The sequence below is a fragment of the Staurois parvus genome, unplaced genomic scaffold (assembly GCF_062004578.1).
Source record: "Staurois parvus isolate SC_StPar_1 unplaced genomic scaffold, SC_StPar_1.0 ptg000634l, whole genome shotgun sequence".
Classification (NCBI taxonomy): domain Eukaryota; kingdom Metazoa; phylum Chordata; class Amphibia; order Anura; family Ranidae; genus Staurois; species Staurois parvus.
Window position 1 is genome coordinate 15,068,285 of NW_028318430.1, and position 72,089 is coordinate 15,140,373.

Here is a 72,089-nt window from a genome sequence, read left to right on the forward strand (position 1 = left end):
TGGTAGCAAAGCAAAGATCTAAAGATCTTGAAAGGATTGAATCTCACACTTGAAATACAAAAACCTTCTGTGCTTGGGTGTCTTTATAATATGATCCCTTGCTATTTTATGTTTTACTGTATGCTCACCTGCTGTAGCTGCATAATAAATCTTTAGTAAGATATTATGTGGGAATAGCAAAGTCATGTAGAGCATACTTAAACATTTTATTCATGTATCCTAATCTCCTTTACTTCATTTTATATGAATGCAAGATATCTCTAAGGGCCACTATTGAATATTGACTGACTGCCTAAAAATGATAAAACCATTGCTTGAAGTACTTTACCCTCACAGAATGAAAACCTTAGCTTCAGAGGTAATTGGTTTGAGACCAGGATGGCGCAAACAAAATCATTTTGCATGCTGTGGGAAATATTTGGTTACCAAAACCATCTATCACAACTGACAGGCCTAAATTGGCAACTCAGCGCATGTTTCTTCCAGGTATAAGTCACATAGCTGTTAGCTGTTCCTGCAGCATTGAACCTGAGCTGTTTTTGACAAGCAAGGAATTCCTAGAAGAATTTTCTACAAGGCAGTGCAAGAATTCGTAATTTTATGTGTGCCATACCACAGAATCCACCAACATGGTTAATATTTTTATTTTAAACCAGACACAATTCTTTTTATAGTTAATATACTACTAAATCGTTCATGTGATTATTTTTCATGTTTAGTGGTATTAAACCCAAAAGCAAAATTATAATATATTGCAGCTTACCTATCATTAGATATGGTGGCTGCATTTGTTTTTTTGTTTTTTTTTCAGGCTTTCCCTGTTTTCACCTGGTGATCCAGCAAGTAACACTCCTCCTGTATAAGAGTGCCTGGATGAAGGAACACAGCTTTGGACAGCAGCATTGTTAATCTAGGGGGAGGGGAGTGTCAGTTGGACTAGCAGATTACAAATTGAAGCTAACCTCCAGCTAATAGTTTATAAGCAGTTAGAGCAAACATGTTTTACATAAATAAATAAAAGCTGATCATTGTAAGCACCCTTGTCAGGGTTAAATGGGTTGTCTCATCACTATAACTGCTACATTTGCAGGAGAGCTTGTTCTGTTGAAAAACATTTGACTTACTGGCTGGATCACCAGGGGAAAATAAAAGAAAGAAAGCCTAAAAAATAGAACTAATGCAGCCATTGCATCTAAGAATTGGTTAGCTGTAAAATAATAAATTTTTGCTTCTAGGTTTACTGTAATACTGCTTTAAGAAGTACAATGTGATATACACAGATAGATAGATAGATAGATAGATAGATAGATAGATAGATAGATAGATAGATACTACAGCTAGTAATTCAGTGCCTAGTATCCTCTAGCAACCAGAACAAGTAATAATTGTAGGATGGAAGTCGATGGTCCTAGAGCTCTTAAAGGCTACTTTGGCAGTCATGACTGTAGTAAAAAATAAAATGCTATTTTTTTCTCTAGCACTATTTCTGTGAAGCCTTCGTACTTGAGAGAGTAAGTTAAACCCAGACCAGTGTTGAACTAGACAGAATGTTACTACTGGTACTCATGGTACCTTAGCTGCACATATTTGTGCTGTACAAATGTTATGATGGGCCCAGGGGCGGACTGACAATTCATGGGGCCCCCGGGCAATAGGGGATCATGGGGCCCGTGTCCTCGCCCACACTCAAACCACACCCCAAAAAGCCTAGGAAATGTACCAAGGGGCATCTCATGGGGCCCCCTACTGACCCCGGGCCCTCGGGCAGTGCCCGAGTTCCCAAATGGTAAGTCCATCCCTGGTTGGGCCAGCACAGAGGGGACATTGATATTGGGGCCACTATAACCAACAACTTTCATGTATTCTAATAGTGTTAAAAGTTGGCTGTCTACTCGTATCTAATCCTGTTGGCCAGGAATGCCACGCATCCTATTGATGGATCAATAAGAGTAGGCAAGAGATAGGCCGGCTTTCAGCATCCTCCAAAATCCTTGAAACTAGTGTGTCGCAGCACACCTGATATATTAATTCTCCCAATATTGTAATGATTTAAGCTGAACTCCAAACAGATATAATGTATACAATTTAATGCAACTCTGTAATCATTAATACATTATTGAATGTATTTTAAATGCAAGTAGTATAACATCTATAAAAATATAGATCACATGTTCTTATAAAACAAGAATAGAGCTATCATTGACCATGGCCATTCAAAAGTGCCTGTATGTTTGAATGTATGGCTTAATTAACTTCCAATGTTTACATCTAAACAAACTTCTACTGAAAGAACACAAGGTGTTAACTAGGGCCACACTATAAAACAAATGGTGTTGTCACAGATGGAAATGATAATAATATTACCTAGTAAAGTTCTAGAGGTGTGTGTGTGGGGGGGGGGTCATTTACTGTTTTCTAATAATATACAGTCATGGCCAGAAATATTGGCACCCCTACATTTCTGTCAGATAATGTACCACTTTGCACAGAAAATTGTTGCAATTACAAATATTTAGGCATTCTCATGTTTATTTCTTTTGTTTGTATTAGCATGACACAAAAAAGTGGAGAAACAAAAAGCCAAATCTGACACATTCCACACAAAACTCCAAAAATGGACTTGACAAAATTATCGGCACCCTCAATTTAATATTTGGTAGCACACCCCTTTGAAAAAATAACTAAAATCAATTGCTTCCTGTGAAAATCAAGTTTCTTACACCTCTCTACTGGAATTTTGGACCACTCTTCGTTCGCCAAATGCTCCAGGTCTCTCAGATTGGAAATGTTCCTTTTCCCAACTGCTTTTTTAGATTTCTCCAATCAATTCATGTGCTTAGAAGGAGCATGGTAAAAGGAGAAGAGAACAAAGTGACAGAGATTAGCTTATCTGTCTCCTAGATTGTAAGCTCCAAGGAGCAGGGCCCTCTATTTCCTATTGTACCAAATTGTATTGTAACTGTAATATCTACCTTCATTTTGCAAAGCGCTGCGCAAACTGTTGGCGCTATTTAAATTCTGTATAATAATAATAATAATCAGTCTGTTTTTCCTCTTTTCGCTGTCCAGTCACAGAGTGGGGAGTGAGAAGGATAACTGTATGTGAAAGTGCAAGAGACAAAAGTCAGGTCCTTTCCCTATCATGCAAGGCTTTGCTGTGTGGCATAGCAATATACATTGACCAGCCACCTAATTACGCATACCTGTTCAATTGCTTGGTAACACAAATTGCTAATCAGCCAATCACATAGCAGCAACTCAATGCATTTAAGCTTCTAAACGTGGTGAAGATGACTTGCTGAAGTTCAAACTGAATCATCAGAATGGGGAAGAAAGGAGATTTAAGTGACTTTGAACGTGGCATGGTTGTTGGTGCCAGACGGGCTGGTCTGAGTATTTCAAAAACTGCTGATGTACTGGGATTTTCACACATGACTATCTCCAGGGTCTACAGAGAATGGTCCAAAAAAGAGAAAATGTCCAGTGAGCGGCAGTTGTGTGGACGAAAATGCCTTGTTGATGTCAGAGGAGAATGAGCAGACTGGTTCTAGATGATAGAAAGGCAACAGTAATTCAAATAACCACTCATTACAACCAAGGTATGAAGAATACCATCTCTGAATGCGCAACACGTCAAACCTTGCAGAAGATGGGCTATATCAGCAGGAGACCACACCAGGTGCCACTCCTGAACAGTAAACAGAGGCTACAATTCACACAGGCTTACTAAAATTGGACAATAGAAGATTGGAAAAATGTTGCCTGGTCTGATGAGTCTCGATTTCAGCCACCAGATTCAGATGGTAGGGTCAGAATTTGGTGTAAACAACATGAAAGCATGGATCCATCCTGCCTTTCTGTATCCATCCTGTATTAGACTGGTGGTGTAATGGTGGTACATTTTTGGGCTCCTTAGTAATAATTGAGCAGCATTTAAACCACAGCCTACTTGAGTATTGTTGCTGACCATGTCCATCCCTTTAAGACTATAGTGTATCCATCTTCTGATGGCTACTTTCAGCAAGATAATGCACCATGTCACAAAGCTCAAATCATCTCAAACTGGTTTCTTGAACTTGAACTTGACAGTGAGTTCACTGTACTCCAATGGCCTCCACAGTCACCAGATGATCATGAATGAACAGCCGACAAATTTGCAGCAACTGCTATCATGTCAATATGGACCAAAATCTCTGAAGAATGTTTCCTACACTTTGTAGAATCTATACCACGAAGAATTAAGGCAGTTCTGAAGGCAAAAGGGGGTCCAACCCAGTACTAGCAAGATGTGCCTAATAGAGTGGCCAGTGAATGTAGATATCAGGACTGGCTGAACAGAAATACAAAACCTTTTGGCAGGTAAAAAAGCTTTCATATGTGTATTTTATCTGTCTATTTAGCTGCTTGCCTGAAGTTCATCTTTATGGTCCAACTCACACAGTCTTCATTTATAAATACTAGTCTATAGAGAAATGTGTAAAGCAAGCCTTTATAAAACTTTAGCAATAGGTTTTATTTAACCTTTGTTTACTTTTGCAGATGTACGTCATACTTTGCTGGCAGTGGGGGGTTTTACACACATTCTGTGTGTACACTCCACAAGCAGACTGTCAGTTATCTGATGAAAAAGATAAAGTGGCTATATGGCTGCCTGATCACTTTCTGTGACCCCCCCCCTCCCCTCCATGCTGCCTGGGCTCTGCTGTCCAATCTGATTTTCCCTAGCTGTAAAGAACTCTGTAACAAAGCTTACAATGTCATTTCCAGTTCTCGTGTCACTTTTCCTGGCTGCTGGGGACAGGAAGAAGCTACTGGAGCTGAATTTGTGTTCCATTAGCTTCAAGGAAAGGCAAGTGAGATATCAGGGGTTGATGTCTCAGAAAAGAGAACCTCTCACAAGGAGTTAATATTGAGTAATTTATCATTTGCGACTCGGAGGAAGTAGTATGCCTTATAGAGTGTCCTTGTGGCCTCCAATATATAAGTTAGCCATCCAAGTCAGAGAAAATATTTGCAACAATAGAAGGTCACAGCCTATGAATTGGAATTTTTATCAACTGACAAAAACTATGATGAAAATCAGTAAAATTTTTGTCAATGAACGAAAACTAAATTAAAACAAATCATGTCATCAGTTTTGAACACTATTTCAACATGGTTTGCTTTATAGTCACAGAATTGGCAGTTGTATGAAAAATCCTGTCCTGAACTGCATCTAAACCTGTCCTGAACCTGATCTAATCCTGTCACATAGTCACATAGCTAGTCTGGCTGAAAAAAGACAAAAGTCCAACCAGTTCAAATATAAAAAAAAAGTTATAATCCTACACCCACCAAGTTGATCTAGAGGAAAGCAAAAGCCCAGCAATATATGATCCAATTTCCTCCTGCAGGGGAAAAAATTCCTTCCTGTTCCCCCGAGAGGTAATTGGATATTCACTGGATCAACTTTACCTATAAATGTTAGTATCCAGTTATATTATGTGTATCCAAGATAGAATCCAGGCCTTTTTTAAAGCAATCCACTGAGCTGGCCAGAACCAACTCTTAAGGGAGTCTATTCCACATTTTCACAGCTCTCACTGTGAACAAACCTTTCCCTCGTGTTTGGAGATTAAATTTCTCCAGAGGCAGAGGGCCCCCTTGTCCTCTGTGATGACCTCAGGGTGAATAACTCTACACCGAGTTCACTATATGAACCACTGATGTATTTATACATGTTTATCATATCTCCCCTTAATCTCCTCTTCTCAACCAAGAATAAATTCAGCTCCTCTAATCTTTCCTCATAGCTGAGCTCCTCCATGTCTCATAAGTTTGGTTACCCTTCTCTGTACTTTCTTCAGTTCCCCAATGTTCTTTTTCTGAATTGGTGCCCAAAATTGAACTGCATATTCCTGTCCTGTCCTGAACTGCTTATTCCTGTCCTGAACTGCTTATTCCTGTCCTGTCCTGAACTGCATATTCCTGTCCTGTCCTGAACCTGATCTACTCCTGTCCTGAACCTGATCTAATCCTGTGTTGATCCTGAACAACTACTATACCGACCAGTTTCTGAAACTTGGTTTTATTCACATAAAGACCTTATATATCACAACAGCTAAATCTGTGTCTGTAGTGCATGTTCAAAAACCTTAATATCATAAATAATAACATGTTATTCGATTTTTACTCCAAGAGTATATAATGAGTTTGAAAATTCTAAAGAAATGTCAACTAAATCAAAATTTGGAGTCAAAATTAACACTGAATACAGATCTTAAAAGAAATTCACACAAACTCCAGGCAGTATTCTTCAAGTGCAGAAAGTGTTTTTTTGTTTTGTTCTGTTTTTTTTTTTCACTTTTCTTTATAGTAAAATAAAATGTAGCAATTTTTTCCTGAAACATTGTTGATATAAACACAAAGGTTCTTGATACTTTGCAAAATAATGAATAATGCAGGCAACTTCTGCCACCTTGTGGTTCTGTTAAAGATTGCTTTATCTTCTTTTCATTACATGCTGTGAAATATTTTCGTTTCTAGTAGGGACTAAACGCAACAACACATTGGAATAAGCTCAGTTAAAAAAAAAAGTCACACTACATTATGGTGCATTCTCTATCTGTCAGTTGAATTCAGTCCCAACAAAATTCAAAGCAGTGGATACATAATTGCAAGGCAGTGCACATTTAGATTTTAGAGAAGGAAAAAAGGTATGTAAGAATCTTGGAAACAGACAACTGTGCTGACCTTGTTTTTAAGCATGTACCAATTTTACATGTTGGTTATATAAACTAAATTGCAAATAGTTTCTGTACTATATTAGGATATTCATTCAAAAATGTAGAATGTTTCAATATTTGTGACAATTAGTACAATAAAAGGCTGATGTTCAAAAATAATGTTGATGGAGAGGAAAATTATACAGACATTGCAATAGATTCTGTTCATTAAGTGCCCACTAGACATTGCAACCCTTATATTTAAACTAGCCTGAAAAAAATTGTTGCAAAGTTTCCTATAACCACCAATCAGTTTTCACCTTGTATTGCCTAAAAAAACAAACTAGGAACAGAAATGGTTGCTATGGGATAGCTTTCTTTAGCGTCTTACATTTGTATATAGTGTGTGTGTGTGTGTATGTATGTGTGTATACACACACTATATTGCCAAAAGTATTGGGACGCCTGCCTTTACACATACTGGTACATGAGCTTTAATGGCATTCCAGTCTTAGTCCATAGGGTTCAGTATTGAGCTGGCCTACCCTTTGCAGTTATAACAGCTTCAACTCTTCTGGGAAGGCTGTCCACAAGGTTTAGGAGCATGTCTATGGGAATGTTTGACCATTCTTCCAGAAGCACATTTGTGAGGTCAGGCACTGATGTCGGATGAGAAGGCCAGGCTCGCAGTCTCTGCTCAAATTCATCCCAAAGGTGTTCTATCAGGTTGAGGGCAGTCAAGTTCCTCCACCTAAAAATCGCTCATCCATGTCTTTATGGACCTTGCTTTGTGCACTGATGCGCAGTCATGTTGGATTAGGAAGAGGCTATCCTCAAACTGTTCCCATAAAGTTGTGAACATGAAATTGTCCAAAATGTCTTGGTATGCTGATGCCTTAAGAGTTTGCTTCACTGGAACTAAGGGGCCAAACCCAATCCCTGATAAACAATCCCATACCATAATCCCCCCTCCACCAAACTTTACACTTGGCACAATGCAGTTAGACAAGTATGGTTCTCCTGGCAACTGCCAAACCCAGACATGTCCATCAGATTGCCAGATAGAGAAGTGTGATTTATCACTCCAGAGTACACATCTCACCTGCACCAGAGTCTGGTGGCAGCGTGCTTTACACAACTGCATCCGATGCTTTGTATTGCACTTGGTAAAGTAAGACTTGGATGCAGCTACTCGGCCATGGAAACCCATTCCATGAAGCTCTCTACGCACTGTTGTTATGCTAATCTCAAGGCCACATTAAGGTTGGAGGTCTTTAGCTATTGACTCTTCAGACAGTTGGCGACTTCTGCGCACTGTGCGCTTCAGCATGTGCTGACCCCGCTCTGTCATTTTACATGGCCTACCACTTCATGGCCGAGTTGCTGTTGTTCCCAGTTGCTTCCACTTTGTTATAATACCACTAACAGTTGACTGTGGAATATTTAGTAGCAAGGAAATTTCACGGATGGACTTATTGCACAGGTGGCAACCTATCAGGTACCACTCTTGAATTCACTTGTCTTTTTTTTTTTAAGACAGTGCTGTGACCTACCACAGTGTAACAAGGGTTTTTGTATAGCCCAGGGTTCTCATTCAGGCAGGTTGAGGGGCTTCAGGGTACATTCAGTTTTTTTCAGTTTACTCAGTTTGGAACCTAGAGTCTGGAGACTTTGTAGAGACTTGGCTGGGATAAAGCCTCCAATCCAGGGTCCATGTTTTGTGAATAACCAACACACTATTTTTGCAGGTATGTATAAGTCTTTTATTAAGAGACCTGACTATGGTCCAGCAAACAGAGGAGGTCTCTGCCTAGAATCAGAAGAGATCCATCTAGGAGAAAGTTGGGATCCAGTGCAGCTAGAGGCTGCTAGGTACATGCTTAGCATTTCTGAAAAGACTATCTGTAGTAGATGAACAAGGGCTTGAGTTGCTGTTTTCTGTTGTTCCCAGTTGCTTACACTTTGTTATATTACCATTAACAGTTGACCTTGGAATATTTAGTAAAAAGGAAATTTCACAGATGGACTTACTGTACAGGTGGCAACTTATCACGGTACCACACATGAATTCACTGAGCTACTGAGAGCGACCCATTCTTTCACAAATGTTTGTAGAAGCAGTCTGCATGCCTAGGTGCTTGATTTTATACACCTGTGGCCATGGAGGTAATTGAAACACCCCTTAACTCAATGATCTGGAGGGGTGTTCCAATACTTTTGGCAATATATATATAAATATATATATATATATAGTATTGACTTGAGCACATCACCCCATTCTTTATATGTATGGATTGCATGGGTTGTTACCGACATGTGGTGAAAATTTCATGTCAATAGCACTTTTAGAAGTATATTTACCTAGAAAATGGTTCATGTTCAATTTTTTTTTTACCCGCTTTATAGTATATATATTCACCGGCCACTTTATTAGATATACCTTGCTAGTGCCAAGAAAATATGCCCCACACCATTACACCACCACCACCAGCCTGAACCGTTGATACAAGGAAAGATGGATCCATGCTTTCATGTTGATTACAACCAGTCTGCCCATTCTCCTCTAACCTCTGACATCAACAAGGCATTTTCATCCATACAACTGCCGCTCACTGTATATTTTCTCTTTTTCAGACCATTATTTTTAAACCTTAGAGATGGTTGTGTGTGAAAATCCCAATAGATCAGCTGTTTTTTAAATACACAAACCAGCCAGTGTGGCACCAACAACCATGCCATGTTCAAAGTCACTTAAATACCCTTTCTTCCCCATTCTGATGCTCGGTTTGAACTTCAGCTAGTCATCTTCACCACGTCTAGAAGCCAAAATGCATTGAGTTGCTGATTGCTGATTAGCTAATTAGCAATTTGTGTTACCAAGCAATTGAACAGGTGTACCTAATAAAGTGGCCAGTGAGTGTGTGTGTGTGTATATATATATATATATATATATATATATATACACTCACATACATATCTCATTATGTGTCTTCCTTGGGTATAAAATGTCAAGGAAAGTTTTATGATGTATGACTGCATTGAGCCTGAAAAGCAAATAATAACTGAACTGGCTGTTACTTATATATATAATCACACTTATTCAGGATGTGTGTGTATGGCCATGATAGTGTCAATATTCCCTGCAGTTATCAATGAAATACACTGTATACACAGCTGTCTGACAAATGTCAGTATATACAGTAGCTCTGACCACAGGATAATAGTATACATGAACTACCCTCTAACACTGCATACTCCACAGTTCAAACTTCTGAGCGGCACACATCTTGCAGCTTGCTATTGCGTGTTTTTACAATGGAGACTCCACCAAGCATCTCCCACTGACACATGATGCATGCAAATAGTTTTCAATTACAGAGTTTTAATTCTTGCGTACTATAATATTCTATTAATAAGCTTAAACAAGCAATTGGTTCTCACTCAGAATACCCAAATAAAAAATGGTAACTTCTGTTTGCTTGTATTCCCGCAGAAGAGCTCCTAAAGAAATTGACTTCTTGATAGAGAAGCCTGAGACTCTGGGTTGGCTTGGATCAATCTAACTAAAAGTAAAAAAAAAGGTTTTGGCTGGAGTTGAGATATAAAAGAACATACGTTGTGTTAAAATAAAATATTTTCACAAAGGTAAAAGATATGCCATACGCGTATTTACAGAACTGTTTTATAAAAATGTGCATTTTAATGTGTAAAATAATGTTCTCAAAACTAAAACTGATGAATATTTCAAGTGTTATGTCATATAACGTACATCTTATGTCAAAAACACTGTTACTGTTTAAACCAGTCTTCCTCAACATTTTTAATATGGAGAAACCCTTAAAATAACTTTCCCTTCACAAGGAAACCCTGATAATAATTACTATATCTGCAGTTCACAATCCATTAGTGTAATGGCCAATGAGAAGAATGCTTCCTACCTCTGTGACAATTAGAAACAATCTCCTCATACAGATAAATAAAAGATCAGTGGTGTCAGTTGTTACTTATCTGAGAGGCAGAAATTGCTCAAGAAACCACTGGCAACCATAGAACCCTCGTTGAAAAAGGCTTGTTTATACTATTCCTGGATTACCTAAAATAAATTGCTCCTTACGAGAAAATTAGATGACATTTTATGTATATTACTGTTTTATGTTCCACTTTTCCATTGTCTTGTGTCCTTGAACTTTGGTTTTTAAAAAAAAAACATTTCCTCTTGTTTGGAACCAGTTTCACAATAGTTTGATTGCGCCGAAGAATGTGCCATCACCACTCAGAGATATTTGAGTATCTCTTCCTCGTATTTTAAGGAAGAGCTCATCACCTTCTTCTAATTTTGCAAGCCCTGAAAAACAGAATAGAGTATTAAGCAGAATATTGTGATATTAGTCTTGACTGGAGGGACAGATCAGGGAATCCCAGAGACATATAAGAATCTAGAAAGTGACTACTTACATCTAGTTCAACTGAAATGTTAGTTTTACATGTAACTAGACTTTTTACGCATTTAAGAATGTGAATTCAATTAAGGGTCTGTGTTGATGACATTTGACCTTGTGTGGATTGCATCAGTTTGGGGTCAGATAGAAATGCTTCTCAGATCATTTAGGATTCATTGACAGGTGCATTTGACTTGCAGTTGACTTCCTTCTAACCTGCATTTCACCTGTTTCTAGCAGGTTTTGTATTCCTAAAAGAGTTAAGGTAGAACTAAAGGCAAAACGCTTTTTTTTTTCATTTTGGACAGAGCAAGGCTAGGCTCACACCTAAGCGTTTTACGGTGTGTTTCGCGTTATGCCAAAATGCACTACAGTCCATTTAACATGATTTCCATGTCCGATGGGACATGTTCACATCTCCACGTTTTCACCCAGTGTGTTTTTTGGAAAGGATCAGGGACTTTTTAAAATGCAAAAGTGTGTTTTGGTTCAACAGACTGCAATGGAAATGTTGCAGAAATGTATGTAGTATTTTTTTTTAAGCATTTATGATGTGTTTTGTGTTTTTAATCTGCCCAACAAGTTGGCCAACCCCCCCCCCCCATAAAATGCAAAACGCATAAAAAAAAGTCAAAAACGTGTCTGCAAAAATGCAAAATGCACTGCAAAAAGCACTATAAAAATGGATCAAACACAAACGACATTGGTGTGAACCTAGCCTAGGGGGAAATTTTAACCCTTGTCAGTGTTTTGCCATCTGTGTCCCATTGGAGAGATTTCCCCGTTCCATAGCCAAAACAGGACGTGAGAGGAATTCCCTCCAAAGTGAAGAAATCCTGGAGTGTCCCCAGTGTCACTAATGTCCATATTGGAAGATTTCCCCACCATTAGTGTTCTGATGTCAACCCAAAATTTTAGATTTTCTTTTACTTTCCCTTTCAATAAAAATGGTAAACATGACAAACATAGTGGGGGAATCTTCATACGGCTAGCAACAGTAATCTGATATGTGTACTAATCTCTCTCCAACCTATCCAAAAACTGGGAAAAATGGGAATGCAATTCCCACTTGAAGCAAACAAAAGCAGCAGAGGCTGAAAGTGGCCCTGACATCACATTATTTATTGTAGACACACACTTTATGTGTGTACAACTTTTAATTGTTCAAAGGAAGTTCAAAGTCCAATCAAGGTAAAATATATATCATAAACAATTTTTTAATTCAATATTTTTACGAAACCGTTTGAATTTCAATATACAGCTACAGTACCATGAAACAGAATTCTACCCCTTGAAATTTTCCACATTTTGTCATGTTACAACAAAAAAACGTAAATGTATTTTATTAGCATTTTACGTGATAGACCAACACAAAGTGGTGCATAACTGTGAAGTGGAAGGAAAATTATACATTGTTTTAAACATTTTTTACAAATACATATCTGAAAAGTATGGCATGCATTTGTATTCAGCCCCCTTCACTCTGATACCCCAAACTAAAATCTAGTGGAACCAACTGCATTCAGAAGTAATCTAATTAGTAAATGGAGTCCACCTGTGTGTATTTTAATCTCAGTATAAATGCAGCTGTTCTGTGAAGCTCTCAGAGGTTTGTTAGAAAACATTAATGAACAAGCAGCATCATGAAGGCGAAGGAACTCCCCAGATAGGTCAGGGATAGTCGTGTGGAGAAGTTTAAAGCAGGGTTAGGTTATAAAAAAAATCTCAAGCTTTTAACACCTCATCCAAAAATTAGAAAGAGTATGGCACACTGCACACCTACCAAGACATGGCCATCTACCTAAATTGACAGGTCGGGCAAGGAGAGTATTAATCAGAGAAGCAGCTCATGGTAACTCAGAAGGAGGTGCAGAGATCCACAGCTCAGGTGTGAGAATCTGTCTACAGGACAACTATTAGTTGTGCACTCTACAATTATGGCATTTATGGAAGAGTGGCAAGAAGAAAGCCATTTTTGAAAGAAAGCCATAAGAAGTCCTGTTAGCAGTTTGCGAGAAGCCATGTGGGGGACACAGCATGTTGAAGAAGGTGCTCTGGTCAGATGAGACCAAATTGGACCTTTTTGGCCTAAAAGCAAAACACTATGTGTACCAGAAAACTAACACTGCACATTACCCTGAACACACCATCCCCACCATGAAACATGGTGGTGGCGGCATCATGTTGTGGGGATACTTTTCCTCAGCAGGGACAGGGAAGCTGGTCAGAGTTGATGGGAGGATGGATGGAGCCAAATATAGGGCAATCTTAGAAGAAACTTGTTAGAGTCTGTAGAAGACTTGAGACTGGGGCAGAAGTTCACCTTCCAGCAGGACAACGACCCTAAACATACAGCCAGAGCTACAATGGAATGGTTTAGATCAAAGCATATTCATGTGTTAGAATGGCCCAGTCAAAGTCCAGACCTATATCCAACTGAGAATCTGTAGCAAGACTTGCAAATTGCTGTTCACAGATGATCACCATCCAATCTGACAGAGCTTGAGCTATTTTGCAGAGAAGAATGGGCAAAAATGTCACTCTTGAGATGTGGAAAGCTGGTAAAGACATACACAAAAAGACTTGCAGCTGTAATTGCAGCAAAAGGTGGTTCTACAAAGTATTGACTCAGGAGGGCTGAAAACAAATGCATGCCACACTTTTCAGATATTTATTTGTAACCAAATTTGAAAACCATTTATCATTTTCCCTCCACTTCACAATTCTGTGCCACTTTTTGTTGGACTATCACATAAAATCCCAATAAAATACATTTATGCTTTTTGGTTGTAACATGACAAAATGTGGAACATTTCAAGGGGTATGAATACTTTTTCAAGGCACTTTAGCTAGCTATACAGTTCTGATGGGGACCATGAAAATTGAAACTCCCAGAAGTGATGGTTTACTAATAGGCTTTGGAGACAAATTCTATGGAGGAGATTGAGCAGCAAGAGAGGTGAATATTAAATATCTTATTTACAGATAATAGCTTCTGTATTGAAATGCTAGATTAGTACCAGAGTCACTTTAGGTACCCTGGCATGGCTCAAGTCAATTTCTACAAAACAGAGGCAAAAAAATATCTCCAATAAAGTTAAAATTCTCTTAATGTGTTTAGCTAATCTGGAGTGGATTTTATCCATATGTGATAGAATTTCTGCAAATGATGATATGCCAAAAAGAAAATTATCTAGCAATGCTTTATTTTGTCATATAACTCTCAAAATGAGTAAAATGAATTCAAGGCAATCATTACAAGTGTATTAGCCTAATTTTCAAATGTTACATGCATCAATAAAAGCATTTTTCAGATAATGGTTTTGCCATCGGATGTACAGTATTCATAAAGTGGGGTGAAAAAAATACTTTTCTGAGATCCTGAGAAAGAGGTGAATACTAACAGGTTACAGATACAGAAAGCCATGCCCAAATACAAGATCGAAAGGATTTAGGTTCCAGGGTGGTGTAGGCTAAGTAGGATAGAATCTACGTTCCAGCATCTTAGCAAATCACTGATGAGATGCAATGCATTAGTACAAGCAAAGCAAGTTTAATACTGTTATACAGTACCTTGAAGAAAATGTGTTTAATAGATGAAAATGATTACCCAACTCAGCTGTAGCTGCAAAAGGGTGTCATTTCACTATGGTGTTTTTTAACAGACCTAATAGATGGATTTGGTGAAATCTGGATATATAAAACCCCCATCCTCCAGGAGCATACCAGTATATACTTACCTTTTGTCTTCTGATTATGTTACATGTCCTCTTTGCCCTCCTCTTCCTCTGGCTGGGGGTAAATCCTAAATGCTGCAGAGACAAGTACTGCATAGTGACATATTGCCTTTCTCTGCAAAATTCCTCCTGTGAGCCCAGAGCAACAAGTGGAGCTTTGATGGGCTCACGGGAAGTGGGTGTCATTCAACCCAAGCAAGGAGTTACACTGTATAGCTGAAACGGTATGTATAGCAGAGCTTTTGTTACACGTTTACACTTGTTACAAGTCTAGCTCCTGTCAAAACTTGTTTTTTCATTGCAGAAAGTTGTGAAGTTCTTTACCCCCTGCCATATTTTTATTGTTGCCTAGGTCTCTAAAATAAATACAATTTAAAATTTGATATGTATTCTGACCCTTCCCTTCTCTCTTGTAAAAGAACTTTTTTAATATTGACATTACATTTCCTCCACCTCAGATCTTCACTTTCTTGCAGACCTACAGCTGCTGGAAGAATCTTTAGCATCTGACACATCTAAATGTGCTGGATACCTACATCCACCCACTGGCCACCACATCACTAGCGTTCCCCAGGCACAAGAGGTGTGGAAAATTATCTACAGTAGTGACACACCAACAGCAGTAACAACCTGATAGTGGAGATCACCTTCACTACCCTAACCAAACTTAAAAAATTGATTTTTTTTCTCAGAAATGTCCCTTTCAAATAAAATTACTGCTGAGTACTTTTCTATTTACAAGACTTACCACCCGTAAAACATGTGTTGCTTGGGTCTGAGTTTGGCATATTTTGTATACATCTAAATAAGGTAACCACATTTGGATCATCCCCCACAGTCTGCATCTTTTTCCTATGGATTACATGACCCGCTGCAAACACTTCATCTGTGTACCAAACCTAAAAAGAAAGATCAGCAGTAAAATAGCCCATAGTATTTTTCAAAAATATGTTTGCAATTTACTAAAAAAAATGCTTCTAAAATACCAAATGCATTATTTATTGAAGTGATGCGGTATTGTAGTAGTGAAACATATGGTATTTTAACATCAGCACCCACCAGTGCCCCTAACAACAAGGAAAAAGCTGGTTGCTAAGGAGCTGGCAGCCACTGGTGTCCTTAATAACCATGACTCATCTGCTGTCAGCAGGATTCACTGTTGACAGCAGAATGTAAAAAACAGAAGAACCAGCATACACAAATTAAAGAAAAAAAAAAGAGTGGGGGCACCCCTAACTCATACCAGGGCCTTCGGGTTTGGTATGGATCTTGAGGGGACCCCATGCCAAAATATTTTAAAAAATGGCGTGGTTCCCCTAAAATCCATAATAGACCTTTATCTGAGCATGCATCCCAGCATGCCAGGAAAGGGAGGAGGACGAGCAAGTCCTCCTTTGAACCATACCAGGCCATGTGCCCTCAACATGGGGGGTGCTTTGGAGGGAACTACCCCCCTATAGCGCCTTGTCCCCATGTTGATGAGGACAAGGACCTCTTCCTCACAACCCTGGCCCAGTGGTTTTGGGGGTGCAGGGGGGTGACTTATCAGGATCTGAAACTCCCTTTAAAAAGGGGGTCCCCAGACAGGCTCACTGGGTAATATTACTGCATGACCCCTCCTCCTGGTGAAGTCATTGACCAGGGCATTCTGGGTCGGCAACATCACAAGGGGGTGGGGTCACTGGTTGACCTCATCACTAGTTTATTGAGCTCTGGGTGGGCAACTCAGTTATGCTGGCTCTCAGTTATTCTCCAGTTGTTAAAAACCCTGGTGGCTGCCAGCTCCTTAACAACCAGCTATTTCTTGTTGTTAAGGCCACTGGCAGATGACGGCTCCTTGACAACCAGCTGAAATTAAATACACTCTATAATTATTGCATGCTTGGACCACTACTTGTTTAACACAGGCATTTATTTATTCCTTTTATTGAATAGAGTTTAATTGCTGTTTTATGTGGTATTTGCCATGTGTTTTTTGCTTCTTTCAGGTAAATAACGTATAAAGGGATAGTGAATTAGCATTTTCAGTATCGCATGCAATATTTGGGAAATATGTTTCACATGACCCAAATACAGAATGAGATATACTTTAGTGAATTAAGTCCAATGTAATTAGACAGTTAAAGCACATCTGTCACTAACAACTGGGGAAGTCAATGGTGTAGAAGGATCTGGGTGTTCTGGTAGATCATATACAGTTGCAAGAAAAAGTATGTGAACCCCTTGGGATTATGTGGAGTTTTGCATGAATTGGGCATAAAATGTGCTCTGAACGTCATCTAAGTCACAACAATAGAAGAACACAGTCTGCTGAACATAATACTACACAAACATTAGATGCTGCCATGGTTTAATTGCACATAACATGTAAACATTCACAGTGCAGGGAGGAAAAAGTATGTGAGGCCCTAGCCTAATGACTTCTCCCAGAGCTAATTGGAGCCAGGAATGAGTCAACCTTGACTCCAATCAGTGTGATGATATTGGATGTGTTGCTGACAGCTGTCCTGCCCTTAAAAAACACACACCTGTTTTGGGTTTACTGGTTTCAAGAAGCACTGTCTGATGTGAACCATGCCTCACAGAAAAGAGCTCTCAGAAGACCTACGATCAAGAATTGTTGACTTGCATGAAGCTGGAAAGGGTTACAAAAGTATCTCCAAAAGCCTTGATGTTCATGTGTCCACGGTAAGACAGACTATCTACAAATGGAGAAAGCTTAGCACTGTTGCTACTCTTCCTAAGCGTGGTCGTCCTGTAAAAATGACTGCAAGAGCACAGCGCAGAATGCTGCATGAGGTAAAGAAGAATCCCAGAGTGTTAGCTAAAGACCTACAGAAATCTCTGGCACATGCTAACATTTTTGTTGACACATCTACAATAAGGAAAACATGAAACAAGAATGGAGTACATGGGAGGACACCACAGAGGAAGCCATTGCTGTCCAAAAAGAATATTGCAGCATGTTTGAAGTTTGCAAAAGAGCACCTGGATGTTCCACAGCACTACTGACAAAATATACTGTGGACAGATGAAACCAAGATTGAGTTGTTTGGGAAGAACACACAACACTATGTGTGGAGAAAAAAAGGCACAGCACACCAACATCAAAACCTCATCCCCACTGTAAAACATGGCGGAGGGAGCATCATAGTTTGGGGCTGCTTTGCTGCCTCAGGGCCTGGACGGATTGTTGTAATTGATGGGAAAATGAATTCCAGAGATTATCAAGACATTTTGCACGACCATCTGTCCGCCAACTGAAGCTCCGCAGAGGATGGGTGATGCAACAGGACAATGACCCAAAGCATACAAGTAATTCAACAAAACAATGGCTGCAACAGCACAGAATGCACCTTCTGGAGTGGCCCAGTCAGAGTCCTGACCTCAACCCGATTGAAATGCTGTGGCATGATCTTAAGAGAGCGATTCACACCAGACATCCCAAGAATATTGCTACACTGAAACAGTTTTGTGAAGAGGAGTGGTCCAAAATTACTCCAGATCGTTGTGCAGGTCTGATCTGCAACTACAGGAAACATTTGGTTGAGGTTATTGCTGCCAAAGGAGGGTCAACCAGTTATTAAGTCCAAAGGTTCACATACTTTTTCCTCCCTGCACTGTGAATGTTTACATGTTATGTGCAATTAAATCATGGCAACATCTAATGTTTGAGTAGTATTATGTTCAGCAGACTGTGTTCTTCTATTGTTGTGACTTAGATGACGTTCAGAGCACATTTTATGCCCAATTCATGCAAAACTCCACATAATCCCAGGGGTTCACATACTTTTTCTTGCAACTGTATATGATTTATATAATATAGATTTAATAACAGCCCAAACTGCTAATCTGCAGTTTAATAGAGGTATATACTCCAGGGAGAGAGAGAGAGAGAGAGAGAGAGAGAGAGAGAGAGAGAGAGACATAAACTAACCAAGTGCAACGCATTAGTGAGATCTCATCTGAAATATGCAGTTCAGAGGGGGTGCGCATGCGGAGGGGGTGCGCATGCGTGGCCGGCGGGACGGACATGTCCTGAAGAGGCTCCGTCTCCCCGTCGGGTGACAGCGCTGAAAAGCAGCGGGTCCCGGCCCGCAACCCAGCCCAGGGGGACCCGCTCGGCACGGCAACCTTCCCAAGGTCTGATCCGCCCTGCTCAACGGCGGATCAGATGTCGCAAGTCGGAGAAATCCGACAGGGGACTCCGTCCACATAGTGAGTCACCCGCAGGCCCGCCCACAAAAGTGCCGGGAAGCAGCGGGTCCTAGCCCGCAAGCCAGCCCAGGGGGACTCGACCTGCAAGGCAACCTCACCAGGGTCTGATCCGCCATGCTCATCGGCGGATCAGCTGCAGCAAGTCGGAGAAATCCGACGGGACTCCATCCCCATAGTGTGCTACATATAGGCCCGCCCACGAAAGCCAGCACATCTCTGAGGCTGCAGAGAGAACAGGGGGGCTGAGACCTGAATAACAGCCCCCCCTCATTGACAAGCAGCAAAATGGTTAAAGGGGCACCCCGGCACCAGGTCCCCCCTCAAACTAAAACAATTAAGGAGGCCCTGGCAAAGGCCTCCACAAAGATGGCTGCCACCCCAGCTCATGGAGGCAAGCAAGCTGCAGGGAGATACGCAGCCCTGCAAGATCCGCAGCCCAGCCATCCCTGCACATCTGAGGGTGAGTCTGACACTGAAACAGATGTCCCTGCACAAGCCCTGACGCCTGACCTCACGCCCCTTGACCTACTATCACGCTTCGAAAAAATGCTACACAAAGCTTTGAAGCAAACCTCGGACCGCATCACTGCCACACTATCTAGGGAAATCCGTGAATTAGGACAGCGCACTGCGGACCTAGAACAGAGAGTGGACGGTCTTGATGCTTCGCTTCAGACACATACTGAAGACCTTGACCTATTGCGTGACGAAAACGCAATGTTGCTGACACGACTGGAGGATTTTGAGAACCGAGCAAGGCGTTCAAACCTACGCATCCGCGGCCTTCCGGAAACCATCGTCGACGTTCAATCAACGATAACAGCTCTGTTCCAAGAGCTCGCCCCAGCTATCCCAATCGAAAGATTGGAATTGGATAGAGTTCACAGGGCGTTAGCACCACAACGTTCAGATGGCCCGCCACGTGACATCATAGCCAAGCTCCACTTTTTCCGTACTAAGGAGCAACTTCTACAAGCTGCCCGTAACGCAGAATCTTTACAATTCCAGGGACATAATTACCAATTGTTCCAAGATTTATGCCCCACAACTATCTCCAAGCGCAGGGCTATGAAACCCCACCTACAAGTACTTCAACAACACGCCATACCGTATAGGTGGAGCTTCCCCTTTGCTGTGCGATTCCGCCACCAAACCCGGGATTACACCTGCAAGACTCCTGAAGACCTACTAGATACCTTGCGGATTCTACAACTACTCTCCCCAGCGACGCCTCCAGAGAGCACTAAGCGGAGGTCCACATCCTGTTCGCCACGGAAGTCTTGCCCCACACGTGCATCTGAAGGTCAACTCAGCCTCCACAAAAGAGGGCGTTTTTCGTCACCGGGCCTCCCCTCACAAGACACTATGGACTGAAATATGTCCCACGCTTTCTCTTTTTGTTCTACACGCCAAGCGGTATACTCTCTTATCTATACGGCTGATGCCCTTGATGCCATCTTTCCCTTTGCCTGTTGGATTTTGGTTGCCACATAATCTCGAGATTATCCTGGCCTTCCCTCTCTGGGCCCTATTTTGGTTTGCATTCGGGTGCCTGGGCGTTGACGGCGTGCGCTGTTGTACCTCCATGCCCGAGGGGTCGTACCAGCGCTGCTGAAGCTGTCTCAGCCTAGGGCATCCTGATTTCCTCAGATGTTTTTTGTGCTTGTTTTTTCTACCGGGACCCCACCACCATTTATTTACCATATAGCTGTCATCCTTACGGTCCACGTACCTGCTCACTCCACACTAGCCCCTGTGTTATTGGCTATTTTATAACACTTGGGCTACTATTGCTCCCTTGCCCATCCTGACTCAGGTTGTCCTTGGGAACACGCCTTTTAGGCCTTAACTGGCCTCCTACACCCCTTTCTCCATGTTACCCTTCCCATACCGTAACCCCCCTCCCTCCCCCCAACATGACTCCATGACTTTGCGCAACATTCTCCGCAATGCTCTCATCTCCCACAGTAATCGCCAGGCTCCATCCCAGCTGGTGATGCCACGCTACTCAAGCCACTACGCACTCTCACCATGGGCTCGCTAACTATCCTCACCCTGAATGTACAGGGCCTTAATGTCCCACAGAAGCGTAATAAGGCTTTCCGAACCTTTGCTACGCTTAAAGCTCACGTCGTCTGTCTACAGGAAACACACTACACCCCCAACTCTACCCCCAAATTTTTCGGTCCCCGTTATCCTCAGGTCTACACAGCCTCGGCAACCACCAAACGCAGGGGGGTACTGATAGCCTTTCATCGCACAACACCTTTCACGCTACACACCGAAATCAAAGACCCGAGGGTCGTTACCTTTTGCTAGTAGGGCAACTCCTAGATGTGGATGTCACTATTGTTGCATACTATGCCCCAAACCAAGATCCCTTACCATTCCTCTCCCACATACTCTCAGTTATAGACCATCATAAGCGCGGTACTTTATTTGTCAGCGGAGACTCTAATAGTGTAATATATCCCTTTCTTGACAAATCTCCTCATCCCTCCCCTGCCCCTACCTCTAAACACACCTTCCAAGCCATACTACAACGTCATTTGTTGATAGATACGTGGCGGGAACTCAACCCGGCTAAACGCCAATACACTTTCTATTCTCACCCCCACCAGTCATTCTCCAGGATAGATCATATTTTCATTACCACCGCCTCCTCTCCCCGGCTCCTGACATCTGAAATAATTCCAATCCCTTGGTCTGACCATTGCGCCGTACTCACGTCCATGGCCTCATTAGCCCCATCCCCCGCAGAATTCTCTTGGATCATTAATGATAACTTGCTCGCAAATCCAGCGCACTGTCTAGAAATCGAAGCCGCCCTCAAGGACTATTTCTCTCTTAACCAATCGCCTGATATTTCTCCTCTCCTATTATGGGAAGCACATAAACCGGTACTGCGAGGGTTTTGCATTAGCAAAGCATCCTTCCTAAATAAAGCCAAAAGACAACAACGTCTCTCACTGGAACAGACCTATGATCGTTCCCATCAAGACTTCCAGGCGACCCCTTCACCTGCCAACCGTGAGGCCCTAGAGCGATCTAGATTGGCGTTGGATCTCTTTCTCACGGACCAAGCGGAACTCTCACTTCGTAGGTCTAGGCACAAGTATTATACTAAGGCAAATAAACCCAATACGTTCCTGGCCCTCTCACTTCGCAGGCTGGACCAGCCCACTAGACCTATCCAGTCGCCGTGCCTACCATCGCCCCCAGCCATCGCACCCTACGACCCTCCACTAGCCGAACCACCGTACCCACTGAAGACATGCCACAGCACCCATGGTCGCCAGCTTACTGCACCCACAGACTGCTGCCAACCAGCTGCCGCCCTCCACCCTCACTCTACCCCTACAGAAGGACTCAAATGACTATCCCACGGTAATACAGATTCCCCACACCACCTTGCCCTGACCTGTATCCCTTCACCTCCCCTGACCCAACTGTCACCCCACCCACCCCAACATGCCTCCTGCACTCCTCCTCCTCATTTTCCTCTCCACCATCCCAAAAATCACCTCCCTCTACCCGCCTACCCCCCCAAAACAGCTCTACATTGCCCCTTCACTTCTCCCCTCTCCCCACTACGGCACTCACCACCTCCTCCTGCTACTCCACTCCCCCGTCGACCCACGTGCCACCACTATCAGACCCACACGCTCCTACACTTCCCATCCCCATGCCACCTTCCTCACCCTTCTCCTTCTCCTATCTGCTGGGGACATCTCCCCGAACCCTGGCCCCTCGCCACCTCACCCCTCCTCTAGGGACCCCCCTGCTCCCGCCAGCTGCCGTAACCCCCTCAACCTCATATCTGTGCCCCTTCTCCCCGCATCCATCCCCCCTCTCTCGGTTGCACTCCTGAACGCCCGCTCGGTCTGCAACAAACTTACCGCCATCCATGACCTCTTTATCTCCCGCTCCCTTAACCTCCTAGCCATCACCGAAACCTGGGTACAGGCCACTGACTCCACCTCCCCTGCGGCACTCTCCTATGGAGGTCTCGTCTGGTCCCATTCACCAAGACTGAGTGGTCACAAAGGTGGTGGGGTCGGCCTGCTCCTATCACCGCTGAGCACCTTCCAGGTCCTCCCTAATCCTCCCTCCCTAACCTTCTCCTCCTTCGAGGCTCACTGTATCCGGCTCTTCACCCCCACCCCCCTTAGGATCGCAGTGATCTACAGGCCGCCCGGATCCATACCCCGCTTCCTGGATGACTTCGCTGCCTGGCTTCCCTTCTTCCTCTCCTCTGAGCTACCAACCATCATCCTTGGGGACTTCAATATCCCCATCAATGACAACAGCCTGGCTGCTTCCCAACTCCTCCACCTAACCTCCTCCTTCGCGCTCACACAGCACACTCAATCCTCCACCCACATCATTGGGAACACCCTGGACCTCGTCTTCTCCCACCTCTGTACCCTCAACCAGTTCTCTAACACCCCCTTCCCTCTCTCCGACCACCACCTCCTCACGTTCTCCATCTCCCCTTCCCCTAACTCCCCCCCCCCAGAGCGCCAAACCATCACCAGCCGCAACCTCCGCAACCTGAACCCGGCCCCCCTCCACTCAGCTGCCGACCGCTTACACGACAGCATCCTTCCACTGTCTTGTCCTGACCTAGCCACTAACACGTACAACGACTCACTATCAGCTACCCTAGACTCTCTGGCACCCCTAACCACACGCTACATCAAACCCAGACCGCTCCAACCCTGGCAGAACGACCACACTAAATGCCTCAAACGTCGCAGTCGCGCGCTAGAGAGACTATGGCGCAAAACCAGGTCCCCCCGTTCATTCTCCCTCTACAAATCTGCCTTCCTCACTTACATCTCCTCCCTCCACGCCGCCAAGCAGGCTTACTTCGTAAACCTGATTAACACCCTCTCCTCCTGCCCTCGCCGACTCTTCTCCACCTTCAACTCCCTGCTCTCCCCCCCCCTCCTCCACTCAGTACCTCACTCACCGCCCACGAAATTGCCACTCATTTCCACAACAAAATTGATGCAATCCGTCAGGACATAGTCAACTCGCAATCTACCTCCCCACCTAGCCTCCCCCCCCCTATCTCCCCCTCATCTCTTCCCTCCTCTGACCTCGCAACCGCACTGCCCCCCTCCACACCCAAGACCCCGCTTACCGTAACCCCACCAGCTCTGCACTCCTTCAGCCCTACTACCACTGAGGAAGTCACCAGGGTCTTCTCAGAAGCCCGCCTCACTACCTGCCCCCTGGACCCTATCCCCTCTCAACTCCTCCAGTCACCCCCCTCTTCCCTCATCTGCTCCCTCACCCACATCTTCAATCTCTCCCTCTCTACCGGCGTATTCCCCTCCCCCCTAAAGCATGCGCACATCACCCCCATACTCAAAAAGCCCTCCCTGGACCCCTCTGACCCAAACAACCTCAGACCCATCTCCCTGCTGCCACTCACTTCCAAACTCCTGGAGCGCTTAGTCTACAACTGCCTAAGCGCCCACCTAACTGACAACAACCTCCTTGATCCACTACAGTCTGGCTTCCGTCCCCTACACTCCACCGAAACCGCCCTCCTCAAAATCACCAACGACCTACTAACCGCCAAAGCCAAAGGCGACTACTCTGTCCTCCTCCTCCTGGACCTCTCCGCGGCCTTCGACACAGTTGACCACCCCCTCCTCCTTAATAAACTACTCTCCCTTGGCATCAGAGACACCGCTCTCTCCTGGTTCTCCTCGTACCTATCCCGACGCTCCTTCAGTGTCACCTACAATGGTGCCACCTCCCCCTCACTCCCCCTCTCTGTTGGGGTTCCCCAGGGCTCTGTCCTTGGACCCCTTCTCTTCTCCATCTACACCTCCTCCCTTGGCAAACTCATACACTCCCATGGCTTCAACTACCATCTCTATGCTGATGACACTCAAATATACCTATCCACCCCTCACCTCACCTCCACTTTCTCCGCCCGCATCACTCACCTCCTAAACGACATCTCTGACTGGATGTCGCTCCATTTCCTCAAACTCAACCTCTCCAAAACCGAGCTTCTCGTCTTTCCTCCTGCCCGCGCCCCCCCCCATCCTATCCATCACTACTAACATCACCACCATCAATCCCGCCCCGCAAGCCAAAGTCCTTGGAGTCATTCTGGACTCTAACCTCTCCTTCCAACCTCATGTCAAATCGCTCACAAACACATGCAGACTCCACCTCCGCAATATCGCCAAAATACGCTCCTTCCTTACCCCAGACACCACTAAACTACTTGTGCACTCCCTGATTATCTCACGCCTTGACTACTGCAACTCCCTCCTCACCGGCCTACCCCAGTGCAGGCTCTCCCCGCTTCAGACCATCCTCAACTCAGCGGCTAGACTCATCCACCTCACCACCCGCTCCACCTCTGCCACCCCCCTCTGCCTCTCCCTCCACTGGCTCCCTATCGCCCAACGCATCAAATTCAAACTACTCACTCTGACCTACAAAGCCATTCACAACACTGCCCCTAACTACCTCACCAACCTGATTCCCAAGTACCACCCTACCCGTACCCTTCGCTCTTCACAGGACCTCCTTCTATCTTGCTCCCTGGTCTCCTCCTCACACGCACGTCTGCAAGACTTCTCCAGGTCCTCCCCCATCCTCTGGAACTCACTACCCCAATCCATCAGACTGTCACCTTCCCTCCTCACCTTCAGGCGCTCCCTTAAAACCCACCTCTTCAGGGAAGCCTACCCCACCCTCACCTAACTGCTGCTCTCCTTCATTCCTCCTACCACTCCATCCCCCACAGCCACTTCCTCCTGTACCACTACCCCCTCCCTCCTAGATTGTAAGCTCGAAAGAGTAGGGCCCTATAACCCCTCGTGTGCTGTTTGTAGTTGCTGTAATGTTTCATGTACTGTCCCCCCCTCTATTGTACAGCACTGAGCAAACCCTTTGGCGCTATATAAACTCAATGTAATGTAATGTAATGTAATACGCACCTCTTCTGGTAACCTCACTAGTAATCCTGAGCACATATTACAGACTTTCCATAAGCATCTGTCACAGCTTTACTCTTCCTCCACACCTTTTGATTCCACACAAGCTGATACCCTTCTAACCTCCATTTCTTTCCCGAAACTCTCAGAGTGCCAAATAGCGACACTAGAGCAACCCATCTCCCCAGCCGAAACCCTAGATGCTATTAAAAGCCTAAAACTGCGTAAACGCCCAGGACCGGACGGTTTCTCAGCCACCTACTATAAAAAATTTGCCCATCTCCTTATACCCATACTTACTAATGCCTTTAATGCTTTACTATCTGGCCAAGCCTTCAACCCTGAAACAGTACAAGCAAACATTTCAATGATCCCAAAACCAAACTCCGATGACACGCAATGGTCCAATTATAGGCCAATCTCTCTCCTGAACATTGATATCAAATTGTTAGCAAAAATCCTTTCCATACGCCTTAATATGTGTATTGGCTCTCTAATCCATAACGACCAAGTGGGCTTCATCCCAACTAGACAAGCAGGAGATAACGTCAGACGTGCATCTCTCTTGGCAAATCTAGCCAAGTCTCGCAATATTCCCGCCTGTTTCCTGTCCTTAGATATCCGGAAAGCATTTGATACAGTTTCATGGCCATATCTCAACTACATTTTACACCGCTGGGGTTTTGGCCCACACTTTTTAACCTGGATTCTCTCGCTGTATCGAGAGCCCTCGGCCAGAATTAGGTATTTGGGGCACAGGTCAGCCCAGTTCCCGATCTCCAGAGGTACGAGACAGGGCTGCCCTCTGTCCCCCTTGCTCTTCGCTCTGGCTATAGAGCCTTTGGCCCTCTTAATCAGAGCTAATCCGGATGTCAGGGGACTCGAGATAGGAGGCATACATCATCAGTTATGTCTCTTTGCGGATGACGTCTTGCTCTTCCTCACATCCCCACTGACTTCCTCTCCTTCCCTACTCCGGCTTCTCGAGGCGTTTGGCTCGCTCTCTGGCTTAATAATAAATCCTAATAAATCAACTGCTCTTAATATCTCTCTCCCCCCTACAGAGCTGGCACATCTGAAGCAGATCCTACCATTCCCTTGGTCACGGTGTCATATCCCCTTCTTGGGAATCAAGCTGACACCTAAGTTATCAGACCTTTACGCAGCTAATTACCTACCAATGCTAAACCATCTTTCTGCTCTTCTGACTAAATGGTCTTCCCTTCCCCTTGCATGGTTAGGCAGAACAACAGTTATTAAGATGTCAATTCTCCCAAAAATCCTATACCTATTTAGAGTCCTCCCAGTCCCAGTCCCCCCTCACTACCTCCGCACATTGCAGCGTCGCATCTTTTCCTACGTATGGGGCAATACTCACCCTCGTGTACCTCGCTCCACCCTATATCGCCCTAAGCTTAATGGAGGCCTCGGCCTACCTGACATTAGCAAGTACTATCAAGCAGCGCATTTAGCCCAGTTACCTAAGTATCACGCAACCTCTGAAATCCCTCAATGGGTTGCCCTCGAATCGATAGAGTGCGACCCCCTCTCTACAGCTAACTTGCTCTGGTTGAGGCCAATAGACCGCCGTTCTATAACCAACCTCATCACATCCCACTTCTTATCCTTATGGGACAAACTGAAAGTCCGTTATCTCCTCCAATCGCCACATAATCCCATGCTCTCGTTTCTCTGAAACCCAGCTTTTCCCCCAGCCTGGCAGACACCCCTATTATTCCAAGCCTGGACCTCTGCTAACCTGCTCCGTACACATAATTTTCTACAGAGGAATAAGTTTAAATCCTTTTCCTCGCTGCGGGAAACGCATAGGCTTCCAGCTTCTGAGATATTCAGATACTTGCAGCTACAACATTTTTACGCCCCTTACGCGACAGTAACCAATCAACCAGATACTATGTCTTTCTTTGAACGGGCGTGTTATAAAGACCCTCACAGGCGTGGTCTTATTTCATGCCTATACTCACTCTTCACTACTTCGGTTACTGCGCACCCCCCTCCCTACACCCATAGGTGGGAAAAGTATTTGGGTAAGGGACTCGACTCATCAGATTGGGACCACATTTGGGCCAACACAAAATCATCTTCGCAGAACATCATAGCATTAGAACTATAAATTCTTAACTCGCTGGTACTTAGTCCCGGCGAGAATTGCAAAATTTACCCCTAGCTATTCACCCAACTGTTTCAGAGGCTGTGCGGACCCAGGAACACATTATCACATTTGGTGGGACTGCCCAGTAGCCCAAATCTTTTGGGCTGAAATTTTCACCATACTATCCACACTCAGTACTATCACTCTACGACCTGATCCAGCAACAGCCCTACTCAATCAACGCCCCCATGGCATCTCCAATTCGCAATTCAAGCTCCTTATGCAAGTCACAATGGCGACTAAGCAGATTATAGCAAAATCCTGGAAATCCCCTACTCTAAGTGTTGCGGCTGTCAAAACCAAATTAACACAAGCCATGATACATACAAAAGTGGAAGCCACAATTCTTGACACGATCCCGAAATTCTTGTGTATATGGACTCCCTGGGTAGAGCGCTTCCTTCCACCTAACTTTGACGAATCACTCCTCCTTCCTTGATTTGTGTGCTATGCCCCATGGGTATTGTTAATAGCCTTCATACATAGCTCATAGGGGCTGTCGTACACTCAATAAAGTTCATGGAGTCATTGTTGCTATTCCTTCTCCCCTGCCCCCTTCCCCTGTTTGATCCCCCTCTAAACTTCCCTCCCTCTTTAATGCCCTTGTGAGCCATTACCCTGAATGACCAACGATATTATGTTATTTGTCATAAATTCTTGACTACCTGTTTTTGTCAGAAAAATATTGACATTTGTATCGTGATCTTCACTTTTTCTGTTTTGTTATCACTACAATGTCCAATGTATAATGGTAATGTCTCCCAGTTTGTTACTCTGATTTACTATTAATAAAAATTGTTTGAACAAGAAATATGCAGTTCAATTTGGGCACTAGTTCACAAAAAATAATGTTTTGGAACTGGAGAAAGTGCAGAAAACTAAAATAGACTCAGAAGAGTTCCATTGTTTTCAGTTATTAGGAAAGTTTAACTTAACTGAATTAATTCTCCATTGACACAGCGATAAATGGTCCATATGGTAAGCGTAGTGCACAGTAAGATCATGGTGAATGACAATGGGATTCTCTTTGCGTCTGGAGGAAAAGAGACTTGACCTCTGCATACAGAAAACTTAAGTTATTACATGATAGCTCCTATTCCAGGAATCCTTCATGGCAGCTGGCTACTGTAGATATGGCTGCACCCACCTGACAGGAAACACAAGACTAAAGAGTTTTAAGAGGAGAAACACCATCATCCTGCAGGATTTCTAGAAAGGGAGTTATCAGGTAACAACTTGAGTTTTTCCAAATTATTCTTCAGGTTGGTTGACTAGAAACACTAGCAAGGTGTTACCTAAGGTGGGACATCTGCTTGGAGCACCTTCCTCCAGAAGGCCTGATCTTAACTGAAGAGGATGTTGATGCAATAGTGTTTCTCAAATTGTTGAAGCTCTAGACAGCAGTTCCTCATATCTGCTTAGCTGAGGCACCAGCTCTCTCAATGTAGCCAGATCTCTGGTAAAGTGTGCTGTAATCCTTATGGGACAGATGTTAGCTGTTGAGGCATAGGCTGCTTGCCATATAAATCCAGTACATATCCTAAATTCATACAAATCCTTTGTTAAGGCAGTTAACAAAATGAACAGGGCTGATGTCTGTAGCATTTTGGATGTATCAAACTATGTATCTGCAAATGCCCAGAGAGACAAATTCTTTGTCTTTGGGAGTAGTGGAATTCTGGAAGAATGATGATAGGACTACGTCCTGGGTTCTGTGGATTTTAGTGACTATCTTAGGGAGGAAAGCTGTATTGGTTTTGAGGCTGACCTTGTCTTGTAGCAGGGTAAGAAATAGTTCTTCCACTAAAAGGGCCTGTCATTTGGAAACCTCAGGGGCTGAAGTAATGGCTACAAGGAAATTGAGTTAAAAGTCAGATCCTTCCTCCAAATGTTTAAAGAAAGTTTTTGTTATTCACTTTAAAACTGTAAAAAAGAAGGAAGGTCCCCGGGAAACCATTAAGCTGTAAGGAGGCTTGAGTCTGGAAAGTGTCTTGAAGATTTTTTTTAAATTAAACTGTCCCTGGCCATGGTACATATTAACAAAAATAGTTTTTTAAACTTTTTTTTTTATCACAATGAACTGATACCCCAAACAGGCTGATTTTCATTTAAAACTACTGCTTTAAAATCACAGAAGTAATTAAATAATCTTGGGCATCTAGGCCGCCTACCTGGCTGTATATGAAGAATAACCCATTTTCTTTTATCAGTATTTTATTTTGTTTTTCCTCAAGGGCAGTTCCACGTTTAACACTAAGAAGCCATGGTATTAGGGTATTGTCACCTAAAAAAAAAAAATAAGTTAAAATTTGTGTTTTTCATTGATTGCTTTATAAAGTGATGTTTCAAGGAAGCTTGTCATGACAAAAATAAATGAACTGTCATTGTTCACGTCTTACTGGAAAGACTAAATATTTGCTCAAAGCAAGAATTCAGCAATTACTGTCACAAATATTACCCTTCATAGGTATTCTTGGTCATTTGACACTAGTTTTCAACCAGCAGAGCAGCATGACACCCAGGCAGCTAGAATTTTCTGAAGAAGGTCAATAATGGCTTCTTTCATATTTTCCCATGACAGATACCATGGAACAGTTTGCAATTCTGAAAATAACTAGATATACATACTATAACCACATTTCTTCAATAATGTCACACTTGTATTACTAAAGCAATGGCTCTCTGCTAAGTATGTTATTTGCCAGACAGATTTGTGGTGAGAAGATTCTCTGACTCTCTGAAAGCTAGCTCCTTATGGGCAACAACAATTTGTGGAGGAGAGAAATTAAGCCGTGTGACAACAAAGGCTTTAATGTCTTGTACAGGTTTCCTGTTACTAGACATATAGAAAATTGGTGGATTTTGGGACGTGATACACTATTTTCCAGTGCCAAAATCCAGGACAGTACACTTGACCACAGGATTTGTTTGTGCCAAAACAAACATTCATGTCAAACATTCATATCAACTCATGCCTCCTAGGTATAATCAATGTTTAATAGTTAACCATACACTCACACTTAACGTATCCCTGCCTCTAAAAGTTTAAAATTAACCCCTCACATGACAAATTTGAGGAAGTGATCAGGATTTTCTTTTTTACGCTCTGATTGCTTATTACAGCAATGATCAATAATAATAAGCAATCTCTAACACTGTTCAAAAGTTAATTCATGAAATCGTGTTTGCTAATGTAATGCTGTGATTGGCCACAGCTATCCCATGGTACCGGTCAGCTGTGAATGTCCCCTGTACCATGTGATCACTGTGAACAATCACAGGGATCACAATAGTACACACAATGGCTATGAATGAAAGCACTGTTTAAAACTAACATGATCACTGGGATTGGTTACAGCGGTCACATGGTACCAGGACCTGATACAACAATCTGTGTTCTACTGTGTCTGGTTTATGTTGTTGTTACTTTCAGTTCTTGAAGAGCCCCCTATTTCTCCTGAAGAAGCAGGACTACCTGGATAATGGATTGAGGCATGTAGCCCATGATGGAAGCTTCCCCTGAAAACATTGAACATTGAAGTGAACATTGAAGTGTTCTAAACTACTGTTTGTGGTGGTGGTTTTAGTCCTTGGCCTTCACAGGCAATGATCAAAAGGGAGACATTGTATATGTTCCAGCAAATTGACACTGTTTTTAAATTACTTTGTTACTAAAAAAATTTTTGTGATAAATTTTAGTCATGGTCCACCTATATCCTGGCACCTGTTTTTAAATGACTTTGTTAATAAAAAAATATGTATAAAATGTTAGTTTTGGTCAAACTGTGTCCCTGCCCTTCAAGGATTAGATGCTTGTTTTGTCTATGGCTTCATGAATAAGGTGTACATACCTTTTTGTTTGATCCAGCAGGGTGTCTCCAGTGCTAGGACTGGTCCCCTCCCCTGCAGGCCAGTCTCTTCAGTGTACAACACACGGTTACTGTCCGCGTATTTAATATGTTGGTGCTGAGGCTCTAATCACAAACAGGAGTAGAGCACCAGAGCATGGGTATAAGGTAAGTACTGCAGCCTTTGCTTTGACCCCTACACATTTAAACCTTGCAATACCCGGGGGGGGGGGGTGTTACAATTCTGAGAGTTTGGCTAGCTTTACCTTTCTACATACTAATGCATATTATATGCATATTAAGTCATCTGTATTACCTGATAAATGATGGAAAGGCTTCCAGCAAAAAGTGATTGTTGTAGTCAGAATAATTTAAAGTGTGTGTAAAAACCCTAACATTCAATTCCTTTAATTTGCCTGTTGATCATGTCAGAAATCCATTGCTTCCCTTTGTCTACTGAAGCCTTGCATCCTAATCAGTCCTGCCCAGTTCTCTTCTGTGGACAACAGAACACTCCCCCATGTTGCAAATAAGGAAGGGGGTAAGTATTCTGTAGTCCTAACCAGGGGCGGACTGACAACTCATGGGGCCCCCCGGGCAATAGAGGACCATGGGGCCCCTGTGTCCTTGCCCAAACTCAAAAAAGCCTATGAAAAGGGTACCAGGGCATCTCATGGGGCCCCCTACTGACCCTGGGCCCTTGGGCAGTGCCCGAGTTTCCAAATGGTCAGTCCGCCCCTGGTCCTAACACATTTCCTGTCCTAGAGTGGCAGCACTGCTTCTTCATAGATACAATACAGTGATTGAACACTGTCACCCTTGGACAGGAAATTTGTTAGGTTTCCCAGACTAAAGGAAAGGGAAAAAGCCTGAAAAATGAAAATGAATGCAGGCTCCTTCTGAGGACTACTAAGCAATTTTGTTCTTGGGTTTAGATATACTTTAAGTGCTATAAAAGAGCCACTACAGGTCCGCTAGTTAGCCTTGCTGATGAACAGGTGCCACCTGACCACTATCACATGGTCAGCAGTACATGCAGTGCCTGCAGTCAGATTATTTATAAGCAATACCAATATTTTTCCGCTGTTACCATATGATAATTAAAGCTCAATTATCCTTTAGCTGTGTGTGTATGTAATCACTGGCTAGCAGTATGTCACAACGGCTTAAACCGAATCTGCAAAAATCACATAGTGGTTTTTGTGTAATCTGATTTTAACTTTTCTTAACGTTAATTGTAACCTAACCCTTAACCTTGAACCCTAACCACTGATCCTAAATCTATCTGTACCTTAACCACCCATCCCTTTGCTAATCCCAAAAACTAAATTCTGATCTGATACATTGGTTTTTATCAGTCTGCCACGAATTTTGGGGCATTGATCAATGCATTCCAAGCTCACAATCCAATTAGGGTAGTTTTTTAAAAATGTATAAATTCGTAAAACTTAAGGTTGTGATTTATCTGAAAGATGTAATAGTGATCAATTAGAACCTGAATACAATACATAAAAATAAGCAGAAGTGTGGGAAAAAAAAAATATTATATATATATATATATATTTATTTATTTTTTTTTGGTGAGGAACTATCTCAGTAGCAGGTTGTGCATGTCCCCCGAATGAGTCACAGCATGGTGAAAAAGGCACAGCAAGACAGCAAGGTCTTAGTGAAACCAAACTGTGGTTTATTTACAAAATCTGTGTTTTCAAAGTGCAGGTATCGAAATGGCAATATAAAACAAAAGCAGAAAATAAACCCTGGCCATGTTGGGCATCTGACTACAAACACAGGAACCTAACTACCTGTCATGGAGCAACCTACTGCTGTCCAGGCACCTGGCTGTCACACAGAATAAATCAGAGTCTGTAGTCACACAAACTTAATCAGTTGCTCTCCCCAGTCTGTCTTGCACAGATTTTTGGTTCCAGAATGAAGCAACCTCCCTAAGCAGCCTGGGAATTTTAGGGCCCAGAGTACTAGACCTGCTTCAGCCATGCTTCTTAAACCCTCAAGCTAACCACACAGCACAAAAAGAAAAACAATCTGGGTATTGCTTGAATCTGGGACAAATATACCTCCCATCTTGGACATAACCAGTGGTTTTTCCCTGCTTCCTGTCACATATCATATATATATAACCCGGTATTAAATCTTCCCTCAGGCCCCGGCCTTTCTGATAAAAGTGACCCGAGCAGTGGATTGTCGCTGAATCACTTTTAGAAAGGGCTGGAGGGGTCGCAACTCTCCCCCCACCCCCCACACACTGCTTTCCAGTGGTTCTCGGTCCTACGTAGATGATCAGTGAGCCCAACAACCAGTAGCGGCTGGTTATAGAGATGAGCGGAAGAAAGATGGCTGCCTCATCTTTATGGTCTAGGAGGACCGGAATGACGTCATGATTTCACTTCCGGTTCTGGCCCAATGTAAACAAGGCCAATTTGTTTTTAAAAGCATTAGATCAATATTTTTTCGTATCTAATGTTTTCCATTGTAGAGGAAAGATGTGGGGTCTTATAGACCCCATATTTCTCCATAAAGAGGACCTGCCATGCTGTGTTGTTGTCGCACGGGATGTTTATATTTCTTGCGATAGCAATAAAAGTGATAAAAAAAACAAAACAAAAAAAACCTTTAAGGGCCGGTTCACACCATAGAAATGCAGTCCAGATGCGTCCTGGATGCATTTCTGCATGCACGTTTTTTACGTATTTGTGGCACATTCTCGTGCATTTCTTATTCGTTTTTGACACATTCCAGTGCGTTTTTGATGCTTTCTGGTTCATTTTTTCCCCTCTCTATTTCATCAATTTAAATAGGGACATGTGCGTTCCAGTGCAGTTTTAGTACATTTCGGTGCGTTTTTGATGCATTATACTGCGTTCCAGTACAGTTCTGTGCAGGAAAAATGCAGCCTGTTTTTTTCTGCACCCGGAACGCACTGGAACCAGCAAGCACTAATGTGAACTATGACATTGACAGCCATATAACCTACTTTCTGTGCATTTTGGATGCACAAAAAAAGCAAACTGAAACGCATGTAGTGTGAACTGGCACTCAAGGGACAGTGTAAAAATAAAAAGTAATAGAGTAAATAATAATAATTTTTAGAAATTATAAAGCGCCCCCATCCCCCCTGCTTGCATGCAGTGATGAACGCATATGTAAGTCACTCCCCCATATGTAAACGGTGTTCACACCACACATGTGAGGTATTGCCGCAAATGTCAGAGCAAGAACAATAATTCTAGTACTAGACCTTCTCTGTAACTCTAAACTGGTAACCTGTACGAATTTTTAAAGCGTTGCCTATGGAGATATTTAAGTACCGTAGTTTGGTTCCATTCCATGAGCGTGTGCAATTTTAATGCATCACATGTTAAGTATTTAGTTACTTGGCATAACATCATCTTTAATATCTTACAAAAAAATTGGACTATATATATTGTGTGTTTTTAGTTCATTAAAGTGTAAAACCATTACTCAAAAAATGCATGACATAGAAAATTGCAATGACTGCCATTTTATTCTCTACGATGTATGCTTAAAAAAATATATAATGTTTGAGACTGCTAAGTAATTTTCTAGCAAAACATACTTATTTTTACTTGTAAACAAAATGTTATGTAATTTTTTTTATCCAATAGTGTAGTATTTTATTTGAAAGTATGATATAAAAAGCAGGTAAATAAACTTACATTTAAAATTTCCAAGATGGCCACTGGCCATCCATAAAGACCGTGCGGGCTGTGGTCATTGTTTGGGGGCACCTACTAACGCGTTTCGTGTGTGTACACTTTGAAAAGTGCCCTATTTACCTGCTTTTTATATCATACTTTCAAATAAAATACTACACTATTGGATACCTCTCTTCTGGGCTTGTTTGTTCTGCGAGCCCCCCCCAAGGTGATTCCTGACACATGAGAGCGTGTAAGATCCCCCTGATGGCTGATGACTGAATACCTGGAGATGGGCTATCCCCCTCAGACGCATATCACCTGGATGCTGCTGGCCTGATGACCTTTCATGTTGCAGTGCTCCAGATCCAGATGACCAGGAGTAGGTCTTATTTACTCCAATGCGCAATAGATTGCGCTATCTGGTTAGTGCAATCAACATTTATTCTCTAAGCCAGTGAAGTCACGGATTGTTTTCACCATTTCTCAATACTACGGGATAGATTGACTTTGTCACCAATGTCACTATATGCACCTTTTTTTGTATGATATACAAAATTGACTTACATCATTGGTCTCAGTGCCAAATAACCTTGCTCATTTACATACTTTTATAATGTACTCTGTATTATTTATTTCTTTTAGCGCTGCATATTTTATGTCTACATACTAGGGCCAATTTAGACAGGAGCCAATTCACCTACCAGCATGTCTTTGGCGTGTGGAAGGAAACCGGAGTACCCGGAGGAAACTCACGCAGTCACAAGGAGAACATGCAAACTCCAGGCAGTTGGTGCCACGGTTGGGATTTGAACCAGCGACCCTAGTACTGCCAGGCAGAAGTGCTAACCATTTAGCCACTGTGCTGCCCAGCCACTGTATAATAATAATAATAATACATTTTTTACTTTACTAGTTTCTCCTTTCTGCCATCTTCAACATGCTAATAAAACCTGTTTTTATTACATATCTTTTTTCAGACCCGATCACATTATTATTATTATTATACAGGATTTATATAACGCCAACAGTTTTGCACAGCGCTTTACAAAATGAAGGTAGATTTGGTACAATTTGGTACAAGAGGAAACAGAGGGCCATTACTAGTTCTTTGTGTTTCTCTATGCAATTCAGGCAGATCTTGTTGGCAGGGTGCTTTACATAGCTTCCTAAAAACAGAAAGCTTCGGTAACACCCACATGTAATGCTGAGCCTCCTTGACTGAAGTAGCTAAAATCCAATGAATAAAATGGATGGACCAGGGACAGTAAGGCTGGGGAGAAAAGTTCTAGATAATGTTGGATGACTTCCAGCCAGAAAATGAGGTGGGCTCTATATGATTTGCTACAGCTTCTAATGCACACTGTGAGAAGCTTACAGTGTGCAGTGAAATCAGAGTAAATCTTTTCAGTACAAGAAATGAACCTGTACAACTGTGTTGGATGGAAGGTAAAACAGGAGTTCAGCTTACCTCGATAGGGCAATACTAAGATCCAGGCAAGTGGCCTTAATCACACAGAAATTAAAAAGACCATTTTCCTTTGCAATTTTTCTGGCCTTAAATCTAAGAAACCAAGGGCCATGACATGTCCAACATTTATGTGGAATCTGATTTATTCATGTCCTCCATCACGCAAGCTCTCCTACCGGAGTTCCTTCATCACACATATAGCCTAGCACTAAGCTGATGTAACATGCAAGGATTGTTAAAATTTATATTTGTTATTCAGCAGGCACAAATTACCCACTGAAAACAAAACAACTACAATGACCCCATGAAAACATTAGTCAAGACGCAGAATAAGAATTAATTCAATCAAGCACTCAAATAAAGTAATTCAATTGAATGCATCCTACAGATATTTAATTGAATTTATGAGTGTGCATATTTTATTTAATGGACACAAATGAAACTTAAAGTAATAACCTTGCATTGCGGTTTTACCAAGCCATTACACAGTGAGCTTTATTTAACTAAAGTTGCCAATGATGTATTGCAACAGCAAATATTATTGTTTTAGGATTTTTGAGCATAGATTGCGTCATAACTTGCAAATAAAGGAAATGATTACAGCTTTTTCTGAAAAACTGGAACATTAAAAGAGAACAAAAAAGAGAAAGGGGGGTAGACTAATACAGCTTTTCTAAATGTAATGTAAATGCTGCAATAGGCAGAATACATCTTCAGACAAATACCTACGTCTCAAAGAATAAAGTCTTTTGCGTTAACCAAACTGGAAGGTTCATAACCTTCTCTTATTTTCACAGGATGCCGCGTTATGGATAAACTTGATATATGTGCAAAAGTATAACATTTATAAAATGCATTCAATCATAAATAAAAATAAAAAAACATGAATTGCATTCAATCATAAACAAATAAAAAACATAACTTTACCAAGAATAAATATGTTTAAAATCATAGAACGTATCCAAACACATAAATACAATGTCACAACATATGTAATTTTACTCTCAGGTCACAGTCTCTTATATAAGTTCATATATAAGTTCATATCCATCCAATTTATCCATGTGTACACCACAGTGATATACTGTATCACATAAATTTCTGCGCGTCTTCTCCATAAATGTCACCTCTTATGTGATCACCACCACTGCATTTCCCCTTTACGGGTATTTTGGGTAATATCTCCTTTAACTGTTGGTTCCTACATGGGGGCAGTCATACAGCTTAGAGAAAACATAAACAAGACCTCATCACATTTCTAACGGCTTCCAGCATTTAATAAAATTACTTTTAAAAAAATCACATTTGGTGTACTAGAGTATAATTGCATAAGACACAACTCAGCTCTGGCTGATACAGCAGAGCACAGCTTCCGCTGACACAGCACAGCTTGGTTCAGGCTTTACTTACACATAATCAGGATGATCTGTCACATTATTAGATCTATCACCTCTACTTCCAATCAGTATGGCTCCCGGCTCTGCCATATGCGTTTTGTTACGGGTCACATGACTTCTTCAAAGGACCCCCCCCACAGAGGAACCAACATTTAAAGTAAACACATATTTTTTCTTGGGAAAGTCATGTTTTCTATTTGTTTATGATGAAATGCACTTCATGGTTTTTTATTTTATTTACGATTGATTGCACTTTATGGCTTTTATACTTTTGCACATATATCAAGTATATTGATAGCATGGCATCCTTCTTTAATTTATGCACTGATTGAATCCTTGCAGCTTGGTAATTGTTTTGTGAATATATTGATGTATTGTTTTTTAAAGCAGGTAGCATGGGAGCACATTTGTCTTTTAGTATTCCTACATTGGTAAGGCAATTATAATTTTTTTCTGGGATAAATAGAGGTATAGCTCAAATTCCAAACACAGCTAGAAATAGGTCAAGGAAAAAACTTGAGGTTGCCAATTTTTCCAACAGAGACTGCTATTTATTTTACCAGATATACGCAAATGATATCTAAGGCTAGGTTTACATCTGACAAGAAAAAGGGGAGACCAGTGGCGCTCAGGAAATCAGTAAGGGAGGGTGCTGACATAAATAGTTATACAATAAAAAAGTCCTCTAAATCATTAAAATCCATAATGAAAGTCCTTAAACTTACATTCAACAGATATTATAATAGCTGCCAACTGTCAGATTTGAAGCTCCTCTGTAATAGAGTGCAAGTTTGTTGAGTTGCTCTTATATTTTTATTAAATGGTTTTATGGTATTTACTACACTCAGATCAGCGCTGCTGCGTTTTCTTTCTAGGTTTACATCTGAGCGGGTGCAGGAAGGTATGTAATCAGACTCTTTCCCCGCACTGACAGAGAAAAATATGCTGCTGCTTAGGAGATGTGTGGTGGTACCATTAATCCTAATCCACCTTTTCCCTGCATTTTCAGGAGGTACAGCAGCCCATTCAAATGAATGGGCTGCTGTGCCTGAGCAAACGCAGCTGCCGGAAACTGCATAGATATGAACCAGGCCTTAAAGTGTATCTAAACCCAAAAACAAAAATGTAATATATTGCAGCTTACTAGTCATTAAATGTGATGGCTGAATTAATTTTCAGATTGTTGTGTTTTATTTGCATTTGGTAAGTTTGCAAATAACATGCTGGCTATTGTTAGTTCTCCATTATAGCAATGGAGAGAGCCATGGTTGCCACGCAGGCTGGACTTCAAACATGTCTGCCTTTGTTCATCTTCACTACATGAGGCATGGGGAGAGATTAGAAGCCTATACCATGCCCAAAGACTGGCAGTTTTACAAGGGCTATAACTGAATGAGGATGTATTTCTAGGAGGCACACAATGTGATTTAGGTTCTAACATTATTATCTAGTAAACAGTTCCAAAGAGTTTTGGGTTGGGGATCTGGGTTTAGAAAACAAATGTAGCCACCACATATAAGGACTGGTAAATTGAAGGTTTATGACATTTTTGTTGGGATTAGTTACTCATTAATATCCAAAAGGTTACTCTTAAAATTGATTATATTGTTTCTCTAAAGGGATCAAAGAAAGTTATAGATAATATATTTTCATGGAGAGGTATTGCCCTATATCAGCAATAAAAACACTTAACATCCATTACCAAGTTTACATGAAATACACTAGAAATTAGAAGTAATAAGAAATATACCTATCCTGCAACTGCTAGTAGGCACATATTTATACAACTGTGCGATGACAGGATGTTTACAAATAAGACCATCGTTTTCCATAATTAACCACTTGCCCTCCAGAGGATTTACCCACCTTCCTAACCAGGCCATTTTTTGCGTTACGGCACTGCGTTACTTTCAATGACAATTTCGCGGTCATGCAATGCTGCACCCAAAGGAAATTTACACTCTTTTTTTCCCACAAACAGAACTTTCTTTTGGTGGGGTTTGATCGCCTGCGTGTTTTTTAATTTTTGCGCATTAAAAAAAAAGGCCGACAATTTTGAGAAAAAAAAAATTTTTTACTTTTTGCTATTAAACATGTCCAGTAAAAAAATGTAAAAAATCAAATTTCGTTTAGACCAAAATGTATTCTGCTATATCTTTGTACAGTTGCGTTCAAAATAATAGCAGTGTGTTGAAAAAAGTGAATAAAGCTGAAAATCCTTCTAATAGCTTTTGTTTCCATACACACAAATGCATTGGGAACACGACACATTCTATTCCAAATCAAAACATGAAGAAAAATCTATCAAATTTGTGTTGTTCCTCTAAAAAAATTGAAGAAAAGTGAATATTAGACTGTTCAACAAAATAGCAGTGTTTGTATTCTTCTTTACAAACTCAAACATTCACTATATAAACTGAAAAATGTTTGAAGATTTTGCTTTCCTTTGAATCACTTAATTAATATTTAGTTGTATAAGCACTGTTTCTGAGAACTGCTGTACATCTGTGTTGTATGGAGTCAACCAACTTCTGGCACCTGTGAACAGGTATTCCAGCCCAGGATGATTGGACTACATTACACAGTTCTTCTCTATTTCTTGGTTTTGCCTCAGAAACTGCATTTTTGATGTCACCCCACAAGTTTTCTATTGGATTAAGATCCGGGGATTGGGCTGGCCACACCATAACGTCAATCTTGTTGGTCTGGAACCAAGATGTTGCACGTTTACTGGTGTGTTTGGGGTCGTTGTCTTGTTGGAACACCCATTTCAAGGGCATTTCCTCTTCAGCATAAGGCAGCATGACCTCTTCAAGTATTCTGATGTATTCAAACTGATCCATGATCCCTGGTATGCGATAAATAGGCCCAACATCGTAGTATGAGAAACATCCCCATATCATGATGCTTGCGCAACCATGCTTCACTGTCTTCACAGTGTACTGTGGCTTGAATTCAGTGTTTGGGGGTCGTCTGAAACTGTCTCCGGCCACTAGACCCAAAAAGAACAATCTTACTTTCATCAGTCCACAAAATGTTGCGCCATTTCTCTTTAGGCCAGTCAATGTGCTCTTTGGCAAATTGTAACCTCTTCAGCACATGTCTTTTTTTCAACAGTGGGACTTTGCGGGGGCTTCTTGCAGATAGCTTGGCTTCACATAGGCATCTTCTAATTGTAACAGTACTCACAGGTAACTTTAGACCTTCTTTGATCTTGCTGGAGCTGATTGTTGGCTGAGTCCTTGCCATTTTGGCTATTCTTCTATCCATTCGAATGGTAGTTTTTCGCTTTCTTCCACGTCTTTCAGGTTTTGGTTGCCATTTTAAAGCATTTGCGATCATTTTAGCTGAGCAGCCTATCATTTTCTGCACTTCTTTATATGTTTTCCCCTGTCCCATCAACTTTTTAATCAAGGTACGCAGTTCTTCTGAACAATGTCTGGAACGACCCATTTTTCTCAGAATTTTAGAGAGAAATTCACTGTAACCAGCATGTACAACATTTGCAGCCTTCCTTCCTTAAATAAGGGCAATAATTGCCACCTGTTTTTCAAAGAATGAATGACCTCACTAATAGGACTCCACACTGCTATTATTTTGAACATGCCCCTTTCAATTAGTGATTCAATTACACAGAATCAGCAGCATGCATGTCATGACTGTTGGGTCTGTTGGATTTCTATTACTCTACTACACCTGCTAGTAAATTATTTGCCATGTAGAAATATCATTTCTACCAAAAACAATGATTGATCAGGTTAGTGATGTCTGACTGCTATTATTTTGAACACAACTGTATGTCTTTGCTAAAAAAATCCTAATATGTATAAATTAATTGGTTTGGGTGAAAATTGTAGTGTTTACAAATGGCGGTATATATACTGGAATTTTATTTTACTAGTAATGGCGGCGATCAGCAACTTATAGCGGGACTGCGGTGGGCATTCTGACACTGGCGGGGGCACCAACACTGTACTAATTACGCAGGAAGGGATTAACATCTGGGGCGATCAAAGGGTTAACTGTGTGCTGTTTAGCTATGTGTGCTGTGTGTCTGTTTCACTGTAAGCACACTACTTAGTATGGCTCTGCTATGCAGAGCCATACAAAGCAGTGTGCAGAAGTTGACAGTGGAGAGATCTGTATTGTTTACATACAGGTCTCTCCCCCATCGGAAATCCTCAGAAATCGCTGGGTGCTGGCGGGGAATCACTGGGCGTGACCCGGTGATTGACAGCCGAGGGCGCAAACGGCGGCATGGGTAGGGCTCGCGGGCACCCCTGAACTGCAAAATTACGTATGTATCCATGATTTTGCGCACCGGTGCCACCCTGTAGCAGTATTTCTGCTATAGGGTGGCACGAAAGCAGTTAACTTAATCAACAAAAACAAAAAGAAAAAAAAGAAGAGAGAGAGAGAAAAAAAAAGGAAGGCGTCCAAGAAGTGATATCTACCCACCATCACCTATATGGTGACATAAGTATTGTCTAATGTATCTTTAATTCTGACAGACTAGACTAGCCAAGCATAACTTCAAATACGAAAATACCAGAGCTTATTATCTCATAAAAAGCAGTAGTGGACATGGAGAGCCCAGGAACACCATATTTCCCTAAACCTGGCATATTTGTCATTTGTTATAGCTAATAATTCCTCCACCAATTCCCTTATTGTGGGCATTGTTGAGGATTTCCAATGTTTGGGTATCAGGGCCCTTCCTGCTAATAGCAGAAATCTAAATACTCCCTTTTTAATAGATTTGAATGACCCGTGAATTATTGAAAAAAGCGCTACCTCTGGAATCTCAGGCCAGATCCTACCTGTAACCAAATGGCTTAGCTGAAATATGGCTAACCAAACAGGTATAATCGCTGGACAGGACCACCAGGGATCATAAAATATTATTGCAGAAATTCTACCAAGCAAGTTAAGGAGAACAGGAATACCCATTTGTAGGAATGTGAATCTCCACTCTTAAATCAATAAAATAGTACACTTTTCAGTGATGGGTGATTATGTTGTTAATCTCTCAAAGCAGAAATGTTCCCACCACTGTAAGGCTGTAATGTCACTGTGAAGGTTTCCTGTTTTTACTGGAGGCCGATAAATGACTGGGAGTGTAGAACTGTTACATTTTTTTACGTTAATGCATTCTCTGTTATTAGGATTCCCCCCAGTCCCTCCTTATACAGTATTTATACATTTAAAAAGGCTTATACAAAGGTATACATCACCCATAGCGGGGAGATTTCAGAGAGCTGGGATAGGTCACCGACTCACCATAAATTTAAGTGGGGTCATGTCATGAGTTGGGGACTAAAGTAGGCCACCTAGAAAGAGGCTTAAAGGAGAACCAACCATGGTGTAACCAAACCAACAACTTTATTGAGATCAAAATTGAGGAAAATTAGGCCAAGTGGCGAACAATCCTCCAATCACCGTTAAAATAAGGTTAGATAACATTATCAACTTAAAATACAAACCTGGGAACCGCACATCCACTCACATCCACTGCTTTGCATTAACTCGGTCTCATAGAAAGCATATCATATCAGGCCAGCGGTCTCAAGACCGGCAGTCAGTGTGTACTGGTAAGCGGTAAGTGGACTTGACACGCTACCCAATCAACTAACACTCAGAGAGTGGTACAGTGATTCCTGTCTGAGAATGGTGGCCCGTTCAGTGGAACAGCAACAACATCAAAAGCACAAGACATATGCATCCAAAACCTGATGTATAGTGATACATAGCCACAACAGGGCCAGGTTCGGAAATATTAGCATATAGAAGTCCATATAAAGCAACAGGACTTCAATGAGGGTTATGTACACCTGTTCATATGGGGTGGTGGACTGACATGATGGAATGCTGATGGTAGATAGGGCAGGCTGAAGAAGCCCACAATATGGGCGTGATAGTCAATGGTGAGCTGTATGATGAATGCACCAGTGTGTCCAGATGCAGCCAATGCTCTAAGCATATGTAGCTGTGAGTCATGTACAGTCAATTATACACCAGAATGGTAATTAGAAGTCTCCTGCAGGGTATGAGTATAATACGACCCTTACAGTAGAGTGCAGCCAATGACAATATGATCAGGTCTAGTGATAATGATTTGCACAAATGGCGACAGCTGCCACATAAAGTGTGCCCGCAGGCTCTCATCACTCCGGCGTATAGATCAACCACTCCTCGATGATGTCCGGTCCTCCACTTAGGGGATATGAAGAGTTTGAAGGAAGTTGTAATACTTCTACCGGTCTGTGCCTTCCGTTAACAGTCTCTGTTAGCAAGCCAAAACTTCCAAAATGTCGTGCTGACAACAGGTAGCTCTATTAGGAGATCCATGTGTTGTTAGTGAGCGGGGATTTCTGCCATATGGTATCCTAGCATTGGGCGGCTAAGGACATCACCGCCAGTGGGAGTGGGGCCCGTGGCTCGTTGACGCTGCCCACGTCAATGTATTTCGCCCACGTGACTGTGAGCTTCATCAGGACGTCGGGATGTACACACCACCAGCCTCTTAAAGGGACTGACGGCCCTTTCAGCCAACTGTAGTGGCTGGGGGCCGTCCCACATTTAAAAGAACAGCAGTCATAAAATATACAAATAAGTGTTAAAAAAGGGAAGGCAAACTAAGTGACATATGGATTCTGCATATCTCACTCATAGACTGACTACAGAGCCTAAGTACACCATTCATTCAATGTCACGTTGGGTTCAAAGCTGGACACAAAAGTATGTGGCATTAGTAAAGGTATTTTTTCGGGTAATATAGGAGCACTTTAGAATCTGACTTATTAAGGGGGAGCGGTAGAGGAAAGCAAAAGCAATATAACTTTAATAATAAACTCCTAGTGAAGAGATAAAAGAAGGGGAAAAAAATAAAAAAAAAAAGGGGGGAGAAAAGAAAAAGATAGAAAAGAGGAAAAAGGAAAATAAAAAAGAGAAGACAAAGGGGAAAGCCACAGGAGTTTATGGTTCATTAAACACTTTTAAGCTCATTTCGTTATTGAATCATAGTTTGGAGTTTAAAAATCCAACGCCTTTCTTTTCTCAATAACACCGTATTGAAATCCCCTCTTCTATGGAATAGTTTAAGGGCTTAAAAGCCTTTAACTCTCAAACCTGTTGTTTGACCACCATGAAATTCAACAAAATGTTGGGCTAATGGTGTATCTTCATTTAGCCTGATACTTTTAAGGTGTTCACCCACCCTGATGCGAAGTTGACGTTTAGTGTTGCCCACGTAATATGTAATTGACTGTACATGACTCACAGATACATATGCTTAGGGCATTGGACACACTGGTGTAATCATCATACAGCTCACCATTGACTATCAAGCCCAGGTTGTGGACTTCTTCAGTCTGCCCTATCTATCATCATCATTCCATCATGTCAGTCCACCACCCCATATGAACAGGAGTACATAACCCTCATTGATGTCCTGTTGCTTTATATGGACTTCTATATGCTAATATTGCCAAACCTGGTCCTATTGTGGCTATGTATCACTATACATCAGGTTTTGGATGCATATGTCTTGTGCTTTTGATGTTGTTGCTGTTCCACTGAATGGGCCACCATTCTCAGACAGGAGTCACTTTACCACTCTCTGAGTGTTAGTTGATTGGGTAGCGTGTCAAGTCCACTTACCGCTTACCAGTACACACTAACTGCCGGTCTTGAGACCGCTGGCCTGATATGATATGCTCTCTATGAGACCGAGTTAATGAGATGGTAAACTACAGTAAGGTTTTTTCATTATCTATGTTTTCTTCCTGCCATAGAGGCACAATGGGGAGTGAGATTGGGGGTAGAGGAAATCTGTCCAAGGTTAGAGTAAATGCCTTCTTAGTTATCACTGTAACATGTATCTTCATTGGAAGATTTCTCTTCTAGCCTTGTTCTGGCAACCATGAAATGTTGGATTTCCTATCACTTTCTGTTCTGATGACAATTGTAACAGTTTTAAATTTGCATCACTTTATACCATGGTGACAATGGTCATTAGAACAAACAGGTTAAATCTTCCCAAAGCAATCATAAGCAGCAATAAACACCTGTTAGAAACTTTAGCTCATCCCCATTCTTCACTAAACAAATAAAACATTTGGCACTTAAAGCATACCTAAACCCAAGAATAAAAATGTAATGTATTGCATCTTACCTTTCCTTAGTTGCTGAATTTACTTTATTTTTTCCACACTTTTTTCTTCTTTATTTTCACCTAGTGATCCTGATAGGAACACACTTCCTGTCCTAGGATGACAACCTATCTAGGAGTATCTAGGAGTTGCAGGGTTGTCACCCTAGGAAGGGAGTGGGTTAGGACTATATAACATCTCCCACTCCTCATAACATAAGGGGTGGATTTGTAGTCAACAGAAATAGCTGAGAACAATACTAATTGACAATGGTCAGCAGATGAAGAGTGCTCACAGGATTTCTGGCTGAATGAAGAGCTTTTGTTTTTCCTAATTAAAATATAGCAAAAAAATGTATTTCGTACCTTCATTTTCAGTAGTTTTTGTTTTGTCTGGTATAAGTTGCAGGCAAGATGGGTGAGCTGAAATGAAAACATTGATTTTAACAAGAACAGTAAGCTCATTATGGTATAATGAAACATTAATAAATGCTATAGAATTTTTTTTATGAGTGGCAGCAGTAACTGATATCAATAGCTATCAAATCTTTATTATTTACCATGTACTCATTTTTGTTACAAGTTAAATTTAATAACGTACAGTTGCAAGAAAAAGTATGTGAACCCCTTGGGATTACGTGGTGTTTTGCATGAATTGGGCATAAATTGTGCTCTGAACGTCATCTAAGTCACAACAATAGAAGAACACAGTCTGCTGAACATAATACTACACAAACATTAGACGCTGCCATGGTTTAATTGCACATAACATGTAAACATTCACAGTGCAGGGAGGAAAAAGTATGTGAAGCCCTAGCTTAATGACTTCTCCCAGAGCTAATTGGAGCCAGGAGTGAGCCAACTTTGACTCCAATCAGTGTGATGATATTGGATGTGTTGCTGACAGCTGCCCTGCCCTTAAAAAACACACACCTGTTTTGGGTTTGCTGGTTTCAAGAAGCACTGTCTGATGTGAACCATGCCTCGCAGAAAAGAGCTCTCAGAAGACCTACGATCAAGAATTGTTGACTTGCATGAAGCTGGAAAGGGTTACAAAAGTATCTCCAAAAGCCTTGATGTTCATGTGTCCACGGTAAGACAGACTGTCTACAAATGGAGAAAGTTTAGCACTGTTGCTACTCTCCCTAGGCGTGGTCATCCTATAGAAATGACTGCAAGAGCACAGCGCAGAATGCTGTGTGAGGTAAAAAAGGATCCCAGAGTGTCAGCTAAAGACCTACAGAAATCTCTGGCACATGCTAACATTTTTTTGACACATCTACAAAAAGGAAAACATTAAACAAGAATGGAGTACAATGGGAGGACACCACGGAGGAAGCCATTGCTGTCCAAAAAGACTATTGCAGCACGTTTGAAGTTTGCAAAAGAGCACCTGGATGTTCCACAGCACTACTGGCAAAATATACTGTGGACAGATGAAACCAAGATTGAGTTGTTTGGGAAGAACACACAACACTGTGTGGAGAAAAAAAGGCACAGCACACCAACATCAAAACCTCATCCCCACTGTAAAACATGACGGAGGGAGCATCATGGTTTGGGGCTGCTTTGCTGCCTCAGGGCCTGGAAGGATTGTTGTCATTGATGGGAAAATGAATTCCAGAGTTTATCAAGACATTTTGCAGGAAAACGTACGACCATCTGTCCTCCAACTGAAGCTCCGCAGAGGATGGGTGATGCAACAGGACAATGACTCAAAGCATACAAGTAATTCAACAAAACAATGGCTGCAACAGCACAGAATACGCCTTCTGGAGTGGCCCAGTCAGAGTCCTGACCTCAACCCGATTGAAATGCTGTGGCATGACCTTAAGAGAGCAATTCACACCAGACATCCCAAGAATATTGCTACACTGAAACAGTTTTGTGAAGAGGAGTGGTCCAAAATTACTCCAGATCATTGTGCAGGTCTGATCTGCAACTACAGGAAACGTTTGGTTGAGGTTATTGCTGCCAAAGGAGGGTCAACCAGTTATTAAGTCCAAAGGTTCACATACTTTTTCCTCCCTGCACTGTGAATGTTTACATGTTATGTGCAATTAAACCATGGCAACATCTAATGTTTGTGTAGTATTATGTTCAGCAGACTGTGTTCTTCTATTGTTGTGACTTAGATGACGTTCAGAGCACAGTTTATGCCCAATTCATGCAAAACTCCACGTAATCCCAAGGGGTTCACATACTTTTTCTTGCAACTGTAGGTCGCATTTTCTACCTAGGAGCAGGCTGGCTCAAAGCATGCATGGGCACATACACTGTCACAAATTGCCATCGCTAATGCACTTTATTACATTACATAATGAGACATAGAGCTTACACATTAATGTCAGTGTATCAACTATCCATTATAACTCGACAACAGATTCTGTGCTTTTGAATGTACTTTTTGTGATAAACTTCCCAATCAGCCCAATCTATCTCAAAAATTCAATAAACCAACATATTCCAAAAGGTGATGATCAAATCTAAACTAAAATAATAATAAACCACCCCTCTAATATATATTCCAAAATCATCAAATATAAATAATAAAATAACATAAATAAAATAAAATATAATAAATTAAAATATATATAAAAGTGTCCAAATCTCCAAAAAATAATAATAATAATAATAAGTGTCCAAATCTCCAAAAAAGTATGTAATATAAACAAATAAATGTCCAAAAAGTCCCAAGAAAAACAAAAACGTTCTTTATGTGTTCAGTGAAACAAAACGATTCTCCAAAAATAGGGGAGTGACGTCATTACGCACGCACGCTAACCGGAAGTGTCGCCGCGGCCATTTTGTAGGTTGGAAACGATCGTTTTTTCAACCAGAGACTGAAATGTGCAGTACAGAAAGCTGGATAAAGTGTTTTTACATGTAAGTGTGGAATAAATTTATATCTTTTTATGAAATCTGCCTGATTGAGCCTTCTCTTTGTCCATATGAGGAATACCCCGGGATAAGAGTGATGGAGGAATGCCTTTCCTATCTAACAGTATATGCCTGAATATACCATAAGAGGGTAATGGTATTTAGCATCTACTTTGGCTGGAGTATATAGGATATTGGTACCTAGTATCATTTTTCACTTGAGATTGGAGTGATCACGAGTTCTCACGTTTATTTTTATTTATTGATTTTTCGCTATTTTTGGTGTGATTTGAGTTTTGCATAGTGTGAAGCATATATATATGTTTGAGGATATTACACTATGATATATTTTTCTTTTTACTTTTGAGGATAACAAGGCATTTTTGGAGAATCGTTTTGTTTCACTGAACACATAAAGAACGTTTTTGTTTTTCTTGGGACTTTTTGGACATTTATTTGTTTATATTACATACTTTTTTGGAGATTTGGACACTTATTATTATTATTATTATTTTTTGGAGATTTGGACACTTTTATATATATTTTAATTTATTATATTTTATTTTATTTATGTTATTTTATTATTTATATTTGATGATTTTGGAATATATATTAGAGGGGTGGTTTATTATTATTTTAGTTTAGATTTGATCATCACCTTTTGGAATATGTTGGTTTATTGAATTTTTGAGATAGATTGGGCTGATTGGGAAGTTTATCACAAAAAGTACATTCAATAGTTTATTCACTTCCTAGGGAGGAAGTAGTGTTTTGTGGCTGTATAGGAGCTTTTTGATAGATTCTGTGCTTTGCTTTCTTTTAAATAAAACCACATTGACCTTCTTTGTTGCAAAAATAAGCCCTGGCCTTTCCTGACTAATTCAAAACTCTAATGAAAAGATTTCCAAATATCTTGCCACTATCATAAAAAATTAAGCTACTAACTTAAAAAAAAAGGTTTAAAGCAGAAGTTTAAAACTGATGGGCACTGATATGCAGCCATTGATGGGCACTGATAGGTGGCACTGATGGGTACTAATAGGCAGCGCTGAGGGGGACTAATAGGCAGCACTGAAGGGCACTTATAGGCAGCACTGTAGGGCACTGATAGGTGGCACTGATGGACACTGATTGGCATTGATAGGCTTTAAAGCAGGCTTTGGCATTGATAGGCTTTTAACACTGATGGGCACTGATATGCAGCAATGATGGGCACTGATAGGTGGCACTGATGGGTACTAATAGGCAGTGCTGAGGAGGACTAATAGGCAGCACTGAAGGGCACTTATAGGCAGCACTGATGGACACTGATTGGCATTGATAGGCAGCACTGATGGGCACTGTTGTGGCTGCATTGATAATCAGTGCCCTGATTATCAGTGTAGATGTTCCCTTTCACACTTGACGTTTATTGGCAGTACTTTCCTCACGCTGTGACAGCCTGAGGAAAGTACTGCTGATAACCGGCAAGTGTGTTTACATCGTGATCAGCTCCAATTGGATACAGCTGATCATGTGGTAAAGGGCTGCTGTGATTGGCCCTCTACCATCCAAAGGACACAGTGATCACAGACAGGACAGCGCTGGGTGTATGCTGTGCAGGGGGGCACAGTTCTGGGGGGGACATCAATAAATACCCTCCCAGAACAGGACAACCGCGCTGCAGCCATCATATTGTTATAGCATGGTCAGCAAGTGGTTAATCTGCTTATATTTTGCCTTCCCCAGTTCCTGACCTTTCCCTCCTCATCAACATGTAAAATTAAATTTTAAAGAAAAGCTTTCAGTTTTTGTTACATATCTTATTTTAGGACCTGTGAAGTCATCACTGAATCGCTATGCTTCTCTATGCAATGCAGGCAGATCATGGCTGGTAGGAGGGGCCAGCAGGGTGCTGTACATAGTTTCTTGAAAACATTACAGCACACTACTTTCCCCAAAACCATCAGCCCTGATACATGAAGTTGGCTGTCTCTTGATAGGAGTTATGCAAATATGAAAATGCATTGATGGGTGTCAGTCTGAAAGAGTGGGTGTGTCTAGAAGGGCTGTTTTGCATACAGACTGCTCTAGGCAACACCTACATGTAATGCTGAGCCTCCATGATTAATATAACTGATATCAAATGAATGAAAGCAGTGAGACAGGGACAGTAAGGCTGTTGAAGGAAAGGGTTAGCAAGGAATTAAAACGGGCTCTGTTTGACTCACAGCAGCTTCTAATGCACACTATGGGAAACTCACAGTGTGCAGTGAAAGCAGAGTAAGCTATTTCAGTACAGAAGAGCGGCCTGTACAACTGTGAAGGACTGAAGGTAAGGATGGTGTTCAGCTTTTAATACTTATATTCTCAGAGGTCAGGAAACCAAACTGTGTCCTGCGGAAACCCCTGTGGGGGCCAAGTGTGACTCATTCAGAAGTATTGGAAACCAGTAGTGCATGTAGCTCTGCAGGAGAGCAAAGATTTGCCACAAAGGTGGGTATTAAACATCTATGCATACCTCTATTTGCTTGCAATTTCATTTTATTTACAGTAGAAGACTAAAGCTGGCCATACATGTTCATTTTTGTTTTGTTCACAAACCGGGAGGCTGACAGCTGCACCCCTGGCTGATAGAAAACAGTGATCAGCAGCCGCAGCTACTTGGCTTCAGCCTTGGATTAGGTACATTTTTCCAACATGTCCCTTCAACAGAAGTCAGTTAACTACTTTCCACCCAGGCCAATTCTGGCATTTCTCTCTTACATGTAAAAATCATAATTTATTTGCAAAACAATTACCCAGAACCCTCAAACATTATATATATTATTTTTACAGAGACCATAGAGAATAAAATGGGGGTTGTTGCAATTTTTTCTGTCACACATTATTTGCGCAGCACTTTTTCAAACACAATTTTTTGGGAAAAAATACACTAATGAATGTTTAATAAATAATAAATAAATCTTAAATAAGCGGTAAATGCTTTATGAGTGATTTGTTAAAAAAAAACACAATATATAAGCCACATTTAAAAAAATAAATAAATAAAAGATGTTACGACGAGTAAATAGATACCATGTCACACTTTAAAATTGTGCACACTCATGGAATGGCGCCAAACTATGGTACTTGAAAATCTCCATAGGCGAGGCTTTAAAATTTTTTACAGAGTTCCAGTTTAGAGTCTAAACTGAGAGAGGTCAAGCGCTATAATTATTGCTCTTGCTATAACGTTCACGGTGGTTCAAACGCTCTTTACATCTGTGGGCGCAACCTACGTATGCATTTGCTTCTGCATGTGAGCACGAGTTGACGGGGACACTTTAAAAATTAATTTTTCATTATTATTATTTACTTTTTTATTTTCACAATGTTTCTTCAATTTTTTTTTTCACTTTTATTCCTATTACAAGAAATGTAAAAATCCCTTGCAATAGGAATAAGGCATGACAGGTCCTCTTTATGAGAAATATGGGGTCTATAAGACCCCAGATCTCTCCTATATGCTGTAAAGCATGAGATTAAAAAAAAAAAAAATTGATCTCAAGCTTTCCAGCAAAAAAAAAAGGCAGTGTTTACATCCACCAGTGCTGAAAGTGACGACATGACTTGGGTCATAGAGATCGCTGGGGACCATCTAGTCCATGGCCAGCTCTATCCGTTGCTGGGGGATTGGTTCTCCAGCTCCCCGTTCGCATGGGGCGGATGTCCCCTCCTGCCGCCTGTAAAAGCAATCCAACAGCTAATGAGCTGCTAGGATGTTTTTTACATTGCATGGAATCGTCGGCTGAAAAAAAAGATATCAGGATGATGCTTGTAGCTGCAAGTATCTTCCAAATATCAAGGTCATATGATGTCTTGTTGGCAGAAAGTGGTTTTAAATGATGGACTTTGTTGAGCAGGAATAGTCACAAACTGAACAAAATTTGGCAGGTCTCTGCTGAAAGAGCTAAATTTCAATCAGTGTATGGCCAGCTTTATACAGTATGTTATTTTCAGCTTAAATTTGTATTTTCTCTACAAATCTAGTGGTAAAATATCTTTGTATATACTTCTAGGGCTTTCTTACAACTAGCACTGATTTAAAACTAAGCAGCCATAGTGTGGTTTTCCATTGTAGATATTGGAAGCAATCCATGAGGTATCCACTGACATGTGAAGGTACACCAGGATTAGGAATACTCTACGTTGGAAACCACTGGGGACTTGTATTGTACTTTCAGGTTTATTGTTTGAAAGTGTTAAAAAAGACAATGATATATACAGAAGTTGATAGAATTGTGCATCCAATATTTAAGGTGCATCAAGTCATCAAAGTTTTTGTATGCACTGATGACTTCCAACTATGAGGACAATGCTCTCTCATGTGGACACATTCTACCACTGCTAAATACAGACTCGAACTACCCTGACTGCAGAGGTAGAGCCTCATGACTGCAACACTTACTGGCGTCCAGGGGCAGACTGACAGCTCATGGGCCCCCGGGCAATAGGGGATCATGGGGCCCCTGTGTCCTTGCCCAAACTCAAAAAACCTATGAAAAAGGTACCAGGGGCATCTCATGGGGCCCCCTATTGACCCCGGGCCCTCGGGCAGTGCCCGAGTTTCCAAATGGTCAGTCCGCCCCTGCTCCGCTCTTGACGCTGGCTCCTGCTGTCTGACAGCTGCACTGGCCTGACAGCTCTTAAATATCTAAGGGGTGGGGACACCCAGTGAAGTCAACCGGGTGTACCCATCCCCTTGTGATCTTATCATGCTCTGTGATTGACCAAAACACTGCTTTGGCCAATAACAATGCACTGTCAGGACGCAGTGCATTTTGGGGCGTGGCGGGCGAATAGCCCGCCAAACTGCCTTACCATTTGTGTGTTCGCCAAACCTATGTTCAAATCGAACATTAAGCCCAACTCTAGTCCACATCTATGCGTTTTGCAGCTGCTGCATTTTTGTAAAGTGACTTTTGTAAAAGTAACACGGTGCATTTTTGGCTCAATAGACTTAAATGGATATGCGGAAGAAACACGTGTAGTGCGTTTTTGATAAATGTTTTATGCCTTTTGCTATTTTTTTTTCCCAATAGGAAAGTATTGACTTTGATGCCACTTTGATGCAACTTTTTACTCTCTGGCACTCAAGTAGCACTTACTGGCGTCCAGGGGCGGACTGACAACTCATGGGGCCCCCGGGCAATAGGGGATCATGGGGCCCCTGTGTCCTTGCCCAAACTCAAAAAACCTATGAAAAAGGTACCAGGGGCATTTCATGGGGCCCCCTACTGACCCCGGCCCTCGGGCAGTGCCCGAGTTTCCAAATGGTCAGTCCGCCCCTGCTGGCGTCATTAGGTATTTAACATAAACTTATCCTACATTAAAAAAATAATTTACTGGATTTACATTTTTCTTCAGATGCATATCTGCGTGATCGAATTTTCAGTAGTAAATTGGTGGCATCTTCTTCGTGGACAACTAATGATTTACCTGTCTGTTAATGATAAACACAAAATTATGCAAAGCAATTAAAAATACAAATTATTTTATACTGATTGATGTTTTAGATAAGCGACACAGCAAGCACAAAATGTTTCAGTGCCAACTAGAAAGCCTGAATGAAATGGCAGGTTATAGCTAGGTCTACCTTGTTGCACTACATGTGCATTTCAGCACACCACAATGTACAGGAATGCATCACCGTGCATTGCGGTCAGCTTCATTACAAAAAGAGTGAATGTGCCTTGTTTTGCTGCATTTTGATGAGTTAGGCAGCTCATTAAAATGAATGGTGCGTTTAATGCATGTGTGTTAACAAGCAATATATAATGCATTAGTGTGCATTGTGTTAGTGCATGAAATGGACTCGCCAAATTTTTCTTTTGCAGTGCACCAAAAGGCATGATAGTGCTTTAACGTGTTTTGCAGTGTTCTGCAACCCAGGTGCATTGAAAAGGGAAAGTGTTTGGAAACCAGAAGAAAGCACAGCAATCTAATAGTTGAACTTTTCCTGGCAAATTATTTTTTTCTCTGACAGAGCTCTCCATATATGTTAACCTGTAGGCAACCTGATTATTTACCAGTCCTGCAAAGTTTGAGGTACTGGGTGATGAGGTGGGGTGTCCTAATAGCTACATATACACAACAAGTGTTCTTTCTCCATAGAACTATGTTGTCCTATGTTGCATGTCCCATTTAATGATTGATGATTGAAACTTACCTCCTTCTTTTCTCCCCATGAGAGGTTTGTCTCTGCGCTTGCTCTTTTACTGTTGTCATCCATCAGCAAAGTGGGAGGAAGTGGAATGTCAGGTTTCCTGTATGATATCAGCTCAGTTCGCAGGTTTTGGAGCTCCGTTTTTAAAGCAAACACATTATAAAGGAGTACAGCTGTAAGACCTGTGAACATGAGAATGATGAAAGGTAGGCATGCTATCGATAAAATGCCTTTTGGGTAGATGTAATAGTAGTAAAAATAAATCCTTTTTCTTTCAATAACAGGAGGAAAGTAATCCTTTGCCATAATTTCTGATTTCATTGTGTAGTTTCTTCAAAGAATGAGCGTACTATGCTTCAGTCGTGTATGTTATGCCAGAAATCTTGAAGGAGAGCATACTATTTCCAATATCACGCAGCTCAATGCAAAGTTCAGAACTAGGTTCAGAAGTGTTTCACTTAAATGGTGAGTACATTTGATCATATCTGCTTTTTATATGGTCAGTTTCCTGCATTCACTTTCTAACACAATAACTCTTTGTAATCTATGTATAGTTAGCTAATATTTTGTCAGCCACAGTCATAACTTCTTCTTTTTAGGAAGGAAGTAAAGCCTTAAAAATAGAACAAGTCCATGCATGCCATGTGTGGACTGTTTTATCATTTGTGGACATACAATAATATAATAGGCGCTCATTTATCAAATATGGTGTCATAATTTTGTTTATATGCTTCAGATTCCATCTTATACCTAACTAGCCTGAACACTGTAACCCCCCCCTCCTTCTTCCCAACGCCTATGCTAACTAACTTGAGTATGAAAGATGTACACTCACTGGCCGCTTTATTAGGTACACCTTCCTAACCAGTGTGGTCTTTGGCTGCTGTAGCCCATCTGCCTCAAGGTTTGACATGTTGTGCGTTCAGAAAAGGTACTCTGCATACCTTGGCTGTAACGAGTGGTTATTTGAGTTACTCTTGCCTTTCTATCATCTCAAACCACTTTGCCCATTCTCCTCTGACCTCTGACATCAACAAGGCATTTTTGTCCACAAGAAAAAAATTTTCAGACCATTCTGTGTAAACTCTAGAGATGGTTGTGTGTGAAAGTCCCAGTAGATCAGCAGTTTTTGAAATATCCAGACAAGCTCATCTGCCACCAACAACCATGCCATGTTCAAAGTCACTTGAATCCTCTTTCTAATGCTTGGTTTGAACTTCAGTAAGTTGTTTTCACTGCGTTTAGATGCCTAAATGCATTGAGTTGCTGCCATGTGATTGGCTGATTAGCAATTTGTGTTACCAAGCAATTGAACAGGTGTACCTAATAAAGTGGCTGGTGAGTGTATATACTTACCAATTGTCAGCCTGCTCTGGGCAGGTCACCCGATTTCCCATGTCAACCAGCGAGGCTGCATGGGAGAGGAGGGAGCACTGACAATGGATGAGCCAAAGCGCCAAACTTTACTAGCCATTGTCAGAGTGTTCTCTCTCTCTCCTGAAGCTGATGCTGGCTGACACAAAAGAGATCACGTGAGCGGACTGGAGTGGCCTGAACATAGGTAAGTATATACATCTTTCTTACACAGGTTAGTTAGCATAGATGTTAGGAGGGATGAGAGGACACTTTTACAATTCGTGAGGTTAAGCTGGAATTCCACTTTAAGAAATGAGATCCACTATGCATGAAGCACTGTACATCCTGGCTTATTTTGTTTTGAAATGTTTATAGTAAAAGAGTTAAAAAAAAATGTGCAAGTACAAAGATTCATCAAAGTCAGCATCTGAAAGTAGGGTACTTGTGTCATAAATGTTCATAGTCAGAGACAATTATCAATCAAAAAAGTGCACTGACTCCAGTACCCTAAACCACAACTATACAAATAGTCGGTTTGCTTGCTCAAGGAGGGAATGTGGACAGAGTTACTATTAGCCCCCTGTCCCTAAACCAAGTGGGGGGTAGGTTATGACGAACGTTTTTACATTCTATTCAACAGTACTCAGCAGTAAGTAAGAATCCTGTTCTGTAAGCCATAGGCAGGATGAATCAACATAACCTGCAGGTAATATGAAAGAGAAAAAGGGGGGGGGGGGGAATAAAGGAGAGAGAAAAGGGAAAAATAAAATAAAAAGGGTATAGAAGAGAAATAAGAAAAATGCTCCACCTGGAACGACACCCACAGGGCAATTTCTGTCCCCAGTTCAGATAGGAGACTGTAGATACAGTATCTGAAATCAGGGGTTCCAGACTTTTTCAAATCTAGATTGTTTATCCCATTGGATACTAGCCAATTTTCATGCAGCAATATCCAGGAAATGTTTTTAGTTGGAGCAATATTTACTATTGGAGATTTCCACTCTTTAGCAATAGACATTCTGACAGCCAGAAAAAGATAAGGAACCAACAGTGTCTAGGTATCTTGTCCGACAGGTCATTAAATTGTACGATCTTAGCATTTTTTTTAGCAATTGACGTTAGTCACCGAGTGAATAAGGGTGAATACTCTAATTCTGGACTTTTGGACAAGACCACCAAATGTGGTACATAATGCCCTCCAGCCTGCAGCCCCTGAAGCACAGAGGGGAAGCATCTGGGAAGATTCTGGCAATCCTTGATGTCACTAGCTACCAATGAGACAGTACTTTATAGTTTGCCTCAGATTATATTGATGGTATTGACAATTCCCCTGTACATCATGGAGGACCATCGGGATTAGTCCTCCTTTTCTATCTCCTTCCCCATGTCCGCTTTCCATGTCCTTTGGTAAGAAAGCTTAGGTATGGGTGTGGAAAAAAGGGAGCAGAGCACCAAGAAGCCCCCTTTTGTTTCAGGGTGCTGCTGTTCTCAAAAAGAGTTCTTGTGGTGATATCCTCCGTAGAGAGTTTGAGGGAACTCAAAAAATAAAAAATTTGAAGAAGATGAAACAATTCTGAAGGAGGCATTCCCAAACTTTGAAGGAAAAAACTCAGAAGATTTAACCCCTTTGGGATCCAAAAAATGCCATATCCTATTTAAGAAATGTAAGAATACTCTGACAATGTATTAAGCCTACTGACATATACAGTATTTTTGGTAGTAGCTTCAAGTTGTTATTGATTAGCAAAATTGGGGGATAGTTGGCTACGTTGCCTTTTTCCTTGTCTGGCATAGGAATCATTCAGATGTGGAATCTATTGTCAGTATTGAGAGGCACACAGTCCCGAAAGGGCATTAAAGAATTTCAGTAAATGGGATACTAGATAAGGGGCACATTTTTTATAATAAGAGGCTGAAAAGCCATTAGGGCCTGGGTTTTTTTGTTGCATTTGCCTGTTTAATCACTTCTAAAATTTCTTCCATCAAAATTTAATTAACTAAAAGTTCCTAGTGGTCTGTCAAGAGAAATGGAAGGGAAAGGTTTGCTATAAAATCATCTATTTTATCCAGCACCAGTGGCTTGGGGACCTTATAAAGTTTACAGTAATAGGAATGGAAATGATGCAAGATCACCTGGGGTTTTTGTGTAAAAGACCCATCAGGCTTCTGAACTTTGGGAATAGCCAAGCAGAGTGGTCAAGTAGAATTTTGCATATCCAGCAAAGACTCTTTTCTGCTTTTGTCGTCAAACACAAGTTAAGTTCCAGCCTAGCAGAGTCTATCTTATCTCTGAGGTCTAAGGCTGGCCATAGACGGGCCGTTTATCAGCCAAATTGTTGACCGATAAACAAAAAATTGGTCATTGCTGTCATGGATGCTGCCACCAATGCTTACAAAAAATAGCAGTTTTTCATAGATTTTCCAGCATGACCGATAAAAAGAAACGAGAAGATCCACAAAAAATGGCCGATGGCATTGCCCCACTAACAGTGTGAATATCAGCTGATTTTTAGTTCGGACGAAAAGTCGGCCGATAAACGACCTGTCTATGGCCTGTATAAGCCTGGATTTTGTTTGTGTGGCCATTAAGTCAGATAACTTGTGTTCTTTCTGTTGGATAGATTTTTTTCAGTCAAGCTGCAACCTGAATAAGATAACCCCTGACTGTGGCCTTATCAGCCGCCCAGTTAATTACAGGAGAAGCATAAGCCGGGTTGTTCTGTGCAAAGAATTCTTTAATATGGTGTTCAATATCAATACATTAAGCCTCTTGAGAGATGGACTGGAGCGGCAACTTCAAGAATCACAGATCATCAAAATAACCGAATGATCTGACTAGGCCATGTCAATGATTCTGCTAGAGTGGAACAGTGGATGAGGGAGTAAAGTGGTGATCAATATGAGAGTAGGTATTGTGTACATGGGAATAAAATATGTAGTCTTTCCTGGATAGGTTTGGTTCTCTCCAAATGTCTACTAAATCATGGTAGAAAAGCATTTTAGTTAATTTGGCTCCAGTCTTAGGCAAATGTCTATACAAGGCTGAAGGTCATTGAGTTTTGTCATGAATCATGTCCTAAGCTGTTTTAGAGTCCCCTCCAAGGAGAGGAACTCCCTCAATCTCCTAGCACACCATATGTACAACATTTTGAAAAAGCTGGCCAGTATTCAGGACATAATAGGAAATCAGAATTGACTAGAAACCCCTCCAGATAGCCTTTAAGTAAAATGTATCGCCCTTCAGGGTCATTAATAATCTTTCCAAAGAAAATAAGACTCAACTGGAGAAACAAAAATCCACACCCCGTTTTCCCTTGAGGGTACTTATTATACAAGATTTTAGGGTTACAACTAGGCGGTAAGTGTGTTTCCTCTAAAAGGAGGACATCTGCCTGTAACGACCGATAATGCTGAAAGTCCTTATGTCTCTTAATGGGTACGTTCAGCCAGTAAACATTATGAATGAGGAGTTTAAGAGTGTATTTGGTGGATCAATTAGCCATGGTGCACAATGATTAAAACTCTGTCACTTACCAGCAAGTGGAAATAAGATGCTTCTTCAATCTAATAAAGCTTGTGAGGAGTCCAGGAGTCAATGGGGCAGGAGCAAGATGGATGGAAATGTGAGCCAAAATCGAAAACAGGAGAACAGGAAAACATGGATAAAGAGCTGAGAGAACACCAGGCAGAGAAAGTCTGGTAAAAGAACAAGGCACAAGACCTAAGACCAAATTTAAATTCAGTCTTGACATGGAGAGGAAAGATTGAAGTCAAATGCAATTTTCACAGCTGTCAAATGCTACATATGCCCCACTGCATCTATTTATTTCAGTAGCAAGCCCCTCTGTTAGTCTAGCCTTTCTCAACCAGAGTGCCCAGGCACCCTGGGGTGCCTTGAGGTTTCTTCAGGGGTGCCTTGGCAAAATGTCCAAAAATTACCCAAACGTTGTAGTTGCCAGTGGGTGAAACAAGCCTGCCTTTTAGTTACACAAAGCCACAGGTTTTCATTGTGCACCATTATCACTTTCTAGCCGTTGGCATCCTGACAACAAATGACGTCATCAGTTGATAAGGAGGATGTCAGCTGCCTGCACAGAATCCCTGCCCCTCTCGTTCAGTGCTGGGGTCACATTAGCTCTGTGATGGATAAAAACTGAGAAGACTGGAATACTAGTCAGTACCAGTGTGTAAAAGAGTATTTGCTTTAGAAGAATAAATCAGCTCTGATGTTAGGTGTCCTACATGTGTGGATGTTGCTGTGTTATATAAAACTATTAAAATAGATTTACACATTTTAGAATGGGGTGCCTCAACACTGTCCATAATTTTAAAGGGTGCCTTGACTGACAAAAGGTTGAGAAACACTGGGTTAGCTGATCAGGATGTGTTATGTAGAGAAGGCCACACAGTAAAGTGTAAAAAAATAAAAAAAAGTTTTTGCAGGAGATACACTATAACCCCTTCCCACACAGCTACAGCATCCATTTACGTAACTGGGTCTCTACACACAGAGGCTGGCTGATCATGTGACCATTGTGCTTGGCTGTCACAGTGGTCACATGATTTGGAGCTGGCCCCACTATTTCCTGGTCATTATTAGAGACCAAGAGCAGTTTTGACAGCTCAGTCACTATGCTAGGAGCACACACTAAGCATGTTGTAAGCACAAAGAAGCATATGTGCGCTGTGTGGGTGATAAAGATCCACCCTCTATGTAACTTCAAATATGCATTACAAAGGCAGCAAGAAGTCAAATGTATTTTTATTAGCAACTAGCATAACCCGAATTTGTCTTTATATTACACTCTAGTAAATCCCAACTGTTCAGGGTTGAGTGAGGGACAAGCAGCATTGCTCAGGGCTCTGTTACTTTGCACAGCACTGTCTGTCTAACAGCTTGAATATTTTTAAATGATGGGAGAACACAGGGATAGCCTCATAAATGTTCTACAGTTCTTTTACCCAATTACAATCTCTTGTTTTAGGCAATCTGATGCAAATAAAAAACAGTCTATAGGCCTACTGCACATTGGATATTTTCTCTAGCTCTCCTAGAAGCCTCCTCCTGGCAGCAGTGTTTTGTCCAAAAAAAAAGCCTGAGGGCCAGTTCACACTACATGTGTTTCAGTTGCTTTTTTTTCTGCATCCAAGACACACAGAAAGTAGGTTATATGGTTGTCAATGTTATAGTTCACATCAGTGCTTGCAGTTCCAGTGCGTTCCAGGTGCAGAAAAAAAAAGGAGAACATGCTGCATTTTTTCTGCACAGAACTGTACTGGAACATAAACGCATGAAAAACCCACCAAAACGCACATGTCCTTATTTGAAAAAGAAAAAGAGGGGGGAAAAATGAACTGGAATGCATAAAAACGCACTGGAACACACCAAAAATGCATCAATAGCGCACCAGAACGCGTCAATACATGTAAAAAATGTGCATGCAGAAACGCATCCGGAACGCATTTGGACTGCGTTTCTATAGTGTGACCCGGCCCTGACACTTGTAAAAGCATGTAACACATTTAGCAGCGTTTACTAGTGTCAAGCATTTTTGGCGTTAATTTTATAGCCCAAATAAATAATTGATTCTGGCAATTTAAATAAATTAACACTCAAGCGCTAAACGCACCTATCGTTAATGCTTGTTTAGACGCCTCACATGGTTTTTCTGTCAAATCTCTGCTCCTCCTGACAGCGTTTTTTTTCTTCCTCTAAACTCTCCTGCCAGTAGACACCTCTAAAAGTTTATGTGTGCATGGACACATAGGCTAACATGCAGGGGAGTTTAGGGGCAGGAAACAAAATGCCAGGTGCCCCTAGAAGCAGCTGTGAAAATGTCTAGTGTGCATGATGCCCTTAACTAGTAGCCGACCGCAGATAGCCGAATGACGGCTGCACTGCGGCCGGCCAGTTCTGAGTGGACGTCATATGACGTCCCACCAGAACGCCCCAGGGGGCGCGCACCCGGCGATCTCCGTGATCGCTGTGTCCTACGGACACAGCTGATCACGTGATGTGGTAAAAGGCCAATCACAGCGGCCTTTTACCACCTGATCAGCGGTGTCCAATGACACGCTGATCAGAGGGAAATGCAAGTGCCGGTTCTCGGCTGCACTTTCCTCACGCTGTCAGATCGTGAGGAAAGTACTGCCGAGAACCGGCAGTTGTCAGAGCGAGGATCGGCACCGATCATCAGGGCACTGATGATCAGTGCCCTGATGATCGGTGCCCAGCAGTGCTACCCGCAAGTTCCGCCCACCTGTGCCCAGCAGTGCGCCCACTAACTCCGCCCACCTGTGCCCAGCAGATCACCCACCTGTGCCCAGCAGTGCACCCACCTGTGCCCAGCAGTGCATCCACCTGTGCCACTCTGCAGTGTCACACACCTGTGCCCAGAAGTGCCACCTACCTGTGCCCAGCAGTGCCACCCACCTGTGCCCACCAGTGCCACCCACCTGTGCCCACCCACCAGTGCAGCCCAGCAGTGCCACCAGTCAGTGCCCAGGGGTTGTGCCAGTCAGTGCCGCCAGTCAGTGCCCAGCAGTGATGCCAGTCAGTGCCATCTATCAGTACCCATCATCAGTGTCACCTATCAGTGCCGCCTATCAGTGCTGCATATTAGTGCCGCCTATCCGTGACACCTCATTAGTGCTGTCTATCAGTGCCGCCTATCCGTGCCACCTCATTAGTACTGCCTATCAGTGCCCTTTAGTGCTGCCTATCAGTGCCGCCTATCAGTGCCGCCTATCAGTGCCCATCAGTGCTGCCTCATCAACGCACATCAGTGAAGGAGAAAAATTACCTGTTTGAAAAATTTTATAATAGAAACAAAGAAACTTTTTTTTTTCAAATTTTTTGCACCTTTTTTATTTATAGCGCAAAAAGTAAAGCGCCCAGTGGCGATTAAATACCACCAAAAGAAAGCTCTATTTGTGAGAAAAAAATGATCAAAATTTCATATGGGTACAATGTTGCATGACCGCGCAATTGTCAAAGTGCGGCAGCGCTGAAAGCTGAAAATTGGCCTGGTAAATAAGGGGGTATAAGTGCCTGGTAGGCAAGTGGTTAAAGTGTTACTAAACCCACAACAGTAAAATCAGTCTGTATATGCAGTAAAGCATGCTTGTTATACTCACTGTGGAACCTAAGGGGGTAATCCTCTGCATTGTGTAAAAAGGATGTTTGATCTGTTCTTCTCTGTTTCTTCCCCTTTTCAAGGGACCACCTCTTATCTTCTGATAAGACAGACTAAACCGTAGGCATTTGCTCAGTTTAGTGTGTATTGCTAGAGGTTCTTTTTTTCTTGGGATAATGCACGTGATCAGCACAGGGCCAATCAGCACTGGTCAGACAGAGATCAGGGGTTCTGCATCCTCCTAGAGCAGAAAGAAAACTCCTCCTACAAGCTTTAACCAGTGCTCTGCTGAAGTCACAAGACTGCTCTAACTGCTGATGTAAAAAGGTATTTAGCAGTTTATATTTACTAAAATAACTATTTCCATGTTCTGTATACTGTGGGAGACTAGATATAGTGAATGCAGGATCCTGGGTTTAGTAACACTTTAAAAAAAAAAACACTCACAGTATCATATACCATATATGCATTTCAAATCCTTCCCTATTATCAGTTACAAATCAATTAGGATATGATTATCTTGAAAGTGAAGTACTTTGTTTACCTGTTAGAAATGTTATTGACCGCTTTTGCAGAGACACTTATAATTAGGTTTAAAATGAAAAATCTTTTCCCGCTACAATACAATTAGGACATTCGTTTTTCATCAAGATGCCATTTTTGTGTAGAGTTGTTTTCATAACATAATGGCAAAATCGATTCCCACATACCAGATTTTCATTACCAGGATGGCCAGCTGATTATGTTTACATTGAAAAATGACCATCTAAGTTTTCCTTGATCCTGCATTATTCATGGCAAGTGATGATGAGAGCAGGGCAGTGACATAAAGAGAAAAACGCATGCAAAAATGTAGTAAGAAACTAGGAAAATAACATTTTGTAACAACATCTATGAAGGGATCTCAGCCTCAAGCAGTCTTATTACCTAGGCATAAATGCAAATTAAAGCTGGGTGTCTTATAAGTTACACTTAGGGCTCATATATACTTGTGTTAACCCTCTGAAAAGTGATGAGCGGTGAATCACTTTTCAGAGGCATTTAGCATGCAAAAAGAGGTAGGGTTGCCACCTCTTCCGTTTAAAACCAAACCTATATTAACCACTTGCCTACCGTGCACTTATACCCCCTTCCTGCCCAGGCCAGTTTTCAGCTTTCAACGCTGTTGCACTTTGAATGATAATTGCACGGTCATGCAACATTGTACCCATGTGAAATTTTTATCTTTTTTTCACACAAATTGAGCTTTCTTTTGTTGGTATTTTCTCGCTGCTGGGTGTTTTATTTTTTGCGCTAAAAAAAAGAGCAAAAAGTTTAAAAAAAAGTTTTCTTAGTTTCTATTATAAAATTTAGCAAACAGGTAATTTTTCTCCTTCACTGATGTGTGTTGATGAGGCTGCACTGATAGTCGGCACAGATAGTCGGCACTGATAGGCAGCACTGATAGTTGGCACTGCTGGTCACTTGTGGGCGGCACTGCTGGGCACTGATCAGTGCTCTGATGATTGGTCCGATCCCTCCTCTGACAACTGCCGGTTCTCGGCAGTACTTTCTTCACGCTGTGACAGCATGAGGAAAGTGCAGCCGATAACTGGCAATTTCATTTTACGGCGATCAGCGTGTCATTGAACACGGCTAATCACATGGTAAAAGGCCGCTGTGATTGGCCTTTTACCACATCACGTGATCAGCTGTGTCCGTAGGACACAGCGATCACGGAGATCACCGAGGGGGGCATCCCCTGGGTGCGGGCAGGAGAACGCGTTCTGGGAAGACGTCATACGACGCCCTCCCAGAACTGGCCGGCCGCAGTGAAGCCATCATTCGGCTATCTGCGGTCGGCAAGTAGTTAATGACACAGGTTCTGAGGCTAATTTAATACAGATAAGGCACTGAGTTTAATTGCCACCTTAATCAGCCACAGAACCTGTGTCATTAATATGTGTTCAGTTTTAAAGGTATGAGGTGGCAACCCTATGAAGAGGTGTTATGTCACCTCCTCACTGCCTGTTTTGCTTGCTGAACATGATAGGGGGGTATTATTTGCAAAGCACTGTAGCCATGGCATGTGTATACTCTCATGGGGCTCTTTGCAGCTTAGGAGTGGTTGAGCAGGAGTAAAAACACAGCTCACCCGCCTGATTGTACAACGCCCCCCCCAGCCACAAGTGTAAACTAGGCCTTACTGAGTGCTAACGGCTCTACAAAGAGGCTCATTTTTAAAGTTAAACATCTGTATCCACTTCAGTTATCCAAGCATGCGCAGATGAAATGAGTATTGCTTTTTACACGATTGGATATTTCAAATAAATTGTCACAGAGGCCTATTTAAAAAAAATTGCTTTGTGAATGTCTGATCATTTGCACAAAAGCCACAAACAACACCCGTAATGTTTGTAATATACCAGTTTCTATTTGTTGCCTTTCACAGGGCAAATGTAACATTTCTTAACATTTGATCCTAGGGGGAAGAAAGAGCCTTAAGAACATTCAAGGAATGGAGCAAATAGCCTATATTGACTTACAACAGTTGGCCAAACTCCATTGTTTACCTTAGGTTATCTATTGCTCATTTGTGAAGACTTTTACCCCAGTAAACTTGTCAAACAACTAAAGCCCCGTACACACAATGAGAATAGAGTTTTTTTTCGCCTGCTAGTCTCACATCGAAAGTGAAAAGGTTACCAAAGATACAAAATTCTATGAAAGAAAAGAATTTCAAAAGTAATGTCATGTATTTGTATTGTATTTTTGGACGACTACTGTACTGATTAAACGAAAATCGTACGATCTGGTATCGTACGAGAAAATTATTTGCCCTTCTCCCTTCAGATATTGTTGCACAAATTGTCGTGATCGGCTCTAAAAAGCTGTCTACTAACGATCTGATTATTGGACGATCGGTCCTCGTACGAAAATTTTCGTATGATTTTCTTATTATGTGTACGGGGCATTAGTTGCATCCAATGGGTCTATTTACTCAGTAAGAGCTTTGTCATATTTTAAGATCACAAACTAACATTTTTTTAGAACAAACACAGCATTCTTTTGGGGATATTTTCTTGCAAAAGAATTTGTTTTTTTATGCAATCCATAGATACAAAAGTAAGAAAAATTTGGTGATGTATTTATTGTGCTGTTTGCTGGAGAGGAATCTATAATGCATGTATTCTCATGTTTGTTTAATTCTTCCTGTGCATCTATGCATTGTGAACCCCAATTGCTGCTTCTTGACCACTTAAATACTGCCCTAGCAGTTATTAGGTCACTAGTCATCAGCAGGGTGGCTCTGTGGCAGGGATGCAAAGCCCTGCCTCTACCAAGATGTCTGCCCCCCCAGAGATACAGCACAGATCAAGTTAGTAACATTGAAGACAAAATCTGCAGGGATCCTACAGGCAATACTGATGACTAGTGCTATGTCCTCTGCTCTCTTTTTTAGATACAACTTCCAAAGATTAGGTCTTCTTTAGGCAAACTCAGTGGCACCTCACCAGAGTAGCTGGTAACTCAAGCATCTTCCCCTAAACCTTTAGAACCAACTAAATGAGCCCTACAGAAAAGAAGCCAGTGGTGCTATTACCCACTACCTCTACAGGAAAGGAACCACAGCTTCCACTCACTCATGCAGCCTTTTTTTCTTTTGCAGTAATTATTATGTCTGTACAGTACAACTTTTATATAGTTGTATTATTCATAATGTATAGTACATTGTGCTAGAAATTACATCCAAAGCTCAAGTCAACCAACAGATTGTCATTTATTCTCATTTAAAGCAGAGCTCCACTCAAAAGAGGTAGTTCCGCTTTAAGCTCTTGTCCCCCGTTCCCATTAAGGATTGGCACCTTTGGGGAGCGTGTACCTGAATTTAATAGGTACCCACTCCCACTGCAATCGCCTAAGGCGATCGGAAGCGGAAGTTGTCCTCCCCCCATCTCTCCCCGTAGTCTTCTGGGACACGTGACAGGTCCCAGAAGACTACAGGACCATTCACAAAGAGCAGCACTACTCACGCATGCACAGTGGGCACCCGGCTGTGAAGCCGCAAGCTGTCACAGCCGGGTGCCCACACTGAAGACACCAGCACCAGGGAGAGAAGACGGCCAGTGAAACCAGCCGTGGTGATGACTCTGCTGAACCGAGGGACAGGTAAATGTCTGTATTTTAAAAGTCAGCAGCTACAGTAATTGAAATCCAACAGACCCAACAGTCATGACATGCATGCCGCTGATTCTGTGTAATTGAATCACTAATTGAAAGGGGCATGTTCAAAATAATAGCAGTGTGGAGTTCTATTAGTGAGGTCATTCATTCTTTGAAAAACAGGTGGCAATTATTGCCCTTATTTAAGGAAGGAAGGCAGCAAATGTTGTACATGCTGGTTACAGTGCATTAATCTCTGAAATTCTGAGGAAAATGGGTCGTTCCAGACATTGTTCAGAAGAACTGCGTACCTTGATTAAAAAGTTGATTGGAGAGGGGAAAACATATAAAGAAGTGCAGAAAATGATAGGCTGCTCAGCTAAAATGATCGCAAATGCTTTAAAATGGCAACCAAAACCTGAAAGATGTGGAAGAAAGCGAAAAACTACCATTCGAATGGATAGAAGAATAGCCAAAATGGCAACGATTCAGCCAACAATCAGCTCCAGGAAGATCAAAGAAGGTGTAAAATTACACTGTTCAACAGGTAAAAAGTTTTGGGCATAAAATTAGCTAATCTTACATAATTTTGGGGTGCTGAAAACGAAAATGACCCTAAAAAATGTTGATTGGCTCTAGTTTCCATGATATATTCACCCATCTGACGTAAGCCATTCAAAATTATGATGCAACTTCAGCTGCATATTGCGCAATTGATACTGGTGACCAATAGAAAATTGCATGTATACTGAGATGATGCAATATTAGCCTTTAATTGCATCACTTCACTGCATAAAAGCTGCAGTATCTGTAGCTGATTGTAGTTCGACAGCGTCTTTACATTTCGTTTTATGCTTATATAGGCTACTCAGTAATGCCTCCAACTTGTGTGAATAAAGCAGATAATTTCTGCTATATCTGCGGTGAAATAACTTTTATCTCACAAAAAAGGAGGATAACAGGAATGATTAAGAAAGCCTACAACTTGTATTTTGGCTGCAAGATAGGAGACCAGGACAAGAGCTGGGCACCACATATATGCTGCAATTCTTGTGGGACGGCACTGGAGCAATGGTTGAATGGAAAAAAGGCATCTATGCCTTTCGCTGTGCCAATGATTTGGAGAGAGCCAACAGATCATGTTAGTAATTGTTACTTTTGTATGGTGCCTCCAATTGTAAAAGGGCTAAATAAGAAGAAAAAGTTATCTGTGCACTATCCAAATATTCCATCGGCAATACGTCCAGTTCCTCATGGAGAGGGGCTACCAATTCCTAAAGCACCAGAATCCTTTGTGGTTGAGTCAAGTGAGGAAGAACCTGAAGCGTGTAGTCACGTGCAGTTGTAAGAGATAGCCCTTTCCTCGAATACAAGAGAAAAGCCAAGAGAAGCAAAACCGACACAAACTGAAGACAAAACTAGTGAGAATCCTAAGTATTAAAATGATTCAACTTAGCTTATGGCTATAATTTTTCTTGGTAATCCTATGCAATATATTATGCCATTTAGGCTTTGTTATGTAGTCAATATCACTTGCTTTATATTTGTGGAAAGACATCTATCTATATAATTATTGTGCATTATGTAGTCATTACGCCTATAGTAGAAAACTTTCCGTTTACAGAAAAACTAGAGCCAATTGACAAATTTCATTGTTATATTTGAACTCAGAATGTGAAATTCATTAAGAAATGGATCCTTTTGTTTCCAAAACTGGCAAAAAATAAAAATTTGTTGAACAGTGTTACCTGTGAGGACTGTTACAATTAGAAGACGCCTATGTGAAGCCAAGCTATCTGCAAGAAGCCCCCGCAAAGTCCCACTATTGAAAAAAAAGACATGTGCTGAAGAAGTTACAATTTGCCGAAGAGCACATTGACTGGCCTAAAGAGAAATGGCGCAACATTTTGTGGACTGATGAAAGTAAGATTGTTCTTTTTGGGTCTAGTGGGCGGAGACAGTTTGTCAGACGACCCCCAAACACTGAATTCAAGCCACAGTACACTGTGAAGACAGTGAAGCATGGTTGCGCAAGCATCATGATATGGGGATGTTTCTCATACTACGGTGTTGGGCCTATTTATCGCATACCAGGATCATGGATCAGTTTGAATACATCAGAATACTTGAAGAGGTCATGCTGCCTTATACTGAAAAGGAAATGCCCTTGAAATGGGTGTTCCAACAAGACAACGACCCCAAACACACCAGTAAACGTGCAACATCTTGGTTCCAGACCAACAAGATTGACTTTATAGAGTGGCCAGCCCAATCCCCGGATCTTAATCCAATAGAAAACTTGTGGGGTGACATCAAAAATGCAGTTTCTGAGGCAAAACCAAGAAATAGAGAAGAACTGTGGAATGTAGTCCAATCATCGTGGGCTGGAATACCTGTTCACAGGTGCCAGAAGTTGGTTGACTCCATGCAACACAGATGTACAGCAGTTCTCAGAAACAGTGCTTATACAACTAAATATTCATTAAGTGATTCAAAGGAAAGCAAAATCTTCAAACATTTTTCAGTTTATATAGTGAATGTTTGAGTTTGTAAAGAAGAATACAAACACTGCTATTTTGTTGAACAGTCTAATATTCACTTTTCTTCAATTTTTTTAGAGGAACAACACAAATTTGATATGTTTGTCTTCATGTTTTGATTTGGAATAGAATGTGTAGTGTTCCCAATGCATTTGTGTGTATGGAAATAAAAGCTATTAGGATTTTGAGCTTTATTCACTTTTTTCCCCACACACTGCTATTATTTTGAACACAACTGTAGCTGAAAGATGAAGCTAATAGAAACAAGGAAGTCCAAATTACTCCTAAAGTTACACTCAAGTAAATAGATGACTATTGAATGAGATACATTTGGTCAGAGGATCTAATGCTTCATACTAATACATTATTGAATCAGCCTTTTTACTCCAATGATATATACCATTATGATCTATTGCTGCTGCATAATACCCATTTTTTTGGTAAATTAAATACTCCAATCTTTTTATTAATGTATTGCTTACAATGTTATTGTAAGCTTCAGGTGTCACCCAGTGACCCCAGATCATTCTGTATTGCCCTGTGACCCAGGAGCATCAAGTGTGACCCAATGACCCTAGAGTGCCTGGTGTCACCCAGTATCATAGAACATCGTACAATTGTCCGGTGTCACCCAGTAACCTCAGAGTATCTTTTTTCACCCAGTGATTCTAGAGCATTTGGTATAAGCTGCTGTTTTGTAATAAAAATATATAAAGTGAAAAGCTAACCCATTCTCTATATCTTCATGTAAAATCTTAGCAATCCTGTCCATTTTTTCTGCCTAGTTGTTTAACGGGTAAAATGGCCTCAGCCTTGCACCACTCCACAAGCACGCCCCCTGACATGTATCATCCCACCCACCAGGGCTATGATTAAGCCCCGATCACACTTGTTGGGAATTGGCATGTGATTTGCATGCCATGTGACTTGCAAAGCGGATGCCAAGTCGCACCCTATTGTCCGCAATTACAGAGGTCATATCGGTGCGGTTCTGACTTGGTCAGGGGTGAGAGCCTTGTTGTGTTGGGTGAATGCATATCAGAGGGCATGGCTTGTGGAGTGG

The 72,089-nt window shown here is 41.6% G+C and overlaps 1 protein-coding gene across 1 annotated transcript; it reads right to left on the reverse strand.

Moving 5' to 3' along the window:
* Positions 1 to 10,372: 10,372 nt before the first annotated feature.
* TNFSF13B (TNF superfamily member 13b) lies at positions 10,373 to 56,251 on the reverse strand. Its single transcript, XM_089693450.1, has 6 exons — positions 55,855 to 56,251; positions 55,041 to 55,128; positions 47,151 to 47,207; positions 30,414 to 30,526; positions 15,629 to 15,779; positions 10,373 to 11,049 (listed from the first exon to the last, which is right to left on the reverse strand). Exons 1-6 carry the CDS (start codon positions 56,170 to 56,172, stop codon positions 10,937 to 10,939), a joined length of 840 nt encoding a protein of 279 aa, XP_089549576.1. The 5' UTR covers positions 56,173 to 56,251; the 3' UTR covers positions 10,373 to 10,936.
* Between the last annotated feature and the right edge of the window lie 15,838 nt (positions 56,252 to 72,089).

What these genes read in the sequence shown, in the direction of transcription:
- TNFSF13B (XM_089693450.1), bottom strand. Translation starts at nt 56,172, where the DNA reads ATGAAATCAGAAATTATGGCAAAGGATTACTTTCCTCCTGTTATTGAA. An exon ending in CATGGGGAGAAAAGAAGGAG is followed by an intron (nt 55,129 to 55,854) that starts GTAAGTTTCAAT and finishes TATCATTAACAG; the next exon opens with ACAGGTAAATCATTAGTTGT. An exon ending in AAAAACTACTGAAAATGAAG is followed by an intron (nt 30,527 to 47,150) that starts GTACGAAATACA and finishes TTTTTTTTTTAG; the next exon opens with GTGACAATACCCTAATACCA.